The 51688-nt window shown below is 60.9% G+C and overlaps 3 protein-coding genes and 1 long non-coding RNA gene across 12 annotated transcripts; all 4 read left to right on the top strand.

Annotated features, from left to right (window-relative positions):
• Positions 1 to 9728: 9728 nt before the first annotated feature.
• On the top strand, positions 9729 to 28731 carry GRK2 (G protein-coupled receptor kinase 2). Its single transcript, XM_088017872.1, has 21 exons — positions 9729 to 9923; positions 19823 to 19899; positions 21664 to 21737; positions 21850 to 21951; positions 22074 to 22148; positions 22275 to 22336; positions 23120 to 23171; positions 23500 to 23591; positions 23965 to 24064; positions 24157 to 24235; positions 24325 to 24455; positions 24726 to 24820; positions 24895 to 25002; positions 25202 to 25268; positions 25545 to 25645; positions 26193 to 26259; positions 26339 to 26434; positions 26640 to 26802; positions 26958 to 27094; positions 27179 to 27292; positions 27406 to 28731. The coding sequence occupies exons 1-21, from the start codon at positions 9811 to 9813 to the stop codon at positions 27568 to 27570; spliced, it is 2070 nt and encodes a 689-aa protein (XP_087873998.1). The 5' UTR covers positions 9729 to 9810; the 3' UTR covers positions 27571 to 28731.
• A 2777-nt stretch (positions 28732 to 31508) lies between these two features.
• ANKRD13D (ankyrin repeat domain 13D) lies at positions 31509 to 41304 on the top strand. Of its 8 annotated transcripts, none has more exons than XM_088018161.1 (15): positions 31509 to 31753; positions 32296 to 32431; positions 32530 to 32654; positions 33366 to 33411; positions 33506 to 33649; positions 33920 to 34109; positions 37944 to 38019; positions 38412 to 38503; positions 38714 to 38789; positions 38876 to 39006; positions 39759 to 39916; positions 40018 to 40140; positions 40230 to 40393; positions 40477 to 40568; positions 40843 to 41304. In XM_088018161.1, the coding sequence occupies exons 1-15, from the start codon at positions 31664 to 31666 to the stop codon at positions 41132 to 41134; spliced, it is 1935 nt and encodes a 644-aa protein (XP_087874287.1). In that variant the 5' UTR covers positions 31509 to 31663; the 3' UTR covers positions 41135 to 41304. The 8 variants fall into 8 exon arrangements, with proteins under 8 accessions (XP_087874287.1, XP_027973969.2, XP_087874290.1 ...); XM_028118168.2 differs by having other exon boundaries at positions 31510 to 31753; positions 37944 to 38010; XM_088018164.1 differs by having other exon boundaries at positions 31510 to 31753; positions 40936 to 41304.
• LOC148162584 (uncharacterized) lies at positions 36071 to 37445 on the top strand. Its single transcript, XR_015766701.1, has 2 exons — positions 36071 to 36116; positions 37289 to 37445. It is a non-coding gene; the product is annotated as an uncharacterized LOC148162584 (long non-coding RNA).
• Positions 41305 to 42295: 991 nt separating the features above from the next.
• On the top strand, positions 42296 to 50277 carry SSH3 (slingshot protein phosphatase 3). 2 transcript variants are annotated; one of them, XM_028118398.2, is made up of 14 exons: positions 42296 to 42493; positions 42988 to 43025; positions 43606 to 43837; positions 44735 to 44853; positions 44936 to 45007; positions 45354 to 45419; positions 45519 to 45707; positions 45790 to 45883; positions 46314 to 46442; positions 46531 to 46577; positions 47281 to 47427; positions 47625 to 47825; positions 47922 to 48195; positions 49279 to 50277. In XM_028118398.2, the coding sequence occupies exons 1-14, from the start codon at positions 42428 to 42430 to the stop codon at positions 49552 to 49554; spliced, it is 1950 nt and encodes a 649-aa protein (XP_027974199.2). In that variant the 5' UTR covers positions 42296 to 42427; the 3' UTR covers positions 49555 to 50277. The 2 variants fall into 2 exon arrangements, with proteins under 2 accessions (XP_027974199.2, XP_027974198.2); XM_028118397.2 differs by having other exon boundaries at positions 42985 to 43025.
• The last annotated feature ends 1411 nt before the right edge of the window (positions 50278 to 51688 follow it).

The raw sequence follows: 51688 nt of genomic DNA, 5'->3' as shown, positions 1-51688 counted from the left end.
TCCTCCATGATGGCAGCCAGAACATTTTTCTTTAAAAGACAGATTTGACTACTTTGCTTAAAACCCATTAGTGTGTTTCTCAGGACAAAGGCCTCAAGCTTCCTCACTCACCATTTGCCTCTCCTACTCCTCTCCACCCATACTTACCTTTTTTTTTTTAAAAAAAAAAGATTTTATTTATTTGAGAGAGAGAAACAGCATGAGAGGGGAGAGGGTCAGAGGGAGAAGCAGACTCCCCGCTGAGCCGGGAACCTGATGTGGGACTCGATCCCAGACTTATCCATCCGGGATCATGACCTGAGCCGAAGGCAGTCGCTTAACCAACTGAGCCACCCAGGCGCCCCATACCTACCTTTTTTTTGAGTCCCACCCTCTCTGGGCCTTTGCTATTTCCTCTGCTAAGTACCCCCGCCTCAGTTTACTTGTTGCTTTCCTCCGGGAAACCATCTCCCACCCTCTTCAAGACTAGCCCTATGCTCCCACGGTACCCCACTGCCTTTTAGGACGCTAAGGTCCTCTCCCCAGCTAGCGGGAAGCTCCATGAGGACAGAGATCAGTCTGTGCTGCTCCCCACATCATCCCCAGCAGCTGGTGCAGAGCTTAGCACCTAATAGGTGATGTTCCCAGTAGCTCGGATCCCCAGAGGCCCATCCTTCCCCAGTGCAGTCTGTTGCCACCTTCTCAAAACTCACTTTTTCCATTACCTCATACAACTTTACGCTTCTTTCTTGTGCTCATGCTACCAGCCTCTTTGGGGGTGGGATGGGGGCTTTATCCAATCTAACCTGCATTCAGCTATGAATGAATCTTTCTAAGGCGCACAGAAAAATCTTAAGTAATCCTCCAGGGTCATATCCAAACTCAGTAAACTCATCCTGCCACTGGCATTTGTAAAATGGCACATGGTAGGTGCTTCTAAGAGGACTTGAATGACACATTTGTGGTCCCCAGGCTTGCTGTGGTTTTCTTTGGGTTTGTTTTTAAGTATCTATTTATTTGAGAGAGAGCACGAGCGGGGTGAGGGGCAGAGAGAGAAGCGGACTCCCCGCTCAGCGGGGAGCCCAATGCGGGGCTCGATCCCAGGACCCCGGGATCATGATCTGAGCCGAAGGCAAACGCTCAACCGACAGAGCCACTCAGGCGCCCCTGGCTTGCTGTGTTTAGGATGTGCTACCCTCACTACAACTATGAACATTTTCCTTCAAACCTCTTCCTCCAAAAGCCCTTCCCATTTCCCTTCCACCCAAAATGGAATAACCCGTACATTCTGTGCCTTTTGTAGGCAACAACAGTATAGTAAAAGCGGCGGGCACCTGAGGCGCTGCGGTGGCTCAGTTGGTTAAGCGTCTCCCTTCGGCTCAGGTCATGATCTCGGGATCCTGGGATCAAAGCCCCGAAGCGGGCTCCCCACTGAGCAGGGAGTCTGCTTGTCCCTCTGCCCCTCCCCCCCCACTCATGCTCTCTCTCTCTCTCTCTCTCTCTCAAATAAATCTTTTTAAAAAAATAAAGGTGAGGCACTGACTTATGGATATTGAACTTAGCTGAAGTGCCTTGGCTAGTAAAACCAACCTTAAGGCTGGCCCCAGACTCAGTCCTACGCACCTGGCTCCCTAGGCTCTCTGTGTACACGTAATGACATTTCATTCACATGCCAGCCCAGGAGGCAGGTGCCTTCATTCCACAGATGACGAAGCCAAGGCTCAGAGAGGTGAAGCAAGGGCTCTAGAGTCAGTGGCCCAGCTGGGATGTATGCGAACACTAGGCCAGGGCCTACAGCCTTTACCCCAGCTCTCCCATGCCCTGCTGAGCATGGCTCCTCCAACTCCCTGAGGGTGGGGCTGGCCTTCGCTAGCTCAACCTCCCGCTTCATCCGTTCCAGGAATGATGGGGTAAGGACATTTACTGAGCATAATGAAAGGTGGGTGTTATGGGAGGGGGAGGCAGGACCTAACTCATAGGTAAGTGACCCATAGCATTACAGGGCCCTGCACTCAGAAGGACCCCACACTCAGCTTAATGCTCTATCGCCATCTTGAAATGTTCTTCTTTTTTTAATTGTGAAATTCTTCCCCGCATTTCATTTGCAGCATATGTATGTACGTGTAACTCGCCTTGGTGGGGAGGAACAATCCTAGCTCCCCCCTTCCCTCCCAGGCCAGCTCTGTGCTAAGTGCCATTTGGAAGGCCAGCAGCAGAGCAGGCCTGCCACTTACTGGCTGGGGAGACCCATCCTACGTCCGCCTTTCCAGGTGCCCAGGCCCAGAAGGAAAGCTCAGCACTGACCCCCAGGTGGGCAGAAACAGGCAGAGCAGGCACCCCAGGTCAGGAGCACCTGGGTTGGCTCTCGGCCTGGCGCTGTCACCCAGCTTCTGCCTCCGCCACCGGCCGATTCCGGAGAGTTACAGGGGGCAGGAAGGTCCAGCTGCCGTCCCCCCAGCGTGTGTCCTGAGAGTGCTAGGATGGCAAGACAGAAGGACAGAAGCAGAAAGAGACACAGACACAGAAAACACCCCAAAAGAGCCAGAAAAGGAAAGAGAGAGAAAGGGAGAGGGGAGAAAGGAGGGAAAAGAGGCCAGAGAGGATGGCTAGAGGGAGATGCAAGGGAGGCCCACATACTTCACGTGTGACAGCCACTCAGAAAGCCATTTCTCCCAGGCCACCACTGCACACACAGCGTCTCCCTTAATTCTCAAAGCAATCTCGTGAGGTCAGGCTGGAGGGCAAGCAAAAGAAAGGCAAGGCTCAAAAAGGTGAAGGAATTTGGCTGGGGCAGCCAGCCTGGGCAGTAGGAAGTGGCACTAGCATTTGACCCCAGGTCTTTTCCACACACATCCTCCCTCTCCCCGACACAGCAAGTACCACTGGCCACAGCATGAGGCCCGGGGGGCTACGAGACCACACTTCGGACACTCACAGGCGGGGCCCAGGCGCCAAGAAACAAACGCTCTCTGTGCGAACGCAGACGGTTCCAGCGCCAGGCGGAGCCGGGGGCGCCGGGGCGCACGCGCGCTAGAGACGACCGGGTGCAGGACGCCACGGAGGCGGGGGCGGGCCGGGCCGGGGCGGGGGCCGGGGCGGGGCGGGGCCGGGGCCGGGGCGGGGCGGGGCCGGGGCCGGGGCGGGGCGGGGCGGGGCGGGGCCTGGCCCGCGTGGGGCCACAGGCGGGAGCCCAGGCCGGGCTAAGGCTCTGTCTGAGGCGGAAAGGGAGACAGTGGCCCCGGGGCAGTGCGGGGACTGCGTGACTTTCCGGAGGGTTCCAAGGAGAGGCGCTGCTCCGGAAAGTGGGTCGGGCGGAGCCAGCTGTGTGGAAGCCCGGCCCGGAATTCTGGGCCGGTGCCTGGGAGCCAAGGGCCTTGGAAGCCTCCTGGATACTAGAGCCCTTTCCTCCCTCAGGGCCTTCGCATTTAACTTCCTGTTCCACATGCCCGAAAAACTCTTTTCCATGCCCCGAACAAAAGCTGTTTCCCTCCCATCCTTCTGGCTCTGGCAAAAACGCCCTTCTTTGGAGGTTTCCCTGACTTCACCTGAGAAGGCTCCTGGCTCTTTTTTTTTAAAGATTTTATTGATTGATTGATTGATTAAGATTTTATTTATTTGACAGAGACAACGAGAGAAGGAACACAAGCAGGGGGAGTGGCAGAGGGAGAGGCAGGCTTCCCGCGAAGCAGGGAGCCCGATGCGGGGCTCGATTCCAGGACTCCGGGATCATGACCTGAGCCGACGGCAGACGCTTAACGGCTGAGCCACGCCGGCGCCCCTTATTTATTTATTTTAGAGAGAGTGTGTGCATAAGCAGAGGGAGGGGCAGAGGGAGAGGGAGAGGGACAAGCAGACCACAAGGAGGACGGAGCCGGTCCTGGGGCTGGGTGCCACGACCTGAGCAGATGAGTGTCCCCCATCCCCCACCCTGCTCCCTGCATAACCGACTGAGCCACCAGGCGCCCCTCCTGGCTCTTACAATAACTTGTCACCTGCCTCATAAGGATGTTTTGAGCATTAAATCAGATCATCTGGGCTCTAGCAACAGTGCCCTGCACATACTGAGAACACAATAAATGTCAGTGGTTATTATTATGTGTATTTTGCCTGTAAGCTCACTGTTTGTCTCTCCCTGTGTTGGATCCCCAAGGCCAAGCACCAGTGCCTAGCATGTAGTAGGAGCTCCACAAATACTGTTGGATGAGTGAGTGAGTGAACAAAGTCAACTTGTGGCATCCCAGCCAGAGCCTGGCACCGTCTAAGCCCCAGACCCCAAGAGAGGTAGCTGTCCATGTTAGGCAGAAGTTTCTCCCCGTCAATCCGGACAACCCTGGGGAGGCCAGGGAAGCCCCCAAGCTTATCCTCCTGGATCTTCAAAGCCTAGGAGGCCCCAGCAGGAGGGAACTGGCACTCCCGGCTCTGGGCACATGTCAGTCCTCACCCCCAGCCTCACTCATGCTTGCCCACACACAGTGTCAAGGTCAAGACTTTCCCCATCTGTCCCCTGCCCTCCCTGACTCTTCTCCAACCCTTCCCCTGACCCTCTTCTTCTGAGCACCCACCTCCTTACAGTATAGCTCTTGCCAGCTTAATTGGAGGTATTCTTTTAGAGATCTTCTTTACAGGACTGGGCCATCACTAAATCCTGTTTCTCTTTGGGAGCCTAACTTTGTGCCAGGCACCATGCTGGGTGTGAGGAATGATGCAGTGACCACAGCAAACAAAGGCATCAAGGGAGAGCCCCCTGAGCAGGAACCTCTCAGCCGAAGAGATACAGAGTGAACGGGCGCCCTCCTGGCCAGAAAGGAGGGGAACGACATTCCAGGCAAGGGCAATTATAAAGTCAAAATCCCAGAGGTGGAAATGAACTTGTTGTAGTGACAGAGGGAAGACCAGATTGACCAGAAACTAAGGGGTTAGGGGAACGGAAGATGGAGTTGAGTTAGAGAGGCAGGCAGGGGCCAGACGGTGTAGGTCTTATAGGCCATGGGAGGTGGGGGGTGTCTTTCCTTAGTGCAGAGGCAGTCACTGGAGGTGGGGTTTGCTTTAGGCCTGTAAAAACTGGCTAGAGGAGAGGCAGGGAGCCTAGCAAGGAGGCTGGTGCAGGATCAGCACCAGGCTGGAGGTGGTGGGACTTGGCTCAGGCTTAGCAGGGCACAGTGGAAGGGTTCAGGGTCTACTTTGGAGGCAGACACACCAGGTAGTCAACAGGACAGGCTGCATGACAGCAGGAGAATGAGTGGGGGCAGCGGCAGGTGAGGGAAGAGATCATTCAAGGGTGACTCCTAGGTTTTTAGAAGAAGGAGGAACCACGACTGGGATGGGTAGGTGGGAGAGAGAAGCAGGTTGGACAGGCTGGGGGGGGCGGGGGGCGGGAGCTCCGTGTGGGGTGCGTCAAGTTTGCAACACCTATTAGTCATCTGAGAGGTGTGCCAGGTAGTGCTGTGTCTGCGGGTCGGCCAGCTGGACAAAGATGGGCTTCCGCTTCTCCTTCACTCCCAGCATCCCAGCCAGAGGCCAACACCGTCTGGGCACCTGACAACGGTTTGTTAACAGAAGGAATGTCTGGAGGCGCCTGGGGGGCTCCGTCGTCGGGCGTCTGCCTTCGGCTCGGGTCGTGATCCTGGGGTCCCGGGATCGAGCCCCGCATCGGGCTCCCTGCTCAGGGGGAAGCCTGCTTCTCCCTCTCCCACCCCCCCCCCCCGCTTGTGTTCCCTCTCTCGCTGTGTCTCTCCCTGCCAAATAAATAGATAAAATCTTTTAAAAAAAAGAGAGAGAAGGAATGTCTGAAGCTACCCTCAAAGTCGAGTTTACAATCAGCCTTCCCTCAACCACCAGGGGGCAGCATCACCCCCCAAAACAGCCTCCCCCCAGGTCAGGAACTCCCCTCAACCTCTTTCCACCCAGGGCTCCAGCAGCCGCTCTCTGGGGTTCAGGGAATCAGTGAGGGCTGCCCTGGAGAAGACTGTCTCTCTCTTGAAGGACCCAGGCTTCGGGCCTGCTGGGGCCCCGGGCAGGGGTGGGGTGGGGTTTTCAGGTGGTGAGGGGAAGGTGGAACCACCTCCTGGACCAGGATGGCTGCCCTTTTGAGCCCAAAGGGACAAGTTGATGAAGAAGAAATTTATTTATTTGTTTGTTCATTTATTTACTTATATTTTTATTTTTTATTTTTTTTATTTGAGAGAGAGAATGAGAGAGAGAGAGAGAGAGAGAGAGAGAGCGAGCATGAGGGGGGAGGGGCAGAGGGAGAAGCAGACTCCCCGCGGAGCAGGGAGCCAGATGCGGGGCTCCATCCCAGGACCCTGGGATCTTGACCTGAGCTGAAGGCAAATGCTTGACGACTGAGCCACCCGGGCGCCCTGAGGGAGAGCTACTCTTAAGCTGACTCCCCACTGAGCATGGAACCCGAGGTGATTTGGGGACACGATCTCATTACCCCAAGATCACAACCTGAGCTGAAACCAAGAGTCAGATACTTAACTGACTGAGCCACCCAGGCTCCCCTTATTATTATTTTTTAAGTAACCTCTACACTCAATGTGGGGCTTGAGTTTACAACCCTGAGATCAAGAGTCCCATGCTCTACCGACTGAGCCAGCCAGGTGCCCTTGGGAAGAATTTTAAAAATAAGGGCTGCTCCAGAAAACTCCGGCCAGCAGCGTGAGGCTGTAGTCAGTCCCTAAGAGTTGAAGAGTTGGGGTGGGGTGGGAGGAGGGGAGGTTAGAGGCCTCGTGTTGTGGCATCCTGTGTGCCTCTGGCGCTGTTCTGCTCCAAATTCTGTGCTTGGGCTGAGGAACTCATTCACTCAGTCACTCATTCATTCATCAAACTGTGCCTTTCTGTCAGGTCCTGTGGGGGCACTGGGCAAGAGGGGAACTGAGAGCATCAGTTACACTCGGAGACTGTATATACCCTTTTGTTTTCTTTTTTACATCAGCATTCCCAACATCAGGATGCATTTTCCAATTGATACATTTAACAAAACTTCAACCACCCCTCCCCCCACCCCCAGTCAAAAACTTGAAATGATACATTTTGTAACTGATGTTGTTTTCAAATCAAGGAAGTAGGTGCTAAGTGCAGAACTGGAGTACCCAGGTTGGGGTCAGGGAGCTGGGGGCAGCTACCTGGAAGAGGTGTGTCTTAAAGGACGAGTAGGAGTCAGCCAGGGAAGACAGCACACAGAGTGCTTGTTGGCACAGGAAAGAACAGAGGGACAGAGGTGAGGAGGATGGATGGTCTGGTGGGGGATCCGGGTGCAGAGAATGGTGGCAGCCCAAGCAAGAGAGGGGAGCAGGGCCCCGTCATTCAAGTCCCTTTGACTTAAGGAACTTGTTCACCTGACCTGCTTTGAGCAGAGTGGGTGGGGACCCAGAGCCCCCTGCGCACTCCCCATTCTCAGCAGCTCCCAAAGTCCTTAGTAACTCCAGCAGGTCTGGATTGGGGAGCGGTGTCTCTGGTCAGGGCCTGCACCAGCGCAGCAACTATGGGGATCCTGAGAAGTGGGCAGGTTTAAGAAGATTCTCAGGCCAGACGAGAGGCTGTGGTGAGAGATTAGGCCAGGGGGCAAAGGAATTGTCAATTGTCAAGGATGATGCCTGGAGGGGGCGCCTGGGTGGCTCAGTTGGTTAAGCGACTGCCTTCGGCTCAGGTCATGATCCTGGAGTCCCGGGATCAAGTCCCCCATCGGGCTCCCTGCTCAGCGGGGAGTCTGCTTCTCCCTCTGACCCTCCCCCATCTCATGTGCTGTCTCTCTCTCATTCTCTCTCTCTCAAATAAATAAAATCTTTAAAAAAAAAAAAAAAAGGATGATGCCTGGAGTTCTGACCTGGGTATCTGGGGGGGTGGTAGTGCTGCCTACTGAGAGGGGACCTGATTATTTCTTTCTTTCTTTTTTTTTTTTAAAGATTTTATTTATTTATTTGAGCAAGAGAGAATGAGAGATAGAGAGCACGAGAGGGAGGAGGGTCAGAGGGAGAAGCAGACTCCCCGCCGAGCAGGGAGCCCGATGCGGGACTCGATCCCGGGACTCCGGGATCATGACCTGAGCTGAAGGCAGTCGCTTAACCAACTGAGCCACCCAGGCGCCCAAGGGACCTGATTATTTCTGATGTGCTCTGGTGCCGATCTCAGAAGGTAGCCTGAGAAACGCAGAGAAAAGGGCGCTTTGCTTTGCAAAAAGTGGTTACTGGCCCACAAACTGGCATGAAGCTTGAGCCCCATGTGCCCAGGACTGGGAAGGGATCTTGTCATCTTGGAAAGCAGAGAAAGACTCCAGAGAGGAGCATGTTGAGATGAGATAGGGGGTGCTGCTTTGAGACACATGGATTCCCCCCCACCCCCACCCCGAGTCCTCTCAGGGGAGTGAATTTCCCTTATCAGGCAGCACTGACCCTCCTTTGTCCTCCCAGGCTGAGAGAGGTTCGATTCCGTGTTGTGGAATCATGATGATTCCGTCAAGATTTCATGGATGGGTGGGGGTGCAGGCCAGGGACCTGGGTCTACAAGGGCGGGGGTGGGGTGGGGGGGGGCGCTGGCGCAGGGTCCTTCGTCCTCCGTGGGAATCCTGGGGCAAGAGCTGGGTCTAAAGCAGGAGGGGTGAGGGTTGGGGCTGAGGTAGGCCTGGAGCCTGACTGCAGTTGTCAAGTCCCAAATTCATGGGGACTTGTCAAGGGTTCTGGGTCCGGACTGGGTCCCTGGTTGGATATCCTGGTCCTGGGTCTGTGTTCGGAGTTCTTGTTATTGGTCTGGAACTCTGGTCTGGGGTTGATGGTCCAAGTTCAGGTCTGGTCCTTGTCTCCAAGTCCAGAGTTTAGGGCAATGACCATGGTCTGGGTCTGGGGTTGGCATCAAAGTTGGGGTTAGTAACCAGGATGGGATGAGTGTTTGAAGTCATGGTCCAAAAAACTAGATCTGGGGTCCTGTTGAGGGTCTGAGGTCAGTATCAAGGTCTGGGTGTGGAGCCAGGGCAGGACAAAGTGTTGTGATCTCAGGTCACAGAGTCTTAGACTGTGGTCCAAGGTCTGGGCTTGGGGTCCTGTTTGGAGGTTGGGGTCAGGAATGTTAGCCAGGTCTAACGTCAGGTCGTAGACTTCGACCAAGGTCCAGAAGTCAGGGGTTATGTCCAGGGTCTGAGGTCCAAGTCCTGGAGATCATGTTCTGAAGTGTCAAGTCTGGGGTGAGAGCCCGGGTCTACTGTGGAGTCCCGGATCCGATATGGGATCCGAGTTGTGGTCAAGGTCTGGGTCCAGGGTCTTCTTCGGTCCCGGGTTCCCGGGGAGTTCCAGATCTGGAGTCAGGGTCATGGCCCAGGTCGGGGTCGGGGTCGGGGTCGGGGTCGGGGTCGGGGTCGGGTCCCAGTCAGGTCTGAGAAAGGGTCTGCGCCGGGCCGCCGGGGGTCAGGCTCGGGCCAGCCTGCCGCGGCCTCCAGGGGGCGCCGCCGCCCGCCCGGCCTCCCGCCCGCCCGGCCCCTCGCGGGCTCGCTGGCGCTGTGCGCGGCAGGCGGGGCCGGAGGCGGCGGCGGCTCCGGGGCGCGGGCGGCGGTGGCGGCGGCGGCGGCGGCGGCGGCGGCGGCGGCGGCGGCGGCGGCGGCGGCGGCGGCGGCGGCGGCCCGACTGCAGTCCCGGCGGGAGCGGAGCGAGCCGGGGCCGGGCCCGAGCCGGCGCCATGGGGCGGCGCCGCCTGTGAGCCGCGGCGAGGGAAGCCGCGGGCGCCGAGCGGGGCCAGGCGGGCGGCGGCGCCCGAGGCCGACGGAGCGGCCGGGCCGGGCCGAGCGCGCCGAGCGGAGCGGAGCGGAGCCGAGCGGCGGGAGAGGCCGCCGCCGCCGCCAAGATGGCGGACCTGGAGGCGGTGCTGGCCGACGTGAGCTACCTGATGGCCATGGAGAAGAGCAAGGCCACGCCGGCCGCGCGCGCCAGCAAGAAGATACTGCTGCCCGAGCCCAGGTGAGGCGGCCGCCGGCCGGGCCCGCTCCCCGAAGCCCGAGCCCGCGGCCCCTGACCCCCCCCCCCACCCCGTGCCCCAGCCTCCGCTCGGGGCCCGGCCAACCCCGACCGGACCCCTCGGCCCCAGGCCCAGGGCACCTAAACCCGGAGCGCCGGGCCCCTGGCTCCCCGAGCCGCGCAATGCCCCCTGCCCCGCTTCCTCCCTTCCCTTCGTACACGCTGCCTGCCCTCGCCTCCGTCAGCCCCGCGCCCCTGCTCTCTCCCACGGGGGCCCCATGCTGCCCTCCGTGCCCCTCCCGGTAGCCCGTCGTCCCCGTGCGGCCCCCTCCTCTGCCTGCCACCGTCCCCCTGGCCTGACTCCCATCACCCATCCCTTTGCTTTCCCGACTCCCTGCACCCCGCCTTGGGTTCCACTACCCCCACTCCTGCCGCCTCTGGTCGACCCTTGTGTGAGGTTTGGGGGAGACAGCAAGTCTTCCCGGTCTTCCGCACACTTCTGGTGGGTCACCGGCTTGGGGTAGGGTTGAGAGTGCTTTGAGGGTCAGGGTGGTGGTGGGGAGCAGGGTGCGGTGTGTGCCCCCGGCCCGGTGGGGGTCCGGGGAGACACCCACTGCCCCTCACTCCTCCAGTCCCTCCTCTGGCGGGCCCTGCATGTGGTGCCCTGTGGGTGCCGTTGGCCAGAGGACATCGCTGCACCTCTGCAGCAGCTGGACCGCGGCGGCCACCTCTCCGGGAGACAACTGATGTCACCGCCCCTGGTATCGAAGTTTAAACTGTTCAGGATGTAGGCACATTCTGTTCAGTATGTGGACCATGGCTGAGGCTTGTCCAGCATTTTATGGCTTCCCGAGTGTTTTCCTATTGTTTGAGCCTCAAGGCAGCCCATGAGCAGGTAGGACAGGTGTGGTTTTGTCTCCGTGGAACAGGTGGGGAAGCTGAAGCCCCAGATGTGAGTGGCTTGCCCGGTGTCGCAGGTAATCCACGGTGGTGCCTGGTCACCAGATCAGGGCTTCTGGCTTCTACTTCCACGCAGGCCTGCGCCGGGGCCCGGCCGTTCAGCCTCTGTGGGAGCTGTGTGCCCCCCGTGATTGCTCATGCCTGGGAGTTGGCACGCTGGAAGGCTGGCTGGCCTGGGAGCCTGGGCGCCTGGGCCTGTCCTGGCTGTCGTGGTCTCATGTGACTTTGGGCAAGTCCCTTCCTGTTTCTCGGCCTCGGTTTTCTCATCTGTGAAATGTGGATAGCGTGAGATGGGGGTTGGGACCCTATGGCGGCCTGAGTGTTTGAAGCCAAGCCCAAAGCTGCCGGGAGTGCCGTGCCTACCTCTCCGGCGCCCTTCTCTGTGCCCTGTTCACTGGGTTTCGGATTGACTGAGCACCAGCCCTGGGAGAGGAAAATTGGTCTGCACTTTGAAAAGGCCGTTAGGGCCCTTTTTTTCTAAGACGTTTGCAATCAGATTTCTCAAAACAGGAACCAGGCTGACTGTCAGCTGGGGGCTGTCCAGGGAGCAGTGACAGAACAAAAATGAGTTCAGAAATGACAAAGCCACGAGGGAGGAAGCGGGGGGAGTCAACCTCTGGGGCTCACAACGGCTCTCCTTGATGGCTGGGGCCTTGAGACCCTCCTGCAGGTTGGAGTTCTGCGAGGTGTCAGGCAGAGCCTTTTCTGGAACTCTCTGTGTTTGGGTAATCTCTCCCCAGAATGCATTGCTCCTGATGGGGCCCCGCCTCGGGTTGGCTCTGCAGGTGTTAGAACCCTGAGAAACGAGCTGTTCCTCTTTTCCTGTCCCCTTTACCATCTGTGGTAGTGATGGTGCTGATAGGAAGGACGGTGGAAATTATAATAATTTATTATTTATTATGACATCTGTCATCTCAGTTGATCCAAAAACCAACTTGTGAAGTTGGCAGGGTCATGCCTTGCATGTAGTAGTTGCTCAGGAAACATCAGGACTAGGTGATGCCTGGAACCAGGCTGGGGGTCTTAGGGCAGCAGCAGGAGAACCGAGAGCCAGGTGCCATGGGTTCCCGTATGAGGTCACCATCCAGCAGCACAGCGTTGGACAGATTGCTCACGTCTGTGAGATGGGAAGAGGCTCTGGCAGTCCCTGTCACTGAGCTAAGGCCAGGCCTCTCCTACATCAGAGGACGCACCACCTTTTACTTTGTGCTTCGCCCACCCAGTGGGTCAAATGCCTCCTGCCCTGGAAGCTCATGATGACTGTGTCTCACGTTTGCCTAGCACTTTCCAGTTGGCAAAGCGGTTTTTACTCCCATTTTATTCTTCTCACAGCTGTGGGAAGCGGACACGGCAGGTGACGTTCTCCCATTTAATATTTGAAGCAACCGAGGCTCAGGGAAGGGAGGAGGCTTAGTCCTGGAGGTGAGCTGGAATTTGAACCCGGGTCTCTGGACCCCCTGCGATGCTTCATTTCCTCCACACACCCCTGTACACGTCTGCCCTCCCCTCCGGCACCCCTTGCCCAGGGAGCCGTGATCTCAGCCCCCTGGGCTGTCAGCGGCCCTGGTTCACAAGGCTCGGCCCCGACCCTGTCGTCTGGGACAGAGCGGAGCTGCTCTGGCAAAGCTAGAGCCTAGACGAGGCAGCTCGTGCCTGGGCTCACGGCTTCCCCTCACCCACAAGGGCAGGGTCCGGGACAAAGGCTGTGGTTTGTCCCTGACAAGGTGCCATTTGGAGCTGTTCCCACCTTGGGGTGGTCCATCTTGGCAGCCTCCCTGCAGCTGGTGCCCAGGTTGTGGCTTGGCCTGGAGCTGGGGCCGGCATCAGCTCTGACTTCTCAGGGCTAGGAGCTGGAGCTGCTGGGCAGGCACCGTGCCACTGGGAGTTGGCACAGGGTCCTCCCCTTCTGTCACCCTGTAGGATCGGAGGAAACAGACCCATTGCTCGGCCTTCTCATGGAAGGAGGCAGTGTTGTGTAGCTGGAAGATGGGAGACCCGGCTTCTGATCCCGCTGCAGTACCAGCCTGTCCCTTTTCCTGCCTGCGCCTGCCTCCGTTCCCAGCTCGGGGAAGCCAGGGGCCGGCCCTGCCCTGATGCCCTCGCCGTGCTCCCTCCGCTCTCCGGCCTGTGGTCTGTGCTTCTCCCCGAAGGAGCTGCTGTCTCCCTCCACCAGCAGCGGCCCTGTAATTACTGTCATTTGCTTAATATGACCACGGAGGCCATGTGTAATTACTCTCTGGGCTCCTGGCTGAGGAGCCTCGCTTGGGCGGTCCCAGGAGATGCCCCTGCTCTCCCTGGTGACAGTGGCAGCCCCAGCAGCAGATTGTCGGAGCCGCGTGCCTCTTGCAGCCTCCCATTTTCTTGGCTCTTTCCTGGTCCCTCCCCCACCATGGATTTCCTCCTTCCTGCCCCTTTCTGGCTTCCCTGTCTCCCAGACCGGGCCACTCACTCTTCCTCTGCTTCTTCATTCCTGTTAACTCTTTGCCTCCAGGACTTCCTGCTCTTGATTTGGGGGGGAGGGGGCGGGGAAGGGGTGCAGGGGAAGGTTTCCTCCCTTCCCCTTCCACTTCTCCATCACCAGCAAAACCCTGGTGTTTCCAGCCTTATCCCTCACCCAGAACTTTTCACCCCAGTAGTAGCTCAACTCCCCACTCCCCGAACAAGGTGATCTTGTCGGCTTGGCTCTCGGTCCCTTTGGGCCTTTGAGGCCCCTGCTTTCCTCAGGAATGGGTCTCTGGGATGTCTGTGCCCATCTGTTCTCCTTTCCAGAGCGTGGGGCTTCACATTTTTGCCATTACATTACTCACCCGCCCGCCCGCCATTCCCTCAGTAAGTGGATTTGAAGGGAGCGTGAGCATCACAGGTTGGAATCTGCAGGGGAATCTGGGCTCTGTCAAACCAGGAATAATGTGTCCTATTAATGCACGATCAATTCCTAGTAGTAAATTCCCGGTGACGTCAGGTGTAGGCACTCTGCAGCCGCGTTTCCTCCCCGCCCCGGGCACCCAGGGGCTGCGTGCACGCGCCTGGTGCTTCCAGGATATTATGCTTCTGCCTCAGAACAAACCGCAGAAGCCAGGAGCACGTGAGAGCCTTTCAGGAACGCACAGCCTCCTTTCACACCTGCCCCCTTCTTACTGTGGCCCCCAGGGGCCACTGTCCTCCCTGCTGGTCGCATAAGACAGACTTGGGTTCGAGTTACCGCTATTCTGTCTCAAGCAAGAGACCCTAAAAATGACCTGTTGGGCTGCAGCGTTTTTCCAAAACAATAACCTTCCTTCTTGGCATCGCTGCTCCCTCCAAGGGTAGCCTCTGTGTGGGCAGAGGAGCAGGGTTTCCGCTGCGAGTTTTCTGGTGTTGAAGTGTCGGCAGTGCTGTGTCTGAGTGGGGTGTTCTTGGACCCTGGAGGCCGTCGGGGTCGGGGTCGGGGACAGCCCCTTCCTGGAAACCCCGGGCCAAGGAGGCCTGGAACTTTGCTCTTGGTGCATTTTTCACGTAATAGCAAATTGCAGGGTGTGGTGCTCATGCCACGTTCGTACAGAAGCCGTGACGTGAGGCCAGACTGCCCCCTTGCCCCCTTCCGCACACCCTGCAGGGTGCCACTCTGCGGCCCCTGCACCGGTGGGAGCCGGACACGGTCCTTCGGACGTCTGCGGGGGAGGGGGGGGGCTTGTGTGTGTGCTGCCTGGCGGCTATTGTCGTCTCTTCCCGGGCCTGGCCCGGGGCTCGGGCTTCGGGCTTTCCCATCGGGTGTGTGGCCCTGTTCTCGAGCTCCGAGGACACTGGGAGCCCCAGGGAGAGTCACTGAGAAGTATTAATAAGAAGCCCCAGGGGACTTCCTCCTACTGCTGCCACCTCGGTGCCAGGTTTCCTGGAAATGCCACAGAGGAGCTGCAGCTGTGGCCACGGCCTCTGCTCCGTGGCTTGTGCTCCAGCCTTTCCCAGAGTGTGGCCGCACCAGACCCGCCAGGCCTCTAGCCCCTGTGCCAGCTTGCAGCGTCCTGGGGTTTCGCGACCCCGGCGTCCCTGTCACACAGGAGCTCGGGCACCATGGCCCCGGCCCGCCAGGTGCCGGACTCCTGGGAGCAGTGCTGCCCGCCGCCCACAGCACTGGCAGGGGATGGAGGGAAAGGCAGCCCGGGCACAAGTCTGGGGTCCTCGGGGACCCTGCCCCCAGCTCTCCTGCAGAGGTTGAGGGGAGGCCCCTGCCCGGCTGGACACCCTTTCTCAGGGAGACTTGGACGTTGTCTCGGTTTCTGGCCGCCAGCTCAGTGTGGGATGCGCGGCAAGCCGCTCGGCTTCTAGCCTAGATTTCTTCACCAGCAAAACAAGTGTGTTTGCTTCTGACCCCTGCTGTCCCTCCCAGCCCGCGCACAAGCTACTGTCTGTGACCCCGTGTGGGAGTCACCTGTGAGAGCCCAGATCAGCTCACCAGGCTTCTGTGCCACAGAGCAAGGGACTTTGCTTTTTTTCTGAACCACGTGGTTCCAGAAGCTACCGGAAGTTCTCCGCCACAGCCCTTACCGCCTTCCTGCCTGCCGTCCTGTCACCCCTGCCCGCACTCCGGGCTGGGAGGGAGGACATGCTCTCTCCCTCAGCGTCAGGCTTGGCCTGCTCCTCAGAGCAGCTGTGGCCCAAGCCAACGGCCCTGGCCATAGGCGGCCCCCCTGTCATGGCAGGGCCGGCCCTCCCGCCAAGGGGCCCTTGCTACTTTGTTGGGGCACGTATCAGGCTCTGCCCACCCCCCACCCGCCCCCCCACCCCCAGTCCCCGAGGCAGATCAGCATGAGTGTGTGAGGCTGGTCTGTGAGCAGAGGGGCCTTGCAGCCCCTCACCTGACCCGGGGGGTGCTCCTGGCCAGAGCGCGCCAGTGCGGTCGGGAGGCCCCCTGGCCATAGGACGTGGGAGGTGTGGAACAGAGACCCAAACAAGACTGAGTAGCTCGGGATCATGTTCTAGAAGAGGCACGGGCCGTGGGATCCCGGGAGGAGGGGACATGAGCTGACAGCTCTCACAGCAAGGCTGGCGTCTTGGGACAGTTCTTCTGCTGTGTCCTCTCAGGCTTTTTAAATGGACAGCACGGTGGGGGCGACTTCAGCAATTTGTTGACATCCTCATTTCACAGATGGGGAAACTGGGCGTTTAAAGTCTGTGACTAGGGCTGGCCTCCGGGGAAGGGGGCTGGGGCGAGCCATTTGGAGCTCTCTCTTCCCCAGAGAGACTGGGAGCCTCCGGGTCCTTCTGGCGGGGAAGAGGCAGGCATTTGGCTCTCCCGACAACGCAGAGTTGATCTGGCAGCCACGTGCTCCTGGATATCAGAGTTGTTGGCCTGGGCGGGGGCGGGAATGCTGCCCCGGGCTCGTCGCCACTCTAGACTCCACCAGTATCAGGGAGCGGGTGTTGGAGACGGAGGTGACCCAGCCCAGGAGGCCACCACCGCCTCCCGTGCCAACCTGTACTTGCCTCCCTGGTGGGAGTGTGTCCCGTAACATGTTTATCTAACCTGCCAGCCCCATAAGAACCGACAGGAAGCCCTAACGTTGTCGCTTTGGGGGCCTTCCATTCAAGGGCTCTGCTCAGTCTGATCTCATGTTTGGGTGGGGGGGGGTTGTTTATTTTATTTAGAAAACATTTTTTTCTTTTTAAGGAAGAAAGTGAGGTGCTGTGGGCTGGGAAGAGAGTTGTGGCCGTCCCTTGCAGCTTCGGAGGGGAGGCGGGGTCTGGTCACCCGGGCCCCACTTTCTGCTCTTTCCTGGGCTGAGCCCACAGCAGGGCTCCTGGGAAGGGAGAAGCCTGTGCTGGAGGCCAGCGCCCTGAGAAGCGACCATCCTGGCTCCCTCATCCGCAGGTCCTTGTCAAGAGTGCATTTCCCTGGCGAGTCCAGTTCACGGTTGTTCTGGGGGCCACCGAGTCCCGTGGTGGGAAGTGATGGGCATTCCCATTGTAGTGTCTTCGCTAAGCTGGTGCCAGTCTCGCTGACTTCCTCGAAACCAGTCTGGGGCTTAGGCAGGCTTCCCAGTGCCTATCACAGGGGCCGTGCCCAGCGGGCTGGTGGGGTCACCCTTCGCGGGCTGGAGTCACTTTGCCTGTCATCTGCATCCACCTGGCTGGGCCTCCCGCCTGACTGCATCTGACCGCCATCTGACCATTCACCTCCATGGAGGATTGACGTTTTGTGATATTTTTTTCCCACTTTATTACTTCGTCCATCCCCTCCTATAGACCAAAATGTCCCCAAACAGAGAATTGGGTGCAGACGTGGCGTGCCAAGAGCTGAGCCAAGGGGTGGTGAGGATCCAGCCTTCCTGGTCCACTTCACAGGTAGAATTCAGGCACTTGGCCCTTGTGGGGTTCCCAGGGCTCCGGGCTCGGACCCTCCCTCCTGGCCGCCTGGTCTCAAGACCCTGCCAGGCCTTCTCTGCCTTGCCCTGGGCCCTCGCTGCTGTGCCGCACCCCACACACCCCTGATCCGCCCCACTGTCCTCCCAAGAAGGAGGTCCTGCCCTCTCCCTCACAGGGAGAGGAGCCGTAGGGCTCCAGTCTCTCATCTGCAGGCCCCAGGGAAGGTTTTTCAAGCTCCTGCCGTGTGTGAAACAGAGTGGGCCTCCTGAGTGCCCTGCGTCCCTGTGAGTCCCGTGGAGCTGAGGAGATGTGTTCTTGTCAGTGGCTGGTGGATGTGAGCTGGTGTGGGGCACTCAGGAGGGGAGGGCATGCCGGCATGGGTGAGGGCCGCACCCTGGCCTCGGAGCCCCTGCGCAGGGCAGAGGGCATCCTTGCTTTCCCCAGGGGAACCAGCTCGGAGGTAGCGTGGGGCCACCGAGCCGCTGGCCCGTGGCTGGGAGCTCTCCCCTTGTTGGTTGGAGTCAGAGGCTGGGGACACAGGACGGCTGTCCTGGTCATCAGCACCCTTCTTCCTGTTGGAGACCGCTTTTGGAGGATGTCACAGCATCTTTCAGCCTCCGAGGGCCGGGAAGCAGGGGGAGGGAGTCATTGCTTAAGTATTGTGCTTCTGACGGCTCCGAAGAACGCTGCCCTGTTACCTCGGGCGGCCTTTCCTTGCATGGCTCAAACTTGAGCAGAGGCCTCGGGGGCTGGGGGCTGGGTAGGAGGAGAAGGAGAGTGCTGAGGGGAAAGGGGCAGGGGTCCCCCTGCCTTCTTGCCCAGGCCCAGGGGCTGGGCAGCGCCCCTGGGCCGCGCCGGCCCTGCCTGGAGCGCTTTCACCTCAGGCACCTCTTCGTGGCCGGAAGCCTGGCAGGCCCGGCCTGCTGTCGCCGCGGGCCCGAGCCTGCTCCCAGCCGTTTCTTCCCTTCCTTACTGGTCGTGCCTCTTGCGTCGTCCCCAGCTGGGCTTCCTCCCGTCTGCTCTGGACCGAGCCCCCTCCTGCCTGCTGGCCTCTTGCGCACCCTTGGCTGGGTCTTCCCCTGCTTGTCCGTACACCCCCCACCTGCCCTGGGCTGTGCCACCTGTTCGCTTCCTGTTTGCCCGGAGGACCCAGCGGAGCTCCTCGCCCACACAGCCTCTCCTGACGGCCCAGAGTACGCTCCCTTTCCCACATGGCTCCCATCAGGCTTTGGCGCACACCGTCTAGTGTCTTAGAGCCACAGATGCAGAACCTGCGCCCTGGGAGGGCCTGCCTAGAGGGCAGGGGTGCATGGAGCCTTCCAGTAGAGGATGTGCAGCAGGCCCCGGTGACCTGCGCTGGGCTCCAGGAGGGATGCAGTGAGGCGGGGGCACAGAGCCCGGACTCTCTCATCCCTGGTCCTCACCAGCCGCAGTGTCTTTCGTCAGCGGCCTGCCAGTGGTCTCTCATATCCTTAGGGCTGTGCGCATTGCGTGCGCTCAGGTGTGCCTGCCCAGCTTGGTCCTCAGTACAGGGTTGGAGTGTTCCTCGGGAGCTCGGGCTCCGGAAGGCCAGGCTGATTACAGCTGGCCAGCATGACAGGCAGACTGGCCGGGCTGGACTGCTCGTGGCCCAGGAGAGCGGAGGAGGGGACGGCAGGGTACCACTGGGGCGTGAAGGGTAGCCCCGCGTCGCCTGCTCAGACAGTCCTTGGTGTTAAGGGTGAGCTCTCTGATGGGGAGTGCTGGCTTGGGCTTCTGTGGCCACGACGGCCGGCCTCTCCCCTGCCCCTGCAGCCCTCCCGGGTGTGGCCTCTCCCCTGCCGCCCTCCCAGGCAGCCCAGGGGGAGGGGGCGCATGCTTAATTCAGAAGTTCGGGACAAGGAACTGAGGCTTGGTTTTTGTTTTGTTTTTACTTTGTAAAAACTTTGAGATAACGATTCACGTAACATAAAATTCATCTTTTTAAAGTGTACAATCCAGGACATTCTCTGCATTGCGCAACCCTTCCCCTACCTCATTCCGGAACATTTCTATCACCCCCAAAAGAATTCCCATACCTGGTGCAGTCACTCTTCTGTCCCCCAGCCCCTGGCACCCACTAATCTGCTTCCCGTCTCTGTAGATTTGCCTGTTCTGGACACGCGAGATAAGTGGAATCATAGAACTTGTGGCCTTTTGTGACTCTCTCTTTTCACTCAGCGTGCTGAGGTTCATCTGTGCGGTAGCATTTCTGTACATCAGCGCTTCGGCCCACTTTATGGCCAAGCGGGATCGTACTGGTAAGGTCAGGCCCCATCTAAGTTACCCATCATCTGCTGATGGTGAGGCCTGGCTTCTGAGGCTTGGCCGTGTTCCCGAAGCTGGCATGAGGCCGTACTGGGACCCGACTTCTGAGCAGCCACCTGCTGGCCACCCTAGCTTTGAGGGACAGAGCACGGGTGGGCAGGCCCAGGCTGGTGGCTGCCTTCCTGGAGGGAGCGGTGGTACTCTGCATTCCGGGAGAGGAAGCGGCGGGCTTCCAGGCCAGCAGGGCGGCGGGGCCTGGCGGGAGCCCCGGGAGTCCCGGGGGCTCCCGCTCACCGAGGCCCTCTGTCTCTCAGCATCCGCAGTGTCATGCAGAAGTACCTGGAGGACCGAGGCGAGGTGACCTTTGAGAAGATCTTCTCTCAGAAGCTGGGTGAGTCCATGCGGAGCTCCGCCAGCCCCGAGGACTTCCCACCACTGTCCAGCTGCCCAGGCCCTGGGGTGTGGGGGCAGGAGGACCCTCAGGCCGCTCTCCTGCCCGCCCCCCCAGCTGGCCAGCCTCTGTCCGTGTCCCCCTCCCCCCGCCCCTCCCTGGAGGTTTGGCAGGGCAGCAGCGAGCACCCCATCTCCCAGGGTGGCCTCGAACTGGCGTGCCTCCCAGCCCCTGGCTGTCGGCCCCGGGAGCCCCGTGAAGGGGGTGGGGGCCCAGCAGTCTTCCAGGACTGCCGGGGAAGTTCCTCCTTGGGGTTTTTGTTTGTGAGAGTTGCAGCTTCCCCTTGGCGCAGGCACAGCTGCTCCGGGGCCGTTGGTAGAACTGACAGGAAGGGGCGGGGCCCTTCCTGTGGCGCCTGCCGAGCTGTGGTCGTCGCCCCCGCCCCCATGGGCCCTCTTTGTGAGCAACCTGCTCTGGCTGGGCCCCTAGGATCCTCCTCCTCCGGTGCCCTTGTTTTAGCAGCCGCTGCTGCAGACCTGGCCCGCGGGGCGGGGCGGGGCTCCCGGAAGTCGGGCCCCAGGCCTGGCCGGGCTCGGGTCTGGCCTTCCTGAGAGCAGGATTTCAGCTCTGGAATGGGAGTGGGCGTGGGCCTGGCCTGGCCTGGCAGATCAGACCCTGGAGGGCAGTCTTGGGGAGTCAGTATATCAGGAAGCACAGTTTGGGTCCATGGCCTGTGCTGTGCGACCTCGGGCACATCGCTTCACATCTCTGTGCTTGTTGGTGTCCTCACCCGGGAATTAGGACTGAGAAGCCCTGTTGCCCGGGACTGTTGGAGGGCCGGATGCGTCGGCCTCAGTGAAAGCCCCTAGCCCACAGGGAAACCCAGGTCACAAGTTACTCAAAGTCCAGGCCACCCTTACCAGAGGTGATGGCTGTGTGCTCTGGCCGAGGTGCTCAGGCAGTGCCCCCAAAGAGACATGGACGCCATCCAGCACAAGCCTGGTCCCCCCATGTCAGGCTGGAGGGAGTGGGCACTGCCTTACTTCTGCTTTGAACCCGCAGGGCTGCTCTGAGGCCAGGCCTCCAGCCCCCATTCCCTGGGAGGGGTGAGGCCTGGCCTGCCCAGGGAAGGGGGAGGCCTCCTGGGAGCCCTTCCCGTAGCTTGTCCCACCTCTTACCTTCCCCAGTCACCCCTGGCCTGTGTTTCCCAGGACCTCCCATCTGGCAGAAGAGCCCCAAGTTCTACTCATGCCCACCTGACAGGCCTCCCGGAAGTCTGTTTCTGTAACTGTTTCTCAGGGCTGCTGTGAAAATCAGCCAGATACGGAGGGGGCACGATATGGGGGGGGGGGGTGGTCCAGGGAGAAGGCCCCCTGGAAGGCCGCCCTCCCCCTGCTGTGCTCTGGCCTGACCCAGGGGATCAGCACCCATACAGCCTGCCCAGTGGGCGTGTTGCCCTTGAGCAGCAGGTGCAGGCCCTGGACTGCAGCCAGAGGGTGGGTGGGCAGCCAGAGCCAGCCCGGAGCCTCCGCCTCCCCAGAGAGCCCATCACATCCCAGCCACCCCCCGAGGAAGCAGATTCTGGGAGGGGTAGGACTGAGAATCTTCAGTTTGTGGCAGCTTTGGAGGCCACCTTGCCCAGTCCCTGCCTAGGGCAGAGACCACCTCCGCCTCCTCCTTGGCCAGTTCTGCCCACGCCACCCACCATGAAGGGAAGGCCTCCAAGGGGTGTGGCTCCATGTGACCCGACCCCCTTGCTTTCAGGGTACCTGCTCTTCCGAGACTTCTGCCTGAAACACCTAGAGGAGGCCAAGCCCTTGGTGGAGTTCTACGAGGAGGTGAGGCCCCTGCTGCCTGGAGAGAGGGGAGGGGGTTGGGCTGCGTTCATTGAATCTGCAAGATGCCTGGCATTGGCGCCTCCATGTCACCTGTGGGGATCTCGTCGTCTAGATCAAGAAATACGAGAAGCTAGAGACAGAGGAAGAGCGCTTGGCTCGCAGCCGGGAGGTCTTTGACACCTACATCATGAAGGAGCTGCTGGCCTGCTCGCATGTGAGTGCCCCGGCCAGCTTGTCCTCAGGCCTAGACCCAAGTGCCGGCCCACAGCGGCCTGGGTGCTGGGATGGAATGAAAGGACCCTGCGGAGAATTCACAGCCACCTCTGTCTTCCCCAGCCCTTCTCGAAAAGTGCCACTGAGCACGTCCAGGGCCACCTGGTGAAGAAACAGGTGCCTCCGGATCTCTTCCAGGTGTGTACGGGGCCTATTCCCTTCTGCCTCCCGGCCCAGCCAGGGTCACCCTTGGGCAGCTGAGGTCACGGGGCGTGGTCACCTCCTAGTCTGGCTCAGTCACCAACCTCCAGCTTCCTCCCTTAGCCATACATCGAAGAGATTTGTCAGAACCTCCGAGGGGATGTGTTCCAGAAGTTCATCGAGAGGTGAGAGCCGGGCACGTGCGGGAGGGGAAGGTGAGGAAGAGGCTATTCTGAGAGGGTGTGCATGGTGTGCAGGAGAAAAGCCAGCCTGCTTCAGGCCCGGGGCGTGCGGGTGCCTGGGCCCTACTAGTGGCCCTGTACAGACGCTCCTCAGAGGTCGGACGGGCTCCCAGCCGGCACTTCCTGCACACTCCCGCCCTGCCCTTCTTAGCCCCAGGCATCTCCGAGCCTGTCCCAGGGGATTCTCCAGGGAGCAAGAGACCACCTAAGTGTCTTTCCTTCCCATGGACTGTTTAGCACCTTGCTGGGCCCAGGAAGAATCGGGGCCATGGTAGGGGTGGTCACAAAAGGGACACACTGTCCTCCACTGTGGCCCTCATGGCCGGAGCTGGCCTGGTGGGTGGGAGCTGTAGGCTGACTTCAGCTTGATGTAAAGAACAGCTTTTGAGGGTCCCAGCTGCCCAGCCGTGGAGTGGGAGCCTCGGGGCGGCGGGGGGCGGTGAGTGCCGTGTCGCTGGAGGCGTGCAAGCAGGGCTGAGATGAGCATCGTCAGAGCTACGGTAGCAGGAGTTCTGGGTCAGACCAGAGGACCTCTTGTCCAAGCTTATCTGAAACCCGACAGCAGGTGGCCAGGCCCCACGTGGGCCGGCGCTCTGCCTAGGCAGTCCAGGAGGGGACACACTGAGGCTCGGGACTGTAGGCGGTGGCCATGATATGGGGTAGGCTTTCTCCTGGCATCATTTTGCTTTCTGAAGCTCATCGGAGCCCCGGGTTCTTCTCTTACAGTGATAAATTCACACGGTTTTGCCAGTGGAAGAATGTGGAGCTCAACATCCATGTGAGTGGGCTGGAGGCCGTGGAGGACTGTGCTCCCCCCCCCCCCGCTTGCCCTCCCCAGGCTTGATCAGGGCTCGGGGCGGGGGGAGGGGTGGGGGGGCCAGGGGAGTCTGCCCTTCAGCCCCCAGGGCGGTGGCCGGGGGGGGGTCTGTGCCAGGATCCCAGTGGGGGTGGTTCAGGGCAGGTAAGTGTGTGGTGAGGGGGGCCCAGTGTATACCCCCACCCCCCGGCGTGGGACTGGCCCCCTGCTGCCTGGGTGTCTTTGCCCCGAGGCAGGGCCCGGGCAGCCCGCAGTGACCCCTGTTGTTTGCCCCCCCTCCCCCCCACAGCTGACCATGAACGACTTTAGCGTGCACCGCATCATCGGGCGAGGGGGCTTCGGCGAGGTCTACGGGTGCCGGAAGGCTGACACGGGCAAGATGTGAGCACCGGCTCGGAGCCAGCGTCGAGCGGGGTGCCTGAGAGAAGGGAGGGCTCCCTGGGGAGGTCCGTGGGGATTGGGGCCCCCAGGTACCAAGTGAGCAGATCTCTGCAGAGGGCTCCTGTTTTCCTCCGTCCTCACCCCACAGACCCCCAGAGCCCCTGACTCACCAGCACTTTCTCCTGCCGTCTTTCTGTCTTGACTCAGATGTGTCTTATGCTTGTTGCAGTGTCTAGTCTTCACTGCAAGAGCCCTGAGGACTGCCCCTCGCCCCTGCTGACCCCCAGATGCAGCCCTGGGCTCTGCACTGAAGGTGCGGGTGGACTGACTGACCGACCGGCACCCCCCCTTCCCCTCCCCTCTCCCCAACCAGGTACGCCATGAAGTGTCTGGATAAGAAGCGCATCAAGATGAAGCAGGGGGAGACCCTGGCCCTGAACGAGCGCATCATGCTGTCCCTCGTCAGCACTGGGGTGAGCCGGGAGGGCCCGGGCTGGTCCCCACGGCAGCCTTTGGTTCTGGAGCCGGTGCAGCCCCTGCTGACTCCCCTCCCATGCCCTCCTAGGACTGCCCGTTCATCGTCTGCATGTCATACGCGTTCCACACGCCGGACAAGCTCAGCTTCATCCTCGATCTCATGAACGGTGAGTGCGTGGCCTGGCCCCAGGTGGACCCCGGGCCCGGGGGCTGGCCAGCGAGCTGAGCGCCGCCCCTGCGGGGCTGCCTCCCCCAGGCGGGGACCTGCACTACCACCTGTCCCAGCACGGGGTTTTCTCTGAGGCCGATATGCGCTTCTACGCCGCCGAGATCATCCTGGGCCTGGAGCACATGCACAGCCGCTTTGTCGTCTACCGGGACCTGAAGGTGAGGCTCCGTCCCCCGTCCCCCCCCCCCCCCCCCGGTGTGACGGGCACAGGGCCTCCAGGGGCCAGCCGGCCTCCCTTCCTCACCCTGCCCGCCGCCGAGCCGTTTTCCTGATTCCGGTTGTCATTCGGGGAGGGAGAAGACCCTGCCCGGGGCCTCGTCCCTGGACACCCGTGACCCCCTAGAGTGACCTGACCCTAGCTGGCATCTTGCCTGGCCAGACCATGTCCTGAGCTGCCCCGGAGGCAGCTCACTAGGCTTCCTCCACAGCCAGCCAACATCCTCCTGGACGAGCATGGCCACGTGCGCATCTCCGATCTGGGCCTGGCCTGCGACTTCTCCAAGAAGAAGCCCCACGCCAGCGTGTGAGTGCCCGGCCCCCCACTCTCCCTTCCTGCACCCTCCGCCCGACCCACTCACGGCCTCCTTGCTTCCACAGGGGCACCCACGGGTACATGGCCCCCGAGGTCCTGCAGAAGGGCGTGGCCTATGATAGCAGTGCTGACTGGTTCTCCCTGGGCTGCATGCTTTTCAAGTTGCTGCGGGGGTAAGTGTTCTGTCCCAGGCGGGCGGTGGGAGGGGACAGAGAGGACCTCTTCCCGAGTCCAGGTAGCGGCCTAGGGGAGGGGAGCCCACAGCTGCCTGGGTGTTAGGGTGGCACCGTCTCTGGCTTTAGATGAGTATCGTTGCTGCTGCCTGCCTCAGTTTCCCCATTCCTGCCCTCTGACCTTGTGTTTCCTGTCCAGGCACAGTCCCTTCCGGCAGCACAAGACCAAAGATAAGCATGAGATTGACCGCATGACATTGACAATGGTGAGTGTAGGGAGGCTGGGTGGAGTCCACGGGGGGCCAGGGTGGGGCTGGGGTCTCCTGTGCGTGTCTGGGTCGTGGACTCTTGGTTCTCACCAACGAACAACAAACTCGGCCACTCATCCTTACTCTGGCCTCCTGCCCCAGAGGCTCCCCGTCCCTGTGTTGTCAGAACAAACATGCCTGCTGGGGTGAGTGAGGAAGCTGGGCGCTGTCTCTCTCCCTGCCGGGGGCCAGGACTCTTCTTCGGCCCCTGCCAACGTCCGCTCCTCCCTGCAGGCTGTGGAGCTGCCCGACTCCTTCTCCCCTGAGCTCCGTTCCCTGTTGGAGGGGCTGCTGCAGAGGGATGTCAACCGGAGACTGGGCTGCCTGGGCCGAGGGTGAGTGCCTGAGGCCAGGGCCACTGTCCCAGGCCCTCCCTCCCTGCCAGGGCCGTGCGGACATGCCGCTAGGCCGGCCTGAGGGTGAGGCCTGTGTCCCGTCACCCGATCCCCCTCCTGGTGCTAGCCTCCTTTGAGGAGCTCACGGGCTGGGGCGTGACCAGCCCCGTCCGGTGTTCTCAGGGCAGGGCTGCCTGGGGTCGCAGCTGCCGGAGCTGGCGGGGGGGACCGGCTTCCAGAAGGGGCCCCTGTAACAAAGATGGTGATGATAACGATGACGACAAGAGCTTTTGGTGTTTATTAAACATTTACTGAGTGCTGGGCGTGATGTTGCAAGATTTACAAATGTGAAAACTCACAACAGCCCTAGGGTGTGGGAACTGTTGCTCTCCCCGTTTTAGAGATGAGGAAACAAGCTGAAGTTTAAGGAACTAGCGCAAGGTGACGGAGCCAAAGAATGGCTGGCCTCGGAGTTAGCCTGGGTCACCTGCTCCAGCGCCCAGATGTGCCCCCCGCCCCCGGCCTGATGCCCCGCATCTCCCCACAGGGCCCAGGAGGTGAAGGAGAGCCCTTTCTTCCGCTCCCTGGACTGGCAGATGGTCTTCTTGCAGAAGGTACCAGCCAGGGCTGGGGCCAGGCGGGCGCGCCCGAGCCCCTGCCCGGTGCTGACGCCCAGCCCGTGTTCTGCCACAGTACCCTCCCCCGCTGATCCCCCCTCGAGGGGAGGTGAACGCTGCGGACGCCTTTGACATTGGCTCCTTTGATGAGGAGGACACAAAAGGAATCAAGGTACTGGGCCTGCCCCGGCCTCTCCCACCTGAGCCCTGATCCTGGCCTGCCCGGCTCCATCAGTGGCTGGGCCTCGGGCTCCTCCTCCCCAGATATGCCTGGCGTGGGGGGGGGTGGGGGGGGCTGTTGGACCGGATCCCCCCACCCCCCCCGCCTGGGAGCCCCCGTGGCTGACAGGTGTCTGTGCCCTGTCTCCTCATCGAAGTTGCTGGACAGTGACCAGGAGCTGTACCGCAACTTTCCCCTCACCATCTCCGAGCGGTGGCAGCAGGAGGTGGCTGAGACGGTCTTCGACACCATCAATGCCGAGACGGACCGGATGGAGGCCCGCAAGAAAACCAAAAACAAGCAGTTGGGCCACGAGGAAGGTGAGGGTTTGCGGCTGCCGGGGACACCCACTGCTTATTTAGAGACGAGAAATAGGCTCAGGGTTCGGGAAGCCACCCGAGGTGACAGCGGGTGCGGCCAAACAGGGATTCAGACCCCGCGCGGGCCTGGCTGAATTCTCAACTCTCCTCGGCAGACTACGCCCTGGGCAAGGACTGCATCATGCACGGCTACATGTCCAAGATGGGCAACCCCTTCCTGACCCAGTGGCAGCGGCGGTACTTCTACCTGTTCCCCAACCGGCTGGAGTGGCGGGGCGAGGGCGAGGCCCCGGTAAGAAGCGGGCTGGGGGCAGGGTGGGGGGGGGGGGCGGTCCTGCGTTCTCACCGCCCCTCCCCGCCCCCTCCCCCCCTGCAGCAGAGCCTGCTGACCATGGAGGAGATCCAGTCCGTGGAGGAGACGCAGATCAAGGAGCGGAAGTGCCTCCTTCTCAAGATCCGTGGTGGCAAACAGTTTGTGCTGCAGTGTGACGTGAGTGGGGCCGGGGGCCAGGGGGCGGTACAGGTTGGGGACCTAGCCGGGGGGGGGGGGGGGGGCGGGGGGGCGGCCCTCCACCTGACGCCCCCCCTCCTCCGTGCCCTCAGAGCGACCCTGAGCTGGTGCAGTGGAAGAAGGAGCTGCGCGACGCCTACCGCGAGGCCCAGCAGCTGGTGCAGCGCGTGCCCAAGATGAAGAACAAGCCGCGCTCGCCCGTCGTGGAGCTGAGCAAGGTGCCACTGGTCCAGCGCGGCAGCGCCAACGGCCTCTGACCCGCCCGCCTTTTATAAACCTCTAATTTATTTTGTCGAATTTTTATTATTTGTTTTCCCGCCAAGCGGAAAAGGTTTTATTTTGTAATTATTGTGATTTCCTGTGGCCCCAGCCTGGCCCAGCCCCCAGGGGGGGCCCCGCTTGCCTTGGCTCCTGCTGCCACCAACCCAGCCACTGTCCAGCTGCCCTCAGCCTTGACCCTCCAGGGCCCTCCCCTCCCAGTGTCTTCCCGCGGAGGGGCGGGGGCGGGGGTGGGGCAGCAGCCCCGGCAGCCCTCCTGGCCCTTCCCCGGGGATGATGTCACACCAGGTTGTGCCCCCTCAGGCTCTGGGCTGTGCTCTGAGGGTGGCCCAACGTCCCCTACCCCGGGGGAGGCCGCAGCACAGGGACACTACTTGAATTTTCCCACCGCAGCCCCTCCCGTGCCAGGGGCGCAGTCCTGCACTGTCCCGTCCTCTGGCCGGTTGGTGGAGGAGGGGCCCACGATCTCCCTGACCCCAGGGCCTCGCCGCAGCGACTTGAGCTCGTGTGCCCTTGCTCGGGAAGAACCCCGGTGTCACTGGCTGGCTGCCTCCATCCCCACTGTCTGCGGACCCCGAGGGGCTCGGCCAGGAGGGTGGCATTGGCAGCAGGTCCCGCTGCCCCCCCTGCAGTGCCCCCTTTCTCCCACACCAAGCGCCCGGGCTCAGGGACCACAGAAAGGCAGCTGTGGGCTGTGTTACACTGGCCTCGCCTGGCCCCGAGGTCCCCTGCCACCCCCCACCCCCCTTCCCCGGGCTGGGCCAGGCCTCATCTGCCCAGGACCAGGGGGGGACCAGCCTGGACAGGCCGGGCAGCACAGCGAGAGGGGCCAGGTGGGGCCAGCCCTCGCCTCTCCCGGCCGGTCAGTGTGCCCCCCGGGCTGTCCAGCCCCACAGCCCCATGTCCCGTCAGTGCCACTGCCCCCCCCCCGCCCGCCGCATGTCCCCTTGTGCCAGTCGCGCTGCCCTGTGTGGTGTCGCGCCCTCTCCCCGACCCCCCCCCCCCGACCCCTGGGGCTGGGTTGGCGCACCCTCCCGTGCCATCTACTCACTCCCCGGGGTGTTCCTTCGCCGATTTTTGAATGTGATTTTAAAGAGTGGAAAATGAGACTATGCGTTTTTATAAAAAATGGTGCCTGACTTGGCTGTGTCTGATTCTTTTGTGCCCAGTCACCGTTTTCAGCTAGCACTGGGCCGGGTCTCGGGGGCACCGGGTCCCCTGCACTGCCACGCCAGGCGTCCAGGGCCAGGCTGCTCTGGCCCCGCCCCTCTTTGGGGCGGGGGCAGGGGGTCCACTGCTCTCCCACCCCCCACCCCCCCAGCTCGTCCTCCCACGCTAGGGGAGCAGAAGCCGTCTTCTGCCCGCTCTCCAGGGAAGCAGGAAGAGGTGCCTGCAGTTCGGTGCTTGGTGTCCCGTGTGGACTGGCTGACTGAGCACCCCGGCTCGCCAGGCACTGTGCTGAGGACACCCTCCGGGCAGTCCGACAAGCACCTCTGTCCTTGGGGGTCACACGGCAGCCTCTGGGCCCTTGGACCTGCCTGGCTTTAGCCTCCTCTCTTGGCTTGCTGCCCTGTAAGGGTCTCTGAGGCCCGAGGGATGCCTCAGCATCGGGCCCTTCCCCGGAGGCCCTGCTCCACTTGGTTTCCCCCATGTCCTTGCCCTTCAGGCCCCCCCAGGGGATGTCTGTTGCTGTCCGCTCCATGCGGGGCTCTGCTGGGCAGGGCTGAGGGGCCTACGTGCAGGAAGGCTGCTGGGGGTGGGGTGCTCTGGAAGTAGAGGCTGAGTCTTCGGAGGGAAAGGCCTTTGGGCTGGGCCCGCAGCGCGGGGGCGGGGAGCTGGGGAGGATGTTCCCGATGCAGGGAACGGCCAGGCAGTCAGGAGTGGCTTAGGTTAGGAGCACTGTGGGAAGGAGCCAGCCTGGGAGGCCCTGAAAACCAGGCTAAACCTGGCCCAGAGCCCGGGGCGCACTTAGTGATAAAGATGTGAGCGGACGTGGGGTCTGAACTTGGAGAGGCCCTGGGAATCCCTGAAGGCTCTGGACAGGCTGGGTGATGAGGGCGGACTGATCGATGCCCATGAGGCAGGGACGGAGGCAAAGGATAGGAAGCAGGGAGACAGGCTAGGGGCCACTGCTTGTCCAGGGAAGAAATGCAAGGACAGGAAGAACACGGCCCACCAGGAATGGGCCCCACTCGGGGACGACAGAGAGGTGGGAGTCCAAGAGGGCCCACAGGGAGGTCTATGGCACATTCAGAGGACCGCCAGGGAGTGCAGCCCCGGGGGAAAGAGGGTGAATGTGACCAGATCTGGTTTTAGGTAATGCTAACGGGATAGCATAGGACACCGGGCACAGAGATGTCCCAGAGGGAGCTGAAATGCAGTCCTGGGGATGGCGTCAGGGTTGACAGTGGAAACAGGCTTTCAGCAGGGGGGACGCCCCACTTGGGGGTTGGAGAGGGAGAAGGGGTCCTGGAAGAGGGCTGAGGAGACAGTGGAATTAGGATTCATGCCGGTGGAGAGTTGGGTGCCAGGCTGCAGAAATCAGGAGGGGCCCGGCGGGAGAACATGCCCTTAGATTTGGGTTGAAGAAGCTGGGGGAAGGGAGAGCCCTTTCCAAGGAAGGTGGAGGCTAGAGAGGGCTGCCGCGGGGTAGTGTGGCCGGATGTCCAGTCCTGGACACTCGGAGGCCTTCGAGCTGCTCTAGAGCCAAGGACTTCACAGCGACCTGATGACACCACAGGGCAGAGTGGCAAAGATCCCAGATAGCACGGGAGCCGCCTACCCACACCGAGAGGGCAGGGTGAAAATGGCAACCAGGCCCTCCCAGCCCAGAGGCTCAGTTCAAACTTCTAGAAGAAATATGTAGGCAGTTATCTTACCAATAGGGAGACTGAGACCAGAGGGTCAGCCTTGGCCAAGCCTGGCGGCTGCCTCACCACCTACCAACACCAGACCCCAGGCTGCGGCCAGGGTAACAACGACAGAGCTCAGGCGGCTGAGGCCTGCACTCTAGTTCCGGTGTGGGTGGAGGGGCCGGCCCTGATTTCGAAACTCTCCTTCCTTTCCTGACGCTGGCAGCAAAGCGCAGCCTCTGCAAAAGGGATCTGTGCGTTGGGTGAAGGCAGCCATTTACGGTGGACAGTCCACTGGCAGAGGTCTGACTCCAGCCGGGCCCACTGCCCCCATTCCCCAGTGCTCCCATCCCTGACTCCAGTGACCTGGCGGGGCCGCCTCCCTGCAAGGCTGGGCCCAGCCGTCATGAGGCGACCACTAGACACCGGCCCAGGTCCCTGGGGAAGGTGCATTTAGGGACATCTCGGAGGTGACGGGAAGGGGAGCCAGGGTCCCCCGCACAGGCACAGTCAGTACCCGCGAGGCCTGGGATAGGACGCACAGGGCAGGAAGCCGGACGCACGGGTGAGTGCCGGCTGCGGAAACGCGGATAAGCCAAGGGCCGCAGGACCGCGGCCTGCTGGGCACGCACGCGCACACGCGCGCGCACGTCCCAGGGACCCAGGCCCCGCCCCTGGCCGGACCGCCCCGCCCCCGGACTCCCTCCTTCCTTTTCCGGACCCGCAAGCAGGGGTCTGCGCTGGGCCTGGGGCGCCCCCTGCAGGCTGCGGGCGGAGCCGTAGCCAGGCCCCGCCCGCCAGACCGCCCCTCGCAGACCCAGGCCAGGCTGAGGCCGGGGTCCCCGAGACGCGGGCCCTGGCTCCTTCCCCGGCGCGCGTGGTTGCCAGGGCGACTGAGCAGCGCCCCCCGCCCGCCCGCGGCGGGCGCGGCCCCGGCCGCGGTTGCCATGGCTGCGGGAGGCAAGGGGGCGCGCGGCCCGATGCCCCGCCCCGCCCCGGCGAACCCCGCCCGCCAGGCCCGCCCTCCTCGCCGCCTGCGCCGCCGCCGCCGCCGCCGCCGCCGCCGCCGCTGCCTCCCGGCGTGGGGGCTGCGGTGGGCGCAACTCGGCGCGGCGCGGACCGGAGGTGAGGGGGCCGCGGCAGGCCCGAAGCCGAGGCGGGGCCGGGTCGCCCCCGCCGCGCCCGCCCTCCCTCCCACGATGCGGCGCTGAGGCCCAGCATGGCCGGCCCGGGCCCCACCTTCCCGCTGCACCGGCTCGTCTGGGCGAACCGGCACCGCGAACTGGAGGCCGCGCTGCACAGCCGCCAGGTGAGACCCACCGGGCGCCCGGGCTGTCCTCCGCGCAGCCCACTCAAAGCCGTGGTCTCCATCCTGGAGGCCGCCCGGCCTGAGCCGAAGCCCGGGTCACCTGCGCCTCTCGCTTGAGCCTCTGGCCTCGGCTTCCAGCGCTGGGCCTTGCCCCGCCCGTCTGCCCGCTTCACACTGCATCCAGCCCCCGAATTCGCGCCACACCACCCCTGAGCCAGGCTGAGGACAAGCAACCTGGTTCTGGTCCCCAGGCCCCTCCAAACTCTTGACATCTGCAGCTGCACCGCTGCCTGACCCAGGCTGCCTGACCAGGCCCCACCGCCGGATCCCCAGCTCTCTTCCTGCCCGAAGGCGGGAGAGGTGGGCAGGCCCTTCCCACCTGCTCGCTCCCCTCCTCCTATGAGGACACGCAGGCCACCCTCAGCCATTTCCATGGCCTGTCTGCTGTCTTTATTTCCCGCCATGAGCCCCAGCCATGTTCAGCCTGGTGGCCTTCTTGCTTCTCTTTACTTGCCCTGTGTTGAGTGTCCCATCTTCCCTAGCACGACATTGAACAGGAGGACCCCCGGGGGCGCACTCCCCTGGAGCTGGCTGTGTCCCTGGGGAACCTGGAGTCCGTGAGAGTCCTCCTTCGACACAATGCCAATGTGGGCAAAGAGAGCTGCCAGGGCTGGGCAGGTATACCGCAGAGGGCAGAGGGGCTCCCCTGAGGCTGGCAGTGGGGTTGGTGCCGGGGGCCATGGACAGAGCCCCCCTCAGCGGCCTGGTGCCCCTAGTCCTGCAGGAGGCCGTCAGCACTGGGGACCCCGAGATGGTACAGCTGGTGCTCCAGTATCGGGACTACCAGAGGGCCACACAGAGACTGGCTGGCATTCCGGAATTGCTCAACAAACTCCGCCAGGTTCGCCGGGGTACAGAGCTGTGGTCCGTCAGGAGGGGTAGGGAGCCGCGTCAAGGGGCCGTGACAGGCTGCAGCATGGGGGTCACCGGTCACCTGCCACCCGCTCAGTCTGCGCACCATGCCTTCCCATCACTGTCGACGACAGTGACCCCATTCCAGGGTCATGTAGGGAAGAGGAGTCCAGGCTCACATGGGTGAGACGGGGCCCTTTAGGAGGAAAGCCGTTGCTGACGTCAGGGGTCCCGCGTACCAGAAATCTCCACAGAGCTTTAGATGTGGGCCTGTTCCCTGCGGGGAGAGTTTCGTCTGACTCTGCAGGTGTGGCCTGGTGCCCCAGAGTACCTGCTGGTCCTCCTCAAGCGTGGGGGGCAGGCCCAGAGGGGGTCATTGTGCCTTCTTTACAGATGAGGACTCTGAGACCCCCAGGGAGCAAGCAGTTCCCCCCAGGGCCCCTCCACAGTCTAGGGGCCAGGTGGAGACTGACCTCCAGGCTCCAGATACTTATAGTCCGTTTATTCCAAGACTTTATTAGGGCCCCACTTAGCCCGCCCTTTCCTGGGTGGGGTGTGGTTGTCGTGGGGGCGTGGCTAGGACCTTGCCCTTGAAGACCTGCTGAGGGGCTGGACTCCCAGAGAGGGGCTCCAGACGAGGAGCTCCCTAGGCCCACAATCCTCAGCACCAGGCCCTGACAGGTGCTCTGGTCTGTCTCAGGCCCCCGATTTCTACGTGGAGATGAAGTGGGAGTTCACCAGCTGGGGTGAGTGAGGACCTCTTGGCTTCTAGGGGCCTGGGGCGGGGCGGTGGGGGGATCCAGTGGGAAAGAACCATGGTGACCCCCGCACTCCCTGCAGTGCCCCTCGTGTCCAAGATGTGCCCGAGTGACGTGTACCGAGTGTGGAAGCGGGGGGAGAGCCTGAGGGTGGACACCAGTCTTCTGGGCTTTGAGCACATGACCTGGCAGCGTGGCAGGAGGAGCTTTATCTTCAAGGGCCAGGGTGAGCTCTGGGGGACTCACTGTGGGCATGAGGCGGGCCAGGACCCCCACCCCCAGCACCCCCCGCCGGATTCTCCCGTGGCGTAGTGAGGACGGTGCTGTTCTTTTTCTCTCCTTTGTGGAAACAGAGGTTGAGGGTGGAGGGGACCCACGGGCTGGGGCCTCACCCACTTAGCAGCAGGAGGCTGAGGGCACCGTGGTGGCCCTTTCCCCCGCTGTCTGGGGCCTAGCACTGACTTGTTGCCCCTCACGCACCCGTGCCGGCTGGCAGAGGCAGGAGCCTTGGTGATGGAAGTGGACCACGACCGGCAGGTGGTGCACACCGAGACGCTGGGGCTCGCCCTGCATGAGCCGGAAGCGCTGCTGGCCGCCATGCGGCCCAGTGAAGAGCATGTGGCCAGTCGGCTCACCTCTCCTATTGTCTCCACCCACCTGGACACGCGCAATGTGGCCTTCGAGAGGTCAGTTGGGGCCGCCCGGCCACACCGCGGGTCCCGGTTCAGGCCTCTGGGAGGGTGAGCCGCTCAGAGGCTGCTCAGGTGGGGGCAGGGGTCCCTGCAGGCCCAGCGTCCCACCCAGACCACCTGCAGGTCCGGTGGCAGCCTTCAGGCCCCTGCATGTCTGTCCGAGGGCAGCTGTCTTCCTGGGAAGGAGGCTAGGTCAGGGGGCCCTCACGTGTGTTCCCATCACAACAAGGATTTAGGCTGTGGTTCAGGGCAGCTCTTTGCCCCAATGTGGGTTTCTCAGTAGTATGGCTGTTTCTGGGCCAGAGTCCTCTGTGGGTGGCCTAGGAACCTGACCCTACCAGCCAGGCTGTTCTCTCTCTGACAACATATGTCCCAGTTCCTGGAACAGACTTCAGAAATACCTTTTTGAAAAACAAACAAACAAACAAACAAACAGCTTTATTGGAATATAATTTTGTATACCGAACAGTTCACCTATTTAGAGTGTACGAGTCAGTGGTTTTTAGTGTGTTTGCGGAAATGCCACTATCACCACAGTCAATTTTAGAACATTGTCATCGCCCCAAAAAGAAATCCTGTAGCTACCAACTCCCGTGCCCTCACCCCCTTCCCCAGCCCTAGGCAGCCACTGATTTCCTTTCTCTATGGATTTCCTTATTCGGGACTCTCCCGTGAATGGAATCATGGTCTTGTGTGACTTCTTTCACTGAGAACGTTTTCAAACTTCATCCGGGTTGTAGCGTGATGGATGCTTCATTCCGTCCATTGTATGCCTAGCTCACATTTTGTTTATTCACTCATCTACTGACGGACATTAGGATTGTTTCCACCTTTCGCCTTTATGAATGTTTCTGTAAACATTAGTATACAAGGTTTTATGTGGACATAGTTTTCATTTCTCTCAGGTGTATACCTGGGAGTAGAATTGCTAGCTCATCTGGAACCAGACGTTTAATTGTTTGAAGAACTGCCAGACTGTTTACCAAGGGGGCTGCAGCGTTTTCCATCCCCCGCCCCCGCAGCAGTGTATGAGGGTTCCAGTTCCTTCATGTCCTCACCAACACTGGTGTTCGTTCATTTATTTTTGGATTATAACCACCCTAGCGGGTGTGAGAAGGGGTATTTCACTGTGGTTGTGATTTGCATTTCCTTCATGATGAATGATGTGGAGCACCTTTTCATGTGCTCATTGGCCATTTGTAGCTCTTTTTGGAGACATGTCTATTCAGATCCTTGGCGCATTTAAAAAATTGGGTTGTCTTTTTATTATTGAGTTGCAAGAGTTTTTTTTTTTTAAAGATTTCATTTATTTATTTGAGAGGGAGCATGGGGCGGGGAGGGTCAGAGGAAGAAGCAGACTCCCTGCTGAGCAGGGAGCCCGATGTGGGACTCGATCCCGGAACTCCAGGATCACGACCTGAGCCGAAGGCAGTCGCCCAACCAACTGAGCCACCCAGGCGCCCGCAAGAGTTCTTTATATGTCCTAGATCTAAGTCCCTTCTTAGGTATATGATTTGCACATATTTTCTCCCGTTCTGTGGGCTGACTTTTCACTCTCTTGACCGTGTCCTTTGAAGACACATTTTTAATTTTCATGAAATATACAACTCATGTATTTTTTCCTCTTGTCACCTGTTCCTCCAGGGTCATGTCTAACAATATTTTGTCAAATCCAAAGGGACAAAGATTTTCCCCTGTGTTTTTTTCTGCAAGTTTTATAGGTCAACTCTCACATTTTGGTCTTTGATCCATTTGGAATTAACATTTGTGTATGGTGTGAGGAAAGGGTCTGACTTCGTTGTTTTGCAGGTGATGACCCACCTGTCCCAGCACCATTTGTGCAAAAGACTGCTCTTTTTCACTGAAAGGCCTTAGCACCCTTGTGGAAAATCAGTTGACCACAGACGTATGGGTTTATTTCTGGACTCTCAGTTCTGTTCCGTTGACCTGTATGCCAGTCCTTGTGCCGGGACCACACTGTCTTATAAGTGTTGCCTTGTGGTAAGTTTTGAAATTGGGAAGTGTGAGTCTTTTGACTTTGTTCTTCTTGCTCAGGATTATTTTGGGTATTCGGGGTCCCTTGCAATTTCATGGGAATTCCAGATGCAGTTGGTCAGTTTCTACAAAGAAATCGTTGGGTGGGATTCTGATAGGGTTTGCGTTGAATCTGTAACTCGGCTTGGGGCGCACTGTCGTCTTGACAATGTTGAGTGTCCTCTTCCGTGACCATGTGATCATTTCCCACTTACTTAGGTCTTTAGTTTTTTTTCTTAACATTGTCATTTAAAGCTCTAAATTTCCCTCTAACCACTGCTTTAGCTGCATCCCACAGGTTTGAGTATTGTATCTTTATTTCCACTTAATCTCAAAGCATTTTCTGATTTCTCTTTTGATTTATTCATTGACCCTCTGGGTTTTTTAGGAGTGTGTTTACTTTCCACACCTTTGTGAGTTTCCCAAATCTTTATTCTGTTATTGATTTCTTATTTCATTCCCTTGGGGTTGGAGAACATACTTTGTATGAGTTTTCTCCTTTCAGTTTTATTGAGGCTTCTTTTATGGCCTAGCATATGGTCCATCCTGAAGAGTGTTTCCTGTGCACCTGAGGAGAATGTGCATTCTGTTGTTGTTGGGTGGAGTGTTCTAAGAAAGTCTGTTAAGTCTCTTTTATAGGGTTGTTCAAGTCTTCTGTTTCCTTGTTGATCGTTTGTCTCCTTGGCCTAGCCATTATCAAAAGTGGGATATTGATGTCTTGTCACTGTTATTGGCGGATCAGACACACTTTTATTTTTCACTTTTTATTCTGGAAAATTTCAAACGTGTATGAAAGAGAGAATAGTAAGAATGTCCTCTTCGCCCAACTTCAGCGCTTGCTGACGTTCTGTCAATCTTGTTGAGTCTATCCTTCCTTGCTTTTTTCCTTTTTTCTCTGGGCTATTTTATTTTATTTTATTTTATTTTATTTTTAGAGAAGGAGAGAGAGGTGGGGGGAGGGGCAGAGGGTGAGAGAGAATCTTAAGCAGCCTTCATGCCCACCTTGGAGCCCGATGTGGGGCTCGATCTCACGACCCTGAGATCATGACCTGAGCCAGAATCAAGCATCGGACCCTCAACTGACTGAGCCCCCCAGGTGCCCCTTCCCTGAACATTTTTTTTTTTTTTTTATTTGACAGAGAGAGACACAGCGAGAGAGGGAACACAAGCAGGGGGAGTGGGAGAGGGAGAAGCCGGCTTCCCGCAGAACAGGGAGCCCGAGGTGGGGCTCGATCCCAGGACCCTGGGATCATGCCCTGAGCCGAAGGCAGCCACTTAATGACTGAGCCACCCAGGTGCCCCCAAACTTTCTTTTTTTTTAAGATTTTATTTATTTGAGAGAGCGCACAAGTGGGGGGAGGGGCAGAGGGAGAGGGACGAGCGGACCCCCCACTGAGCAGGGCTTGATCCCAGGACCCCGGGATCATGACCTGAGCCGAAGTCAGACACTTAACCAACTGAGCCACCCAGGCGCCCCTTCCTGGACCATTTTAAAGCACAGCCCAGATGTCGTATCACTTTAACAGTAAATGCTTCTGCACATGACTCTAGCAGATAAGGATGTTTATAAAACCAGCCCCAACACCATTATCACACCTAACAAATTAATGATAATTCCTCGGTACTTTTTAGTCCCCAGTCCCTGTTTGATTGTCCCCAGCTGTCCAGGCATCCTCTTCAAGGCCCTTGCGTTTCACAGTGGGAAGGCGAATTGGAAGGGGTCTCTGGAAGGGAAGGCTCTGGCTCGGGTCGAGGGGTCCGGATCCTCACGAGCTCCTGTTTGGTCTGTTTCAGGAACAAATGTGGTATCTGGGGCTGGCGGTCTGAGAAGATGGAAACCGTTAGCGGCTACGAGGCCAAGGCAGGAGAGGCTAGTGGTGGGGGCTGGGGTAGGAGACGAGGCCCAGGAACTGCACTGCTTCTCCACACCCACCCATGCGGAGGAGAGACAGAGTAGCCCGTGGGCTCTGGAAGCCCCGTGCGGCCGCGGGAACTCAGGGGGGCCCGAGTGTCCGGGCCCCGCCAAGCACATAGGGATCACCCCGGCACGGGCCCCGACCCGGTTACCGAGATGACACGAGGAGTGCTTTCCCCTCATGACTGAGCCCCCACGGTTCAGACCCCGCCACCTCCTCCACCGTGGGGGGCGAGATCCTGCGTGTCCCTGCAGAGAGGAGGACGTGGGTCCTGTACTGGTGAGGCTGAGCGTGGGAAACAGGCTCTGAGCCCTCAGCTCCCCCCCGTGTCCCCCCTGCTCCCCAGGTATACAGTGCCACCAATGTGGAGCTAGTGACACGCACTCGCACGGAGCACCTCTCTGATCAGGACAAGTCGAGGAGCAAAGGTAAACCGAGGTGCGCCTGCCTGCTGCCCAGTCACACCATATGCTGGGGTCATCCTGGTCTGGGGGTTAGGGCCACAGCGTCTGGGACAAGCTGGGCGGCCTCCCCATTCCCATGTGTTCTGTCTCCCACCCGACGGGAGGCTCCCAGAGTGGTTGCGGGGGGGCGGTCTGGGGGCAGTGGCCCCGAGTCTCCTCATGGGCCCCCACCCTTTCTCCTTAGGAGGGAAGACTCCATTCCAGTCCTTCCTCGGGATGGCCCAGCAGCACTCCCACAGCGGGGTGAGCCAGGCCCCCAGGTGGGGGGGTCACGGGCAGGGGGCCGCTGGGCAGGGCCAGGCAGGCACCCTCCTGAACACTAAGTCTGTTCATGGGGCCCTCCCAGGCTCCTGTGCAGCAGGCCGCCAGCCCCACCAACCCCACAGCCATTTCCCCCAGTGAATACTTCGATCCCAACTTCAGCCTGGAGTCGAGGAACATTGGCCGCCCCATTGAGATGTCCAGCAAAGTACAGAGGTGAGGTCTTGGAACTGGCTTTGGGACTTCCCTCAGGGACGGGGACCCTGCCTGGTCCCCCTGAGCGCTTGCAGACTCCTATCACACATGGGGCCCACCATAGTGGGGGACCCATTCACCCAGCTGGCTTCCTGCTAGATTCTCCTCCTTAGGGACAGGAGCCAGGTCTGTCTTGTCCGTGGTCATTGGCACCAGCTCTGGGGCTTGGCCCAGAGGACGGGTTACTCTTCTCCGGTGAATGAATGAATGGGCAGCACCGCCCATTTATGGTTTTCTGTTCAGTTGAATGAGCACCTGCTGGAGGCCAGTTTGTGGCAAAGGGGAAGGGCTCACAGCTCTACCATCTTCGGACTCTGTGGCCCCAGGAAATGTCTTCCCCTCCGAGAGTCTGTTCTCCTCAGTAAAATAACAGTCACACTTGTCCCCCTGCTCACAAGGGCACTAGGAGGATCTGATGAGCCATGACATAGAGCTTACGATGGGCCCAGCACTGTCCCAGGGACCACAGGTAGACTCCTCATCCAGATGAGTTGAGGCTACCGTAGGCCCCAGCCTGGGCCCAGGGTCCGGGGGGGCAGCTCGGGCAGTAGGGCCGAAAGGACGTACGCTCCTGGGGAAGGCAGGTGGGGACAGCTGAGCAGACGAGAGGGCAACGCAGGCTCGGCAGAGAGCGTGAGTAAAGGCAGGTGTCCAGGCTGGGCGGGTCTTAACAGAGGGGCCACCAGAGGTTCCTTGACTCACGTCCTGTGCAGGTTCAAGGCCACGCTCTGGCTGAGTGAGGAGCACCCGCTCTCCCTGGGTGACCAGGTGACGCCCATCATTGACCTGATGGCTATCAGCAACGCTCACTTTGCCAAGCTGCGTGACTTCATCACCCTGCGCCTTCCCCCCGGCTTCCCAGTCAAGATTGGTGAGGGGTGGCCTAGGGCACCAAGGGCCACTGGGCAGCTCCTGGGGACAAGAGGGGCCGGCTGCTGGCCCCGGTGGCTCAGGCTCACTGTCTCCTCACAGAGATTCCCCTTTTCCACGTGCTCAACGCCCGCATCACCTTCAGCAACCTGTGTGGCTGTGACGAGCCCCTGAGCTCGGTGTGGGTGCCGGCCCCCGGCTCGGGCTCGGGCGGCCCAGCATCAGGTACCTCCGCGGCAGGGAGGCGGGCCGCGCCACTCCCTGGGCCCTGAGCCCTGAGCCCTGGGGCTGAGTGCAGCCCTTCTCCTGTGCAGGGAGCCCTTTCCCGTGCGAGGTGGACCCCGCCGTGTTTGAGGTGCCTGAGGGGTACAGCGTGCTGGGCACAGAGCGCAGTGAGCCCCTTCGTGACGAGGATGACGACCTGCTGCAGTTTGCCATCCGGCAGAGCCTGCTGGAGGCGGGCGCGGAGGCCGAGCAGGTGGGACGCGGGCCCGGGGCCGGCCCCGCCTGGGTGCTGGCAGGGGTGGCAGGCGTGACAGCTCCGGGCTTCGTCTGCTGCAGGTAACAGTCTGGGAAGCCCTGACCAACACCCGGCCTGGGGCCCACCCCCTTCCCCAGGCCACCGCTTACGAGGAGCAGCTTCAGCTGGAGCGGTGAGGCCCTCTAGGACCTACTAGGACCGTGTCTCAGGCTGCCCTGCCCCGAGGACCCTGCCAGCCAGGGGGTCCTTGGCTGGTGGTGGTGGGTAGTGGGGAGGCACTAGTCCCGGGATCCCATGCCCTCTCCAAGGCCACCCTCCATAAGCAGTGCTGCCTGCCACTGAAGGCAGCACGAGGATGGGGGAGGCAGGGCCCCTCGCCGGGTGTCTTCTCTCCGGTCCTTCCGGGTCCCAGCCGCCCTGTCCTTGCCGTTCGTTGTCCTCCATAGCCACGATCTCGCCCTTGGCCTTCTTCCCCCGCCTGAGCGCTCACTGCTCTGCCCTTCCTCTCACGCCTTGTCTGGAAGGGCCCTCCAAGAAAGCCTGCGGATGTCCACAGAGCCCAACGGCCCAGAATCCCCTCACAGGAGCCCCCCGGCCCCAGCCCCGCCAAGCTTTGAGGAGCAACTTCGCCTGGCCCTGGAGTTGTCTTCGAGAGAGCACGAGGAGCAGGAACGCCAGGGGCAGCAGGAGGAGGAGGACTTGCGGAGGATCCTGCAGCTCTCGCTCACGGAGCACTGAGCACCCGGCCCCCGGGGGAGGGGGGGGGCCCCCCCCGTCTGGGCTGCTGCCCCGCCTGCTTTTGTTACTTATCTATTTATAAACTCTCTGCTGCTAAGCTTGGGGCCTGGAGCCCTGGCCGTGGACTTGCGTTGGAGACCTAGGTGGAAATAAAGAGACTTTAAGCAGCAGGGCTTATTCTGCTCAATGGGGAGACAAGGTGGGGAGGTGACATTGAGGGCCGACGCTGTGGACAATGGCTGCAGACCTGGGTTTGAATCCTGGCTGTGGCCCTTTCGGTTTCTCCCAGCCTCGGTTTCCTCAGCTGTAAAATGAGACCGCCTCCCACTCCCCAGGGCTGTTGGGAGGGCCAAGTGAACCCACGGATGCCAAGTCCCTTACAGAGTAGGTGCTCCATTAACATCAATTCCCTGGAGTCCTCCTGTGACTCACTGGGTCTTTACCAGAACCCACCTGTGCTCCTGTCCAAGAGGGAGAAAGGCTGGGCCTCCAGACTACTCCCAGCCAGCTGGGAGGAGCCCCCCTGCACCCCAGGCCTGGATTCCTGCACTGACCCCAGCATGTTCTATCCCAGTGATTTTGGACAAGTCACTTCCCTCTGCTGCAGCTCTGCCCTGCTCACCTCCAAGGTGGCCCTGAGGGTCCCCTGTGAGCCACAAGGGTCAGTTCTAAATCCCGCCCGATTTCCCCTGAAGCTCTGCATGTCCCCCCAATGATTCGTGCAGAGAGTGGAAGCAGGAGGGCCAATCAGCAAGGAGAAATAATTTTGGGGTGCCCCCCAACTTAAGACTGTGTCTGATCCTCTCCAAGACCTGTGTCCCCAGTCCTGCCTCCCTAGGTCCCATCTCTTCTAGGTAATAGCACGGTTGAGGTCCAAAGCAGAACTCAGGTGACCTAAGTGGGCGGAGCCGGGAGGGCAGGGGCAGGGGGCGCCTCCCGGGAGGAGGGACCCAACCCGGGAACGAAGGCTGCAAGTTGCAGGACCTCTGGACACTTCCCTCCCGGCCGCGCTCCGCACCTGCGCCCCGCCTCGGGTCCACCCCCAACGCATCCGGGGGCGGGGGCGAGGCGGCCGAAGCGGAGGAGACGCGAAGGGAGGGGCGGCGGCCGCTCCGCGCTGGCTCTGCGGGCCCGGCTGGACGAGTGTCTGGCCCTTTAAGGGCCGCCCCCGAGGAGGTGCCAGGCCCTGGTGGCTCCGGTCTCTCCTTCCTGGTCCTGCGGGGCAGGGACTGTCCGTAGAGCTGTGGGAGGGCAAAGTGCCCGGACCGGCCCAGGTGTCCCCGGCCAGGACCCATGGCCCTGGTCACCGTGAGCCGCTCCCCCCCGGCCAGCGGCCACTCCACGCCTGTGGGGCCCACGGTAAGTCTGGCTTTGCCGTGGTCCGGCCCACGCGGTTGGCTGCCAGCTGGGCCTGGGGGAGCGCGTCCTGCCCACGGCCAGTCTCCCCTTGAGCCTGGGGGTGGCGGGGAGGGGGACCCCAAGTATCACGCTGGAGGGGATTGGGAGGGGGTCTTGAGGCTTCCAGGAACTCAGACCAAAGATCTGGAACCCCGAAGTGCCAGCCCAGACTGCAGAGGCCCTACCCACTTCCAGGCTCAGATCTGGGCCAACCCCTTGGACACCTCCAGCACCCCCACCCACTCTCACCCCACGCTGCCCTACCTGGACCTGGGCCCAGGCTCCCCCAGTGCCTCCGGGTGGGGAGTGGACTGGGGTGGGAAGGGACCTGACACCTTTCCTGGTTCCAGTCCCTAGTTGGGGGGGGGGCGGGGAGCGATCGCACCCTGAGAGCAGAGAGGAGAGTCCTTGCCACTGCCCGCCTCACTCTGCCCTGGGGGCCACTTTCTCAGCAGGACCAGGCATCCAAGCGGGGAAGCCGGCTCCAGCGAAGGTGAGCACCTCTCCCCAACACAGACACCCACATCCAGCCGCCAGGCCCGGCCACTGCCACCCTGGAGGACTCACGGCCAAAGCCAACTCCTGAATCTGTGGGGCAGTGTTGCCAGTGGGCACGGCTGGTGGGTGCAGTTGGCTTGCAGCACTGACTTGGCTGCCTTTGCTTCCATCTTCCCCCTGGTCACCACCATCGTGGACCCTGGCTCAGGCCAGTAGTCACAAACCAAAGGGCAGGTTGAGACAACAGGGCCCGAGGACTCCTGGGTCCCCACCAAGTTTACAGCATCTCCTGAGTTAGGCAGGTGCGAAGGAAAGGGAGCAACTCTTGCCCACCCCCAACCCTTAGACAAGTGGGTTGAGGGCTTGGGAGCCTCTGAGACTGTAGTTCCCGAAATGGGGTGGCCTCAGCACTTGGGAACCCGTTAGAAACGCACATTCTCAGGCTTCCACTCCAGACCTACTGACTCTCCAGGGATGGGGCCCCACCCCTGTTTTAACAAGCCTGGTGGGTGATTCGGATGCACCTGTCCTGAGGGGTACGGGGGACCCTGATGGCTTCCCTGCTGCCCCGCCAGGCAGAGCTTCGCAGTCCTCCGCGGGGCTGTCCTGAGACTGCAGGATGGGGAGGACGAGGGAGAAGCCGCTGAGGCCGGCCCCGAGGCGGTGGAGAGACCCCCGGGTGAAGAACGGCCCCACGGGGACCAGACGGATGACGGGCATGGGCCCCAGAGCCCCAGGAAGCAGGAGCAGAGCCAGCACCTGCATCTCATGGTGGAGCTGCTGAGGCCGCAGGACGACATCCGCCTGGTGAGGGGTGGCCCAGAGCCCCCTGAGAAGGGGGGAGAGCCCGCCCTTGGGTGGGGGGGGGAGGGTGGAAGAGAGCTAGCCCGTGTGTCTGAGTGGGGAGCAGTAACAGGAACCCCCAAACCCTGGTGAGCCTGCCGGCTCAGCTAGTCCTTTTGACAGGGCACAGTCAAGTCTTCAGGGCTCTGGCGGTGGGGGAAACGGTGGCGGGAGGTCTGTCCTGCTTGAGCCCATAGGGCCAGATTAGGGCCAAGAGCTGGCCATTACACAGAGACGGGGTTCTGTGCAACCCGCGCAAGCCCTTCCTGACCCCGCGAGCTGTCTGCCTACTGAAGGCCTGGCCTGGCCCTCGGGAGGGCTTGCTGAGCCGGAGGGGGCCCAGGCGCCATGGGGCACAGGTGAGAGCTTGAGGACCCGCTCCCAGATGTCTGTGGGGCACCTCCTTGTCTGCCGCCAAGGTGGGAAAAACAAAAGCGGGAGGTCTCTCTAAAGCTGAATTTATTCCACGGAAATAACCATCCTTCATTGTGGGATCACGTCCTTAGTATTTCTTGGGTGAGAAACCTTTCTGGAATCGCATGATAGTGATGGCAAGTGCAAAGGTTTTTTCTAAGCCTCCTTCCTAGGCAGAAGGTGAAAACGGGCAATCTGTGTCAGGCCCATTCTCCCCTTTTTTCCACACAGAGCCACTTTAAGAAAAGTCTTCTTAAACATCTGGTGGGACCATGAAATCCAAAAGTGGGAAACCATCAGATTATAACCACCAATCTGGTGTCTGAGAAGAGGAGGGTGGGCAGCAGGTCTGTTCTAGGCCCAGGACTGTGTCAGGCGGGGGGGGATGGGTGCAGGGTCTTCTGGGGCCACCGTGACCCTGGGCTTCTCCCTCCTCATCTCCCCCAGGCAGCCCAGCTGGAGGCAGCCCGGCCCCCCCGGCTCCGCTACCTGCTGGTCGTTTCCACCCGAGAACACCTGAGCCGGGATGAGACCGTCCTCCTGGGGGTGGACTTCCCCGACAGCAGGTGGGAGCAGGGAGAGGGAGGGGGGTGGGGGCAAGGAAGTGAGATGCTGGGGGACAATGGCTTTTCTTCTGTCCCCTGCCAGTTCCCCCTGCTGCACCCTGGGCCTGGTCTTGCCTCTGTGGAGTGACACCCAGGTGTACCTAGATGGAGACGGGTAGGAGGCGACAACTGGGGGAGGGGAGGGGGAGGGGCGGCGCCAGCAGGGCGATGTCTGTGATGGGGCCGCTGGCCACTGGGGAGCGGTGGGAGAACGCCGCGCTGGGCATCTGGCGCCTGGGCCTACTCAGCTCTACCTCAGGTTTGCTGTGTGAGCCTGGGCAAGTCACCTAGCTTCTCTGGGCCTTAGCTACCCCATATCTGGCAAATGGGGCTTATCGTGAAGCCCAGTGATGTGTATACATTCTGTGGACCAGCCTCACGAGGTCGCTAGTGGATTGGCCTCTCCGGGGCTCTGTGCCAGAGCCTGGAGTTGGCCTCTACCCCCGCCCGATCTCCCTCAGGGGCTTCAGCGTGACGTCTGGTGGGCAGAGCCGAATCTTCAAGCCGATCTCCATCCAGACCATGTGGTAAGGGTTAGGGTGGCCCATCCTCTTCTCAGAGATAGCTGAGGGGCTGGGGAGGGGTGGCAGGGAGGACAGTGTGATCCAGCCTCTCCCCCGTCCTAGGGCCACGCTCCAGGTGCTGCACCAGGCGTGTGAGGTAGCTCTCGGCAGTGGCCTTGTGCCGGGGGGCAGTGCCCTGACCTGGGCTGGACACTACCAGGAAAGACTGAGCTCCGACCAGAGCTGCCTCAATGAGTGGATGGCCATGGCCGACCTGGAGTCTCTGCGGCCTCCCAGCGCCGAGCCTGGCCGGTCAGTGCAGGGAGGGGAGGAGAGGGAGGGTGTCGCGGCAGAGTGGGGAAGGGCTCCCTGGACTGACGGGCTCGGCTCCCAGGCCCTCAGAACAGGAGCGGATGGAGCAGGCGATCCGGGCTGAGCTGTGGGATGTGCTGGACACCAGTGACCTGGAGAGCGTCACTTCCAAAGAGGTGGGCTGGGGGGTGCCTGGTGGCTCAGTCAGTAGAGCAGGTGACTCTTGATCTCGGGGTCATGAGTTCAAGCCCCACCTTGGGCGTGGAGCTTACTTTAAAAAGAAAACAAACAACCAAAAACACAGAAAACCCAAAGAGGTGGGCTGGTGCTGGGGAGGAGCAGGGGTGAGGAGGGAGCTGGGCCCCCTGGGCGGGGGACGGGGCCTGGGCGGGGGGGAGAGGATGGTCCTCCAACTGGGGCAGAGCTTTCCTCTCTTTCTTCCCACCTTGCTTGCCTCCTGCCCTGAGCCAGGCCCGCATGCCTGGCTCAGCTCCTCTGTCCAGGTGGGACGGGTGCACCCTCTGAGGTCCCAGAGGGAAGGGTCAGGCGTCAGGACACTTGCAAGGGACCCCCTGAGCCTCGGCGCCCCTGTGGCTCTGCCTGCAGATCCGCCAGGCCCTGGAGTTGCGCCTGGGCCGGCAGCTGCAACAGTACCGTGACTTCATCGACAACCAGATGCTGTTGCTCATGGCCCAGCAAGACCGCGCCTCCCACATTTTCCCCCACCTCTACCTGGTGAGCAGCAGCGGGGGGGGGGGGGGGGGGGGCGTGTGAGGGCGCTGCAGCTGGGGGGACAGAGGATGATGCTCCCCTCCCTCCGCAGGGCTCAGAGTGGAATGCGGCGAACCTGGAGGAGCTACAGAGAAACAGGTAGGGCTCTGAGCCCCTCAGGACTGCCCACCCTGTCTCCCCGCTTCACTTGGCCTCCCCCCGAGGGGCAACCTGGCCAGAAGCCCCCAGGCCCCCCTGAAGGGCTGCTAGCTCCGCTTCCCGTTCCGCCTCTGGGGCTGCTCCCCCTGCAAGGCCTCCCCGGGCGCACTCGCCCTCCCCAGGCTGTAGGGCAAGGCCCAGACCCAGGGCCTCAGTCTCATGGTGAAGAGGGGCAGCCACGGGCATCCTGGCGGCCTGTCCCAAGCAGGAAAGCTCCTCTCCACTGACCGCGTCGTAAGGGAGAAGCCTGTGCCCCTCTCCCGGGGGACCTGGCCGCCTGCTCTCCTAGGTTCCTGTCATTTGTCCACTGTGGGCTTCCAGGAAACCCGCTGTGGCCCCTGTCACCCCAGCTGCCGCCGCAGATCCACATGGTCTCAGCTTTGCTCAGAGCTGTTCTCTGACTGACTTACACTAGAAGGCTTAGCACTGCAGTCAGCTGAGCCGCTGGCTGGACCAGAGGGGGCAATTCCAGCCTGGCAGGGCGACAGGATTCGCTCAGGGTCACGGCCATCTCCCCCCCCGCCCCCCCGCCCGCCCCCGCCCGACTCTCCGAACGAGCCAGGCTCCGCCGGGTCTGCTGGCCGATGGGCCTCACGTCCCCCCCACCAGCCACATCAGCCAGGCCTCCTGCCCTCCACTGCAGGGTCAGCCACATCTTGAACATGGCCCGCGAGATCGACAACTTCTACCCGGAGCGCTTCGTCTACCACAACGTGCGCCTCTGGGACGAGGAGTCAGCCCAGCTGCTACCCCACTGGAAGGAGACACACCGCTTCGTGGAGGCCGCAAGGTGGGGTGCCCCCGGCCTTCACGGCTCACCCCCACCCCAGCTTCATCCTGCCGGCTTTGCCTTCAGCTCTAGGACTCCTTCTGGCCTTGCCCCCCTCCTCTGCTCTGGGTGGAGCACTACCCGCCCTTCCCCCACACTGACGGGGGGGGGGGGCAGGGAGGGGGCGGGCGGGGGAGCTGACCGTGCCGCCTCCACAGAGCCCAGGGCACCCGGGTGCTGGTGCACTGCAAGATGGGCGTCAGCCGCTCAGCTGCCACGGTGGTCGCTTATGCCATGAAGCAGTACGGCTGGAGCCTGGAGCAGGCCCTGCGCCACGTTCAGGAGCTCCGGCCCATCGCCCGCCCCAACCCTGGCTTTCTGCGCCAGCTGCAGACCTACCAGGGCATCCTGACCGCCAGGTTCGAGGGGGAGACGAGGGGAAGCGAGTTGGTGGGTGTCGAGGCTCGGGGGGCTGCTGGGTCACTCAAAGCTGACTCAGGGCTACCTCCTTACAGCCGGCAGAGCCATCTCTGGGAGCAGAAAGCGGGTGGGGCCTCCCCAGAGGAGCCCCTCGCCCCCGATGTCTCTACACCGTCCCCACCGCTTCCGCCAGAGCCAGGGGGCAGAGGGGAGATGGAGACTATGGGTTTGGAGGAGAGCCAGGCAGCCCTGACAGAAGAGCCTGGACCACGGCCCCGTATCAACCTCCGAGGGGTCATGAGGTCCATCAGCCTCCTGGAGCCTGCCTTGGAGCTGGAAGGCACCTCAGGGGCCAGTGACCTGCCAGAGGTGAGGCTGGGGCCAGGGAAGGAGCCCAGGCTGAGGCAGAGTGGGGGACAAAAGTAGGAGGGGCAGACGGGAGGAAGGAGAGAGATCGGGACGGGTACTCGGCTTCCCATGGGGGCCACTCCCTGGGCGGCTCCGTTTCGTCCCCTCAAAGCGGCCAAGGAGACCCAGTGGGGGCCAGTGAGCGCTGTCCTTCATGGGAGCTGGAGAGCAGCCATGGGGCCGGGGGCATCCACGGGGGCTTCTGGGCCGAGCCAGCCCTGGGCTGGAGGCTGTGGGCACCGCTCAGCCTGATGAAAGGACGTGCTTCCTAAGGGGCAGGGCTGCCCAGCCATCCTCCACAGGCCAGGAGCTGGACGACCAACTGCTGACCCTAGATGAGGTGGACGCGATGATCTCTGCAGCCCCTCCCAAGTCTGGGGGACAAGCGACCCATCAGAGGATGGGGTGCAGAGGGGTCATGGCACCCACAAAACCAAGTACTGGCCTGAGCCGTTGAGCATCATCTCCGTGCTACGTGCTGCAGGGCATGAGCAGAACAGAGGCTGGCCTTTGCCTTAGGAAGCCAGACGCCACCCCGCTCTTACACACACACGCACGCGCATGCGCACGTGCGCGAGACTTGAGGCCAGAGCTCGTCTGGGGGGGCCAGAATGCTTGGGAGAGGCTTCCTGGAGGAGGTGGCACTGGGTATGGATGGTTGATGGGTGAGTGTGGATGTTTCTAAAGGCAGAGTGTCTTCATTTGGCTCCCGGCTCAGAGCCCAGCTCCTGGAAGGCTCTCAGGACTGACTGTACAAAGGCAGAGGGGGCAAGAGGAGGAGCAGGGGGCCCCAAGGATGTGGCAGGTGCAGGGAAGCTCAGGAGGGCCTGCGGGGCTAGGAGGTTGTGGACAGGTGAAGGCCGAGGAGCAGGGACAGTGGGGCTGGGGTGTTGTCTTCTCTCCTGTGGAAATGTGACCCTCGAGTAGCCCAGCTTCTCTGCATTCACTTACCAGTCCACACTTGCCCCTTTCCAGACTCTGTGCTCAGTGCCCCTGCCCTGGAAAGACTTCTCAGTGATTCTTCTTCTACTCTGACCCCGCCAGGTGTTTTCTTCGAATGAGTCTTCAGAGGAAGACCCTCCAGAGCCCCTCCCTCAGCTCTCAAAGGCCAAGGGAGGCGGGCGGGGCCGCAAGGGGTCTTGGCCTGCTCTGAAGTCGCGCCAGTCTGTGGTCGCCCTCAACAGCGCCGCCCTGGTGGCCAGCCGGACCCAGGCCTTCCAGGAGCAGGGGGGTGCTTGCTGTGCCTCCACACCCAGGCTCCGGGGGAAGGTGGTGAGGCAGGCCAGTGTGGATGGCAGTGGGGAGGAAGGCGAGGCCTGAGCCCTCACACACGCCCCTGGCCCCCAGACACAAATAGAGGGGCCTGCACACAGCTCCTGGGATGAGCACCCTTCACTCCTGCCAACCTGTCCACATTCCTTTTAGCTCCTCCCCAGGTGGCCCCAAGACTCCATCACTACAGCCTCGGCTGCCGCAGCCTTAAGTCTCGGACATGTCCTCCTTTCCAAGGACTCAAGACCTTCTCTGTCTATAATGGGGATGTGACTGAGAGACTGAAGATACCTTTGGGGGCAAGAACACCTTGCTTCATTCTCAGTTGCTGCCGGCAGCATTCACTTGCAGCCACGGAATAAAAGTTTCCCAGTGCAGAAAGGCTTCTGCTCCCTGCCTCACCCGCTCCCATCTGCCTCACCCCTTCCCCCTTCATTGCTGGGGTCTGCTCGGCCAGAGACCCAGTGGCCCTAAAAGGCCGAGAGTAACCTCAGTCCCTAGACCCGGAGGCTCTGAGGAGCGGAGAGCTGACCCACAGGTGGGGCTGGCAGGTCGGCCTCCCTCCCACACTCCACAACCTGCCCATCTTTTGCTGCTGCACCCCCCCCAGCCCACCCCCCACAGCACTGCGCTGGGTCACAGGACACCAGGCCAAAGAGGGTCCCCTTTTTGTCCTTTACGGCCTCTGGCCAGTTTTTCAGTTTTAATAGTGTCTGGCTTTGTACTTAGAAATAAAAGACATTTTCATATTATTTTCACTTATATGATAAAGCCGTCTGCCTGTGAGTCTGATCCTTCTCTGGTTACACGAGGAGTCTGGTCTCTCCTAGCCTGTCTGGTCTCCTCACAGCTCCCAGGTGTCTTGTGACAGGCCTGTTTGGGGGAGTGGTGGGTTTGGGGTGGAGTGGAAGAATGGGGAAGAGAAGATGGGAGACCGGTGCTATCTCCCTCATCTCCTAGGGCAGGGCCTGGGTAAATGTTAGCTGCCCACGTGCCCCTCAGGCAGGTTGGCAGGGGGCGGGGGGGGGCAGGTAAGCCTACACTGGGCAGCAGGTGCTTGGCTCTGTTGGGACAGCTGAAGGGAGTTACCCACGAGGAAGCGGGAGCTGCCAACACCTATCTGACAGGACCAAGCCTGTTCCAGAAGCTAAGGCTCATTTTGGACACTGGATGACAGTTCTCGAGCACATTTTGGGTCCCAAGAATCTTCCTCCGGCCCCAATGCAACAGAGCCTGATTTTCCAAGCCAGCCCATCACTGCCAAGGAAGCAGGCCCCTCGATGGGGCCCTCCCCCTCTAGGTACAGGTTCCTTTTGGTCAGCTTTAGTGTCCAAGGAGAGTAAGTGGACCCATCTTTGTCACTTCTGTCCCCTCCTTCCTTCAAAGCCGACTCAGAGGTAGGAGCTGGCACCAAATATTCTCGTTGATGGAGAACTCATGCCCCATTTTAAGGGCACTTTTCATCCAGACCCTGGTGGGACTCCAGCACTGCTCTAGCCCTGGAGTACCAAGGGGCAGGCAGCCTGGGTTCTAGCCCTGGCTTTGCCATTTAGAAATTACTCCACTTCCAGTCTCAGAGATTTCCTGGTCTAATCCTTCTGTTTTACAGAAAGAAACAAAGTGCCCCCCTTCCTGCTTTGATATTTCTTTTTTTTTTTTTAAAGATTTTATTTATTTATTTGAGAGACAGAGAATGAGAGAGAGAGAGCACATGAGAGGGGGGAGGGTCGGAGGATGAAGCAGACTCCCTGCCAAGCAGGGAGCCCGATGCGGGACTCGATCCCAGGACTCCAGGATCATGACCTGAGCCGAAGGCAGTCGCTTAACCAACTGAGCCACCCAGGTGCCCCCTGCTTTGATATTTCAACAATATATGTCCTCCAGACATTGACAGAATTCACCCTCAACGTGTTCTCTAGAAGAGGAAGCATTTGTATCTATCTGTGGGTGACATGCCTAGGGTCACAGGCAGGGTCCAGAGAAGCCAGTCTGATTCTTGGTCCACTTGGCTGGTCCACCCTTCTGAGCAAACAGGGGGGCTGCCTGCCATCGTACAGCCAGCCTTGAGTCCCACCCAGACTGCCCTTTCAGTGTCCTAAGCCATGCTAGGGGCAGGTAGGGTGATAGGAGGGAAGTCAAGGCTAGGCCCTGACCTCCTGCAGCCTCTGCAGCTGGGAAGGGG

The sequence above is a fragment of the Eumetopias jubatus genome, unplaced genomic scaffold, assembly GCF_037043125.1.
Source record: "Eumetopias jubatus isolate StellerSeaLion01/CBP00866 unplaced genomic scaffold, mEumJub1_p1.0 scaffold_13, whole genome shotgun sequence".
Lineage (NCBI taxonomy): Eukaryota > Metazoa > Chordata > Mammalia > Carnivora > Otariidae > Eumetopias > Eumetopias jubatus.
Note: the sequence above shows the minus strand (reverse complement) of the source record. Positions and strands in the feature narration are given on the sequence as shown.

Coding starts and splice junctions, on each gene's coding strand:
- GRK2 (XM_088017872.1), top strand. CDS start 9,811: ATGGCGGACCTGGAGGCGGTGCTGGCCGACGTGAGCTACCTGATGGCC. Junction 22,337..23,119: donor TTCCAGAAGTTCATCGAGAG/GTGAGAGCCGGG, acceptor CTTCTCTTACAG/TGATAAATTCACACGGTTTT. Junction 25,646..26,192: donor CTGGGCTGCCTGGGCCGAGG/GTGAGTGCCTGA, acceptor ATCTCCCCACAG/GGCCCAGGAGGTGAAGGAGA.
- ANKRD13D (XM_088018161.1), top strand. CDS start 31,664: ATGGCCGGCCCGGGCCCCACCTTCCCGCTGCACCGGCTCGTCTGGGCG. Junction 33,412..33,505: donor GTGGGAGTTCACCAGCTGGG/GTGAGTGAGGAC, acceptor CACTCCCTGCAG/TGCCCCTCGTGTCCAAGATG. Junction 33,650..33,919: donor CTTTATCTTCAAGGGCCAGG/GTGAGCTCTGGG, acceptor GCCGGCTGGCAG/AGGCAGGAGCCTTGGTGATG.
- SSH3 (XM_028118397.2), top strand. CDS start 42,428: ATGGCCCTGGTCACCGTGAGCCGCTCCCCCCCGGCCAGCGGCCACTCC. Junction 43,838..44,734: donor CGCAGGACGACATCCGCCTG/GTGAGGGGTGGC, acceptor CATCTCCCCCAG/GCAGCCCAGCTGGAGGCAGC. Junction 48,196..49,278: donor GGGCCAGTGACCTGCCAGAG/GTGAGGCTGGGG, acceptor TGACCCCGCCAG/GTGTTTTCTTCGAATGAGTC.